Genomic DNA, 70,362 nt, shown 5'->3' with positions numbered 1-70,362 from the left:
CCAATTGATGCTTCTCCTCCTTCAGATGCGAACCCTTAAGCAGCCTTAGCTCACACCCAACCCTAACTAAGCTCAGGCCCAACTCAGAAGCTAACCCAGGAAACCCATAGACTGTAGAGGCGGTTTCTCCCCTCTTAGAGTCAATTGCGAAGTCTTGACTGGAACACTTCCTTCCTCGTAAAGTTCACCGATCTCTCGCCTTGGGCAAGCCAGAGAGTGCTGTAGTTTCCTCAGTTTCACAACGAGGACATCACCTGCCCTCTCAGATTGATGTTGTGTGGATGCCGTGAGCGTACATACTCAGCCTAAGACCTCGAATTTAGTAGGAACTCAGTCAAATTCGATAGGTGAGGGTTTGGAATAACTCCACTCAAACTTCCCCTCCAGGAAGATGAGAGGGAAAAAAAAAGGGAATTTAGCTCCTGGAATGAGGGGTCCAAGATGACATTTGGGAGAAATGGAGAGAGTCATTGGGAAGGGTGTGAGTTCATCTCCCGGCCTGTTATAGGGAAAGACATCGAATGTTTGAAGCCTGTCTGTTTCTCTGTGAATTGGGGACAGAGGGGAGAGAGGTATGAGCTTGCCAGTTTCTTGCCCTAAGATACCAGGTGGATCCTGGGCAGAGTATGATGGGATGCCATGCTGAGGGTAGGATCTGGCTCCCAGGTTCCTCACAGGCGTGGCTTACACTGGCCATCCTGGGAGCAAAGGAAAGCAGCTGTTAACTGTCTGGGCGGGAACCTCCAACCTCCAGTGTATCCTTGTCCACAGCCGACAGGACCCAGTGTCCGAGATAAGGCTTCTACTCAGCAGCAAGAGTTAAGACCAAGCTGGCGGTGGGTCCTAAATCTTGGGTCTGCAACAGAGCAATTTCCTCAGGGCAAAGTCCATTGCTTCAGAAACCATGTCCGTTGCTCCTGGGAGGCTCAATCGCTGGCTCTGGGTGACTGCTAATGACGGAATGTTGGTGTTCCTGAGAGGCCCCACATGAGGAAAAGAGAATCCTTTCCACGCTCTCTGGGGCTCCTGCCAGCCACCTGGGTATCCAACCCTTCTGATGCCTACCGTACCTCCTTCCACAAGCAATGAATCCTTGACCCCTGAAGAGACACTCCTGAAGATCTGGGCCTTCTGGTCAGTAAGGTTTCGTTTTCTCCCAGCTGTCATCAGAATCCAAGCTTAAGCTGCTTGGACTGCGGTGGAGTGCATTTATTTCCATATGTCTTTGATTCTACTTTCCAGGGTTACTGACCCTAAAATCATGGCATGAAAAATGAAACCCATCAGCAGTGAGCAAGGGGGAGAGGAAGCCGATCGCTGGGGGGAGGGCGGTTGGTATTCAGACAAACTCAATAACCAGCAGCAGCAGGTAATTAATTGCAAACACCTGTGATTCTCGATTTTCTAAGATCTTTTAAAAAATCATCTTGTTATCAAAGCATGTGCCGCACATTGAACATATTTCTTCCCCCCAAAAAAATATTTCCTTCTTTTTAAAAGCTTTTTATTTATTCTTGTGTCTCTCACATCTTGCATCCTGATCCTGTTCATCCCCTCCTCCCCTTTGTATCTACTCTCTGCCCTTACGACCTCCCCCATAGATAATAAAATTTAATAGGAAAGAGTAAAAACTCGTCATGGACGCCGCAGTGTGCACAGTGAGTCACAAGTAAGTCCATACATCTTTACTTGCAAGTGTTTGCTGCAATGATCCATTCGTCAGCTCCAGGCCTCCGGTTTCTGCTACACTGCTGATGCTGGGACTCCTCTTGGACATCCTGTTGTTGTCCTGCGTCATGGAGGTTCTGCAGCTTTGGATCTGCTGGACCAGTCCGTGCTTCAGCAGATCACAGATGGCGTTGATGTTGGATGGGCCAACTCGTAGCCCTGGTTCTGGGCCTGGGTGGTTGCAGGGTTGGTCAGCCTGCCATCTCTCCCTCTTCCTCGCCACCACAGTGAGCTCTCCAGCGCTGCCCTGGCTAGTTCTCCCTCTGCAGCAAGGAGCAAGCTTCTGGTGTGGTTGCCTGTTGAGTGAAGCCTTTTCCTTGCCAGCTGCTTTGGTTTTTCCCCACCAGTCGCCTGGGCTCTGCCAAGTTGTAGTCCCCAAATAACACACAAGACATTGTATTAATTATGAAGCTGTTGGCCTTGCTTGTTTCTTACTGGCTATCTCTGACTTAAGTATTTACCCCATAACTGCCAATCTAAGTATTTCTCTTACTGGAGAAAACTTTCTGGGCTTCTCACCCCTATGGCGGTTACATCTTGACTCTCTGTGTTTCTCCTTTCCAGAGTCCTCCTGGACTCCTAGTCCCACCAATCTTGCTTCCCTATTGGCCAACGGTGCTTTATTGACATATACACAGGACTTCCCCATCAGTTGTCCTGTTTTCATTCTCAAAGTCATCTCATCCTCACCTACACCACTAGGCTAGTTGCCCAAGCAAGGCTCAAGGGCCACTCTTCAGAGTACTGCAGCTGGTGAGGGCAGGGCCAGCCCTCCCTCTTGCCGCAGACGGTGAGGAGCGGGGTGAGGGAGGGCATCTCTCCCCCATCCACACCACTGTACGGCAGATGAGGGGTACGGCCAGATCTCCAATGCTCGTGCTCTCAGAGCAGCTCACCCGTGTTTGCTTCTTTTTCTTGGCAAAGGGAAATTGAACCTAGGGCTTCTTGTAGGATAGGCAAGTGCTCTACCGTTGAGCTACATCCCAGGACAGGCCTCCAAGATCGTGTGTGTGTGTGTGTGTGTGTGTGTGTGTGTGTGTGTGTGTGTGTACATGTGATGTGTGCATGCGTAGGTACGGTGTGTGGTGCATGCATACACTTGTGTTTGTGTGTCCGTGCTGTGCACACAGTAAGTAGAGGTGAGAGGAGGCCGGAACGGATGTCAGATGCTTTTGTCTATCACTCTTCACCTTACATCCCAGAGACAGTGCTTCCCACCGAACCACAAGTTCTGTTTCAGCTAGATTTGTTTGCTAGGGAGCTCTTTAATCTGCCTGTCTCTACTGCCCAACATGAGGATTACAAGCACATGTGCCCTTCATCCAGTAGCTGATGGAAGCAGAAGCAGAGATCCACAGGAGCACTGAGCACTGGAATCCAGTTGCAGAGAGAGAGGAGTGATGAGCAAAGGGGTCAAGACCATGCTGGGGACACCCACAGCGACAGCTCACCTGAGCAAGTGGGAGCTCATGGATCCCAGTCTAACAGCGGGGGAACCTGCATAAGACTGAACCAGGCCCCTCTGCACATTGGTGTCAGTTGGGGGGCTTAGGCAGTCTATGGGGCCTCTGGCAGTGGAACCAGTATTCATTATCCCTAATGCACAAATGGGCTTTGGGGGCCCACTCCCCATGGAGGGAGACTCTCTCAGCCTAGTTGCACAGAGGAGGGCCTAGTTCCTGCCCCAAATGTTGTGTCAGACTTTTGATGATTCCTCATGGGAGGTCTCACCCTCCCTGGGGAGTGGATGGGTTATCGGATGGGGAGGGGTTGGTGAGGGGCATGGGAGGACGGGATGGAGAGGGAACTGGGATTGCTATATAAGATGAGATTGCTTTAATTTGAATAAAAATTTATTTTAAAAAATAAATTAGCCAGGCATTGGTGGCACACGCCTTTAATCCCAGCACTCGGGAGGCAGAGGCAGGCAGGTCTCTGTGAGTTTGAGGCCAGGCTGGTCTACAGAGTGAGTGCCAGGATAGGTTCCAAAGCTACAGAGAGAAACCCTGTCTCGAAAAACCAAATAAATAAATAAATACATAAATAAACAGACAAATAAATGGAATAAAATAAAACACAAGGTAAAAACAAACAAAAAAAGTACATGCAGCCATGCTCAGCTCTTTTAGATGGGTCCTACCTACCGAGCCACCTCCTTACATGCAGCCATGCTCAGCTCTTTTAGATGGGTCCTACCTACCGAGCCACCTCCTTACATGCAGCCATGCTCAGCTCTTTTAGATGGGTCCCACGTACCGAGCCACCTCCTTACATGCAGCCATGCTCAGCTCTTTTAGATGGGTCCTACCTACCGAGCCACCTCCTTACATGCAGCCATGCTCAGCTCTTTTAGATGGGGCCCACCTACCGAGCCACCTCCTTACATGCAGCCATGCTCAGCTCTTTTAGATGGGGCCCACCTACCGAGCCACCTCCTTACATGCAGCCATGCTCAGCTCTTTTAGATGGGGCCCACCTACCGAGCCACCTCCTTATCCCCCAAGAACTTCTTTGTTGTCACCTGTCCCAAACACTGGGTGAGTCTACTCTCTCCCAGTTCATCATTCTCTGATGATAATTTGCTTTTGACTCATGAGGAAATGTTTCCCATCTGTGCCAATTGACAGGACCATGTGTCCTGCGTTTGGCGTCTGGCCCTTAGCTCTCCGCTAGAAAGTCTGAGAGAGCCAGGCAGGATATCCCTCCTGATCCCCCACCCTCATCGGTCTCCTGTCTGCAGACAACAGAGGCCCTCCCACTTCCTGACATTTCCTCCCGATTCCAGTTAAGGGCTCTGGATTAGCCAGCCAGGCCCTCAGGGTGGCTCGCTCCATGCTGTAAATTCAGAGAGCCTCAGCTGTGAAGCAGAAGGAGTATCCTTAAGGACCTGGGGAGGAGGGAGGTGCAAAAAAAAAAATGGTCTGCTCTAAGTATGAGTCCCTTTTGCCTGTGACACACAGGAGCTGTGCTCCTCAGTGCCCGCCTCCTATAGGAGGCGCTGCTGAAGAACATTTGTGAGTTGTAGGATGTGGGATGAGACGCAAGCTGGCTTGGGCAAGTTAAGGTTGCCTAAACCCTCCATTTCCTCATCTATAATTAGCCGGGATGACTTCATGTGACTAGTAAAAGGAATAATAGGCATAAATCACCCAGCATAGTATGCGGCACTGCGCAAGGGCCAATAAACAACACGGTTCAACAAAGGACTGTAGGTACCACTCAGATCATAAATTCTATTGGATGGAGACAGTGTTAGCCTGCAGGGACAAGCTGCCACTTCTGCAGAGGCCAGAGAAGCAGGTAAAGGGCATTTCCGGCACAGCTTTTAATGCATGTGCATGGAGAGTGCACCAAATGAGATGGCAAGGCTTGGTTGGGCTGGTTACCAGAAAGAAGAAAAAAAAACAACAACAGCTCACGTAGGCATGTTCCCACGTGTCACTAACATCGGCATGTGTGACTGGCCGCTCTGTGTGTACAGAATCAAAGAACTTTGGTCCCCGGTAATCAGCATTGTCTCCAAACTATGCAGTGCAAGACACATGGGCCGTCGGCACCTCCCCAGCTGATGTGTTATTCACCAAGCGAAAGCAGAATCTGACCACATAAGCGTAGGGGCTCGAGTTTGATCCCTAGCACACATTTTAAAAAAAGGCATAGGTTTCGATAGCTGCTTACAATCCTAGTAAGGGGAGTTGGAGATAGGCCGATCACTGAAGCTTGCTGCCCACCTGGGGAGCCCGAAGTCTTCCTGAGGGATCACACCCAAGAACGGTCTCTATGTGTGTGCACGTACGCCAACACACACACACACACACAAAGAGCAAGAACAGTGAGAATGCTGACTTGTACCCCAAATATTATCCTTTGGACATGTAATTAGCATTTGAAAACTTTTTTTCATACCATATTCCCAAGATTCAGTTTATAGTTTGTCCTTAAATCTCAATTTAGGCTCGCCTCATTTCTTTTTCTTTCTTTTTTTTTTTTTTTTTTTTTTTTTTTTTTTGGTTTTTTGAGGCAGGGTTTCTCTGTATTGTTTTGGAGGCTCTCCTGGAACTCACTTTGTAGACCAGGATGGCCTCGAACTCACAGAGATCTGCCTGCCTCTGCCTCCCGAGTGCTGGGATTAAAGGTGTGTACCACCAACGCCAGGCAGGCTTGCCTCATTTCAAGTGCCTGGGAGCCACCTGTAGCTTGGGGCCACAGTCCTATACAGTGAAGGTGTAAATATCCTCCATGAACTGTCTTTTCTGGCCCCTGGGTGAGTGTTGGAATTTAGGCGTGGAAATCTCTCTCAGGGATATTTATCTTTTCCATCTGAATCTTGTTTTTTTTTTTAATTCACAGAATTAAATGCGTTTAGGAGTGAGGAGACCGATCGGTAGGTAAAGCGCTTGCTGTGCAATCATGAGGAACCGAGTTCAATTCCCTGTGTTGTGTTAAGCACTTCCGGTCTCAGCATCGATGAGGCAGAAACAGGATTTCTGTACTTGCCGGCCAGGCAGCCTTCCCTAATTAGTAAACTGCAAGCCGACGACAGACCCTAACTCAAAAACGAAATGGGAGCACTGAGAGAAACATCTGAGGCTGACCTCTGACTTCCACACAGATGCACATGCACCCACGGCCACGTGAGCAAACGTGCACACACATCAGTATAAACTATGTGCATTTGTCCTGGTCAGCTGGGTCTTTTGAAGCGTGTACACATTGAAAGAGTAGTTAAACCCAGTGATTAGTAACTAACAAATTCCCTGTCTCACATAGCACAGTTGCTGCTCTGTGATGGGAACACATCGACTCTATTTGCATCTCTCAAGGATATGATACACCAGTCTGGTGAGAGTTCTCAGTGTGTAAAAGCACTCACCAAGCAAGCCAGATGTCCTAAGTTCAATCCCCAGATCCTGCAATACAAAGAGAGAACCAACTCCCAAAAGTTACACACTCACACACACACACACACACACACACACACACACACACATACACACAGTTTCAAGAGAGTACAACATGTCACTGTGACAGTTTGAATGAGTATGTTACCCATAGGCTCTCAGGAAGTGACGCTCTTTGAAAGGCTCTGGATGTGTGGCCTTGTTGGAGTAGGTGTGGCCTTGTTGGAGGAATTGTGTCCCTGGAGATAAGCTTTCAGTTACAGATGCTCAAGCCAGGCCCAGTGTGTCACCCTCTCTTCCTGCTTCCTACTGATGCAAATGTAGCATTCTCAGCCTCCTCTTCAGCTGTCTGCCACTGTGCTTCCCGCAGGGAGGGTAAAGGACTAACTCTGAACTGTAAGCTGCCTCAGCGCCTCAGCGAAATGCTTTTCTTTGTAAGAGTTGACGTGGTCCTGGTGTCTCTCCACCGCAGCAGGACGGTGAGCAGGACGCAGGACGGCCGCCATCAGCTGCAGTCTCTGAACTTGACCTTTCCTGTTGAGCTGCCATCACACCCCCTTTGACCTCTGTGTCCCACCCTCCACTTCCCCTTCACCGCTCACCGGTGGTGGCCACTGCTTCATTTCCCTGGAGAAATCCGTGTTTGTTGTTGGTACTTACGAGCGAGATCGTGTAGCTTTACTTTTTTTGTGTGCCTGGTTACTTCATTTGGCACGGCGTCTTCCAGGTCCATCCACAGTGTCCCAAATGACAGGATTTTGCTTACTTTTAAATGTCTGTATATTACTTTACTTATATGAGACTGCTCTTAACCTCAGTATGAAACGAGGGAAGAATATGACTTTTGATCCTCCTGCCTCCACCTCCCGAAGGCCGAGACTGTAGGTAAGCGTCACTAACGTACAGTTTTACACAGTGCTGGGACTCAGCAGACGAGGCTGCACACAGCTAGGCAAGAACTCAGCTCTCCCAACTGAGATATGGCCTCAGCCCCGATATTTTAGTTATAGGGTGTCTTTCCTTGTCTATTCCTTTGTTGACTGAAGCTGGAGGTTTCTGTCCTGCCGGGTTCTGCCACCCTTCAGCCCCCAAATAAGCACACAGAGGCATATTAATTATTAAACAGTTGGCCGACGGCTAGGGCTTCTTAGTGACTAGCTCTCTCTTGATTATTAGCCCATTTCTGTTCATCTAAGCATTTCTACGAGGTCTTAATTTACAGGAGAAGGGTCTGTTCCTGTTACTCCTCCCTCGGCTACATGGAGTCTCCTGGAGGCCTCTCTCTGCGTCCCCTCCCAGCCTTCTCCTGGTCTGGTAGATGCACCTATCCTTCCTGTCTGGCTATTAGCCAAACAGTGTTTTATTCATCAACCAATAAGAGAAACATATACACAGAAGGACATTTCCCATCAGTTGACACTTTGGTTAATTTTCTATCTCGTGTCTTATGAATAATGCCACGATGCAGATAGGAGTACAGATGTCCTCTCAACATGCTGAATTAATTTTCCATATATCTATATATATATCTCCATATATATATATATATCCAGATGTTGGATTGCTGAAACTCTGCCTAGATGTTTATGCCTTTCAGACGTTCTTGATGATAAAGGAGCAGGCAGTTCTTATCCCATTGTCCTGATATTGCTCACTCCCACGACACTGATAATTATGGTATTTGTATGGCATAACAGAGCCCCTAGAATATAGCTGTCCATGAGTACAATAGCCACCCTGAGTAAGAGTTAATTGGTATATCTTGACCTACTAGTGTGGCATCACCAACTGGGAGGCTCAGTTCCAAGTCTGTAAGTCAATTTGTTTTCTGTGGCTTGGGGGAAGGGGGGGCGGATGAAGAGACAGAAATTTGGGAGATTTCTTTTTACATAATTTTTAATTGTTTGGTAATTCCATACAATGTTATTTGGTCCTGTCTATCCCCCTTTGCTCCCCCTAACTTCCCTCCAGACCCACTTCATCTGCTTACACCCCCAACTTTGTGTCTTCATTTTTTTTGATAACCCACCAAGTCCAATTCGTGCTTCCCATATATTCCCAGGTATGGAGCCCTCCGGTGGAGTGTGGTCAACGTACCAGGGGCCCTACCCTTAAAGAAAGCCGACTGTCCCTCCCCAGAAGCAATTGATTGTCCACAGCTCCCCATTTAAAGGTCGGGGCTCAGGAACCTTGTCTGTGGGATTCTTCTTCTTCTTCTCGCTATTGAGCAAACACCATTCTTGTCAGCCAACTGCAAATCTTTGGGTAATACTTCCTTCCCAGAAAGAATGAACAAGTGGCCCCAAGATAACGCATGTCGAAGCAACTGCTGCTAGTAACTGGAGCTGAGAGAAACTAGCAGCTACAGATATTGAGCTGCAGGTCGAGATTTCCTCCTGTCCTCTGTGAAAGCCCTCAATGGTGCAGGGATGACAGCGTCTAGGGTGGGGCCCGTAGCCCAGTCATGGCGCTAACAGATTACCAAGAAAGAAGACCTGCTGCTGGAGAGACGGCCCAGTTGGGAGGTGCAACTCATCAGCGTCTGCGGCTGTGCAGTGAGGCTTATGTGGGAAATGAGTTCAGGGGCAGAAAAGCTGCCCATCCCCCTCTGAAGGAGGAGACGGTGGTGGCCCAGTTTGACATCTGGTTTCAGTGGCTTACTGGGTCACGCTGACTTAGAGCAAGGGTTCTTTGATGTCTGTCAAGAGATCAATGACAGTTCTCAAGAGAAGACAGTGCACACAAGAGAAGACAGGAGTTGTGCATTTGATGGCACTGAACTACAAAATAAGGGAGTCATAGAACTACTGATGGCATTGTGCTCTGGACCAAGACTACCTGAGCTCAAAGTTTAACCATGAGGTTATTCGGACCGCCAGCCATCTTCTTTGAACACGTTCATTGGCCTCTTTCTCCAAGAGGACCCTTTTGTTTTCTTCCAAAAGGTGGTAAGAACTTCCTAGGGTTGCTGCGAGATTAGATGAGATGCTGCCAGTCTCTTGGCAAAAGCTCCGTGATGCTCTCCCCTGTGGGCCTTGATTATGAGAGGCCTCGGCAAAGCCCTGAACTGAAGATGAGGGAACTTGAGGGCCTTATAGATTGCTGCCTTGGAAATGTACTTTGAGTATCATTAGCCTTTTGAAGTGTCAGATAAGCAGAACGGCATGGGATTCCAACAGTCCGTCAGGACAGCCCTGCTCGGGAAAGGGTTTTAGGGTACTTTGCCCCTTCCTTTCCATATCTCAGTCGAGGACAAACTTCAGCGTCAGCTCTGCCATGTGGAAGCTAAAGTTCAGCCCTCACAGTCCTCGCTCTGTGACCCTGCTACTCGCCCATTAGTGAACTCTGGGATATGCTGCCGCCCCAGCTGCCTTTCGTAGGGGCCATCATTGCTAGGTTGACATGAGTTGTTTCCTTTGTGCCTGTTTGCTCTTGGACCGTTCTGCCTGGCTTAGTCAAGCAGTCAGACAGCCTAATCTCTCTCCTGTGTATGTGTTCCACATCTCCACAGCTCTAGCCATCACAGGCATCTCGTGTAGATATTGTCCTCCTCCTCCTCCTCCTTCCCCTCCTCTTCTCCTTCCTCTTTCTCTTCTTCCTTCTTCCTCCTTGCCCTTCTGTGCCAGGGGACTCGAACCCAGAGCCTTGCACATGCCCAGTGAGCTCCCCAACCCACGTCTTCCCTTTTCCGTGTTCCACCTCTCTTCTTGGCTCTCGCCTAAACTTCTTGAGGGAAGCATTATCTTGTGTGTACATTTACAATCTGAACAACAGCAACAATGAGGGAAGCATTATCTTGGGTGTACATTTACAATCTGAACAACAGCAACAATGAGGGAAGCATTATCTTGGGTGTACATTTACAATCTGAACAACAGCAGCAACAACAACAATTCTGAAGCAGGGACTCCAGATGCTCAAGAAGACTCTTCTAGATTTTGAGGCCAGAATATTATTAAAGGAAGAAATTTCAGTTTTTCCCTTATGACTTATTAGATTCAATATTGTATCGCATCTTGAAATAGCCTCTATTATAAATTTTTATTTTTTTTGTTGCAATATTGGAAGTGGATAAAATTTTAAAACAACACTTAATGCCATGTCAGACTCTTAAAGGACAAAGATAAATCACAAGATGCTACAAAATATCCATAAAATTATTTCAGAAATCTGTGTGTCCTCCTTCCCTACACCACCATAGCCTAATCCAAGGTATAGGACCTCAGGAGGTGGCATGTCCTATCTGAGGTTTTACTTTCTCATTCAAGCAAGTTGCAGCTTCTGCCCAGCTGATTTCAAGAACCAAATGAAGTATTCATCTTGGGGTCTGAGTCCCATCCTTCATGATTGGTTTGGATGTTTGAAGGTCTGGTTGACACTCACACCTCAGATGTATGAAGTGGCAGCTTGGAAGAGTTACAAACTGGGAAGTGCTGTATAAACACGTCTGTGTCATGTGTCCGTCCGTCGGTCCGTCGGTCCGTCCGTCCCGTCCCCCGTCCCCCCCCGCCCCCCCCCGTTCCCCCCCTTCAGGGCCTTGGAAAGGCTGCGTTCTATTGTTCTATTTGTGAAGTACGCCCAGCCCCAAGCCTAAGAGGTAGCATAGCTGTTCCCAAGCCGTGTTCCAGGATTCTGGAATGTTGGTGTCTGAGATTCCAGAACCACGGTGTATTGAATGTGTGGTTCCTTTGTCCCTAAGAAAAGGGAGAGAAGGTATATGAAGGCCGCCAGAGCATCATGTGGGAGACTGTGTCAGAATCACGGTTGTTCAGACTCCACACATCGCAGGAACCTTGCCTGTGAGTGGCCTAAAAGAATGAAGGTTCGTACATTTTAGGGGCTGCTGAAGTCCCAAATTGAAAGGGATTTTTTTTTTAAACGTCATTGTGTTCTAAAGTATGTGGCCATGATACTATAAAGAAGCCTTGTCTACACACCGGAGACAGTGGTTTATCAAGAGATGGTGTGGGGGCTTGGGAGAAGGTTCAGTGGGAAAACCATTTGCTTTTTCAGATACACCACAGACCACATATGCCAGGTGGACACGGAGACCTGCCTGTAATGGCAATCTTGGGAGACTGACAGGGAGGGTTTCCAGTCAAGCAAGCTGAGTTGCTGGACTAGCCTGAGAGCTCTGGGTTCAAGTGCGAGATTCTGCCTTAATATAGAAAGTGGAGAGCAACCCGGAAAACACTCAACATCAGTTGTGGCTTCCACGTGTTTGTACACACACCTGCAAGCACACTCAACAGGGACACATACATATTGTAAGGACTCAGGCATTACGCTGGCCTGCTCGTCACCTGGCAGAATGCACTCAGGCAGTACCCTGGTCAGCCCAGGATTCCATGACTACTAGTCTTCACGCAGGTGCAAAGGACCCCTTAAAAAGACAGACCCCGCCCACTTATGCTCTCTCTTTCTGCTCTTCGGTTTCCCTCTCTCCTGTTATTAACCTTGGGGCAGACAGGACTTTTCCTGTCTCCCTCTTCTCTTCTGTCCTCTCTCTGTCTCTGTGTCTCTTCACCTCTTTCTCTTTCCTTCCCCCTTTCCCTTCCTAGTAAAACCTCTCACTAAGCTCTGTCTGCCTGGCAAGTTTGTTTACTGCCTTGGTCAACATCGCCAGCCATGGCATCCACCAAGGTCCCCACGCACTTTATTCCTGCTGACACATGTCGCATGAACATGTACAACGTATTTTTACTTTTTAGAAGAGAGAAAGATGGTACAGCCTGCTAGAAAGTTGGGGACCTGGACTCTGGGCTTTCCACCATGACAGTCCATCGCCTTTTGGAGTCTCCAGTGACCCCGGGGGAAGTAAAGGTCACTCTGTCAGTGATGACTCAATCATACCCGCATTCTACCCACTTGTGTTGTCCATGCCGACTCTGCATGACTTTGAGCTAGATCTGTGGAAAGGTGGTGTGAACAGTCAGTGACAGGACTCCTGTTCAGCCGAAGTCTTCCTCTGGGGCTCTGCCAGCTGGTCTGATTCTCCAAGAGCACCAGTTCATATCTGGGTCAAACTTGGTCACAGCCAAAGCTGTAGATACTTCAGGGTCTGGCACTATTGAAGGCAGGGTGGCTGTTTGATGTGAACATTCATCCAGGGTGGCTGCAGAACAATAGCGCCCCTATTTCCTGACACTGATGAAAATGCGGATTTCCAGGCTCGAGCTCCTGCTTAGTGAATCGAAACCGTGGCATGGGCCCAGACAGATGTGTGGTAACATTCCCTCTGGGAAACTGTGACATTTGCTAAAGTTTGGAAACCACAGCTTGGCTTGGCACTTCTTACTCTCTGGAGAGTGTGGTATCAGCAGGTGACCAGTCAGTAGTTTGATGACCAACATACTACCTTGGCAACCAGTCCAGTCTGGTAGCACTGACACTCAAAGTTCTCATCCGACCGCTCTCTTCAGAGCCTCTTAGAAGCCTTTTTCTTTCTGACAATGAGGAAGGGTTCAGGCCCCTTAGGAAGAGAGGACCTCTGAGGTCCACGCCTGGAAGACCTGAATGAGAATCTGGCCTGAGAAGCCCCAATGTCATTAACATGCTAGCCACCCCCACAGAATCAAGAGGCAAGTGGTTCTGGCATCTGACTTTGATTTTGGACACCTGACCAGGTACATTACAAAGTAAGTCTTGATATGCATTTTTTCTTTCCTTCTTTCTTTTGTCTGGTTTTTTGAGACAAGGTTTCTCTGTGGCTTTGGAGGCTGTCCTGGAGCTAGCTCTTGTAGACCAGGCTGGTCTTGAACTCACAGAGATCTGCCTGTCTCTGCCTCCAGAGTGCTGGGATTAAAGGCGTGCGCCACCAACATCTGGCTCGATCTGCATTTGTAAAGGGCCGGTACACAGAAAGCACTGAAGCATTTCAGGTTCACTGGTGGCCTTGATCAGCGGGTCAGCATCACAGAGGGACAAAACACAGTGATGGGCATCTGTGACTCTGACTCAGTCCTGGGTCCTCTACTCCCTGGTTGCAAGGTTTTCCAAGTCGATGTGCCAGATCTGCAGATCCTCTTCTGTCTCTCCGTCTGGATTCCTTCTGATTAGTGATAACTTCGCAGTCTTCCTGATTTAGGGACAGCATGGTGATGAGCATCTTCCACATGGACAAAAGGAAGACAGACTTGAATCACGATTCTTCTGGTGCCTTGCTAGGGGCGAGTAGAGCGAGCTGTGCCCGTGACCATGCTCTCTCGGAAGACAGCCCATACGGTTTGTCTTTTGGTTCACATTCCAGATTTCAGGCCAGCTCTGCTTGTTTTGTTTGCTTTGGAGAAACCCGGAATACCCAACTTTCCTAGAAGGCTCTTCTCCAAACACAAACCTTCTACTCTGGCCATATCTTAAAGCTGTGGCCGGAGTCAGTGAAAGTGACTTCCCCGTTTCCTGTCATCCTAGGATTGAGGTGCACTTTCTCTGCCTTATTACTCCAGTCTGGCCTCTTCCTGTCTGAGTCCCAAAGAGAGTGGCAAAGAAAAAGCTCATATGCCTACCCCTTCCTCTGCAGTCTGGGCTTTATAAATAAAGTTTCACTCCACTCAACAGCAGTTTTCGGAGCCAACCACTCTATTTTTTTTCTCCCTCTTAAGTTCATTGCCTAACAATCTCTTGTTTAACCTTTTGCCAAATTCTGCGCTTCTGTCGGAGGTGACTCTGAGCATTTGAGCAGGTAACCTTCTACCTTTGCACCTCCATTGCGACAGGTCCAAAGGTTCCGGAGGAGCTGGCACGACACTCTCAGGACGGTTCCCAGTGGCTTCAAGTGTGCCTAGTCCAGAGCGGAGAGCGGACAGGCAGAGGCAGCGCTGGATGCGGTGCTGAGCCAACAGGCTAGCTGCAAGAGGAGCTGTTCCTCGACCCAGCCACGGTGACTGTCCTCACAAGGTGAGCTGCCTTCCCTGGTCCGTGACACTCGGGGAGTAGGGCAGTGTGGGGGGAAAGTGGGATGTCTGTTCATCCTCAACCTGCTTAAAGCTCTTTCACAACACGAGTGGGTAATCTCAGCCGACTTTGTGGGAGGCAAAGAAAGGAATCGATTGGAGAGGGAAACATTCAAAGCCACTTTAATTCTATAAGAGAGCGGGGGAAGGATGGGGAGAAAATACCAATCTCACCTTCTAAAAGGCACGAAGCTTTTGCAGGGTTAAAGGCTGGGTTAGGACACAGGTTTCCTGCATCTTCCATTCAGAAATTCTTAGGGGTGCTACCTAGCGACTGCTGATGACAGAGACTCCTGCTGGAAGGCAGGGAGGGAAAGGACTTCTCAGCTGTGGTGCTTTTAGGGGCAGGCAAGCATCCTAAAGACATGGCATGTGTTGGCTCAGGGGCACATCTCCTGTGAGGGAGGCCGCACTGGCCTCATTTTTTTGGATGCATCTCTGAGTTGCTGAGCCATTTGTCCTGGCTTTAGATAGGTGTTTAGTCTCTCTCGGGTCTGCTCCATACTTCAACAATCTTGAGTGATGTCACGGAAATCTTTGGAGTGTCGCTACAGCTTGTGGGGGGCTGCAGAGAAGGGCAACCCAGTGAGATTTTAGAATGACCCGGGCCTCACCGAACTTGACATTCAATTCTAGAGGAGACCAACAATATTAACTGGTGTCCTCTGAACCTGCGGCGGGCTAGGACAGGCCTTGGAGAGAATCCAGTGGGTCCCAGGCACTGAGGCTTGGCCTCCACCCGCCACTTAATGTTCTCCTTTGAAGAGAATCTGGGGAAGCTGAGCTCTGAAACTAAACAAAAGCCGGAGCCCACCCCCTTCTGTCCTTCCAGAGGGGACGGACCTGCTGTTCTCTGAGATATGGGTCCATTTTCCTGGCCTTTCCAGCGGGAGGGGTTGCTCTCTGCAGAGAGAAGGAACCCCGAGGGAGCTAGCCAACACTCTAGTGAGGATCCAGGCTCACCTTGAACTTCCTGCGGATCTAATAAATCCTTCTCGGAGGGACTGAGGCTGGGAAAGTGCTGTGTAATTCTGCCTGTCTGCGAGGTTGCTGCTGGGGTGGGGGTGGGGACGGGGACGGGGATGGGGGGTAACGGGGCAGAACCTGTCGTCTCCCTCGCAAATCCTAGAATGAGGTCTTCTTGTGCCCCTGGGAGACCAGAGCCTTACAAGGGTGCTCAGACGAGGCAGCCGTGAACCCGGGTAGTGCTGATGTGTGTGTGTGTGGGGTGTCACAGAACACAATTTCACACGAACCCTGGCTGAGCGAGAGGCCGATCTGGTGTGTCAGAGAGAAAAGGTAGCCACGTCAATTTAATGGCTCGCTGCCCCGGTGGTTCCCGGCTTTATTATTATTATTGTTGTTATTAATTCCCTGTGGTCTCGGTGAAGTCCCGCATGCATGTGCTCCTGCGCCGCGGTTGCGTTGAGATTTGACCCAAGGGCGGCGGCCCCTCGGGCTGGACTTTTCCTGCCCTGCGAGCGCAGCGGGGGACCAACGTCACCTCCGTCTCTCTGGCCGCGAACCCGGGGGCCACCCCCAGCTCGGTTTCGTTTGGATTTTCGTCCGGGAGGAGAAGCTGGTGGGGCCAGCGGGGAGCGCAGGTGAACCTTCGTGGATTCTCAAGGTGGCTTTTGTTTCGGACCCCAGAAGGGCTGGGGCTTAAAGGCTTTGAAAACCAGCCCGGGGTATAGCTTTTGGCTGCCTTGTCTTGTCCCCTCCCGGTCAGAAGCGCTTCCACTTTCAGTTGTGAAAGAGGAAAAAAAAAAAAACCCAACCAGGAAGTGCAGTCCCCAGCACCAGCATGACAGAAAGCCGGGCTACCGCCTGGCCGGGACAGCCCAGGGCAGGGCAGCAGCCTCGGGGACACTAGCCAGGCTGCCCGCCGGTCTGCATGGACGCTCCCAAGCCACCCTGCCCCTGGAGAAGCCCGGGGTGACGACGGAAGGATAGGGGCGCTCTCCGGGCCAGCCAGAAGCCGGGAAGCCCCCCACTCGGAAGCTCCAAGGCATTGGGCCCCTCACCGGGTAAGGGATCCGGGATCCCGGGGCGGGCGGGGATCCAAGGACCGGCTCCTGGGCGTGTGGCCGGGGCATCCCGAGCCCCCTCTCCTCCCTGCCCCAGCTTCCAGGAAGCCGCTGGCCATTCACCGCTCGCCGGCTCGCCCTGCCCCACGTGCGCGCCATGCTCTTTCTGCCCTGGCCACCGTGGGGGTGGGGGGCTCTCCCTGTGCTCCCTATGTACGGAGAGGTGGCGGGGTGGGGTGGTGGGGGATGGAGGAAGGGACAATGGGAGGGGACTTTCTCCGTCTCTTTTCCGGAGGTGGATCATAGAGACCTTTTTTTTTTTTTTTTTTTTTTTTTTGCGGGCCTGAGCACGTGGCGTAGCTCTCCCTGGGGGGTGGGCTGGGGGTTTAACCCTGGTTTTCACTGGACTTTGACCCCCCGCGCCCCCCACCCTCGGAGGGGAGGAGCTGAGGAATCAGAGGAAGGAGATGGAGAAACAGAATGAATGGCTTTCCAGTGAAGTTGGGTCTCTTTTTCCTGTCTGCGAGCACAGGTTAGATCCGAGAAGCTCTGGAAGGGCTTTGAAGTGAGTGAGTGTTGAGAAAGGGGCTCCGAGGCTGGGTTTTTGGTACCCCCATGTGGCGTCGCACCCCCTTCCCCTTTGGCAGTCTAGTCCGAATGGAATGGCAGGGTTGAATCTAAACTTCCTACTGATAGGTGACTGGTGCCCTCTAAGAGGCAGGGCCTAAAACAAAAAAATAGAATAAAATAAAAGCGTTGGTCAGGTTTAAAAACTGGGGATGGATTCGTAGAGTCTGACCCTGCCCTCTGTGTCCATGTGGCGGACGTTTCAGGTGACTTTTAGAACGCACCTTGGAGGAAAAACACAGTATGAAAGCTGGCACCTTGGAGGAAAAACACAGTATGAAAGCTCGCGAGCATCGCGGGTCTCAGCCAGTGAAAGGCACAGAAGCCCAAGGAAAGAAATAGCTGTAAATGCGAGCAGGCAGGCGGTTTGAGAAATGCGGTAACCCTGTAGTAGGTGGTGTGTAGTGACATATCGGTGATGGGGACACTAGAGAAACGTGCAGCACATGAAAAAATTTAATTAAAAAAATACTGTCCAGACCAAACAAAGTTTCAGCCAAGCATTCTGACTTAAGGCCATGTTACAGTTTTTTTTTTTCTTCTGTTGTTGTTTTGGTTTGGTTTATTTGGAACTAAACTTGCATTGTAGTCCAGAATGAGCTGGACCTTCTCACTCAGCTGAGGCTGGCTGCCCGCCCAAGTGCCCGGATTAAAGGTGTGCACCACCATGCAGAGCAGCTAAGAGAGTTCTTTAGGGCAGGGGCAGAGAGCACAGTATCAGCCTGACTCTGTGCTCCCCAGTGCTGCGAGAGGGCCAGCACACAGCAGACATCGTATTTGGTCAAGGCAAATCTTCTAGGTGGATGGTTTCACTGTTTTTGGTTAAGAGAGTCCTATCAGAGAGGCCAAGCTACTTCCCCAAGGTCACAGAGAAAGCAGGTTGTCAACTGTATTGGAACTGTAGGCTGTCTGATGCTTTCAAAAAGAAAACACTTAACAATTTATTTTAAAAGCTTGTTCTTCACTCACTTGTAGGATTAGCCTTCCTTTGAATAGCCTAAAATTTTAGCTTGCAAACAGGTTTTCATGTGTGACGCCCTGGATACCAGGTATTGCGTTTATATGGTCATCCCCTATTTGAGGGTTTTCTGGAACGGCTGCTATCATTGGGGAGGGGCTCTATGCTTAGAGACTTATGGGCCCCTTCCTTTTGATTCTCAGTAGAAGCCTGTGGAAGTAGGGTTCAAAGTGTGATTTAGGAAGGCACCCAACACATCATGGATGTTTGGACCTGGAGTCTGAACGTGGGCTCATTTAGTTCCAAGGATGATCTGTACTTTAACACTGCTGACTCTGACTTAATGCATAGGCCACAGAGTAAGAAACTGGAAGGTAGTTAATCTTCAGCAAGTCCCGCCATCTCAAATCCATAGAGACAGAATGTAGACAGACTAGTTGTCGGGGCCAGGGGCAGGAGGAGTGCTTCCCAGGGACAGGGTTCCCTTTCCGGATGATGAAAATATTTTGGAATTAAATTGAAGTATTTGGTGGCATAGTATTCTGAAGTGCTAGAGGGTCCACTTAAAAAGTATAAGTTTTAAAAAGTGAATTCTCCTTAAAAACAGAGGGAGAGGTTGAAGTATCTTCTTCTCCCCTCTTCCAGACAGATGGGCTTCCAGTCCCAAATTTGGTAGCATTTTAAAAAGCAAGAGTATATTGCCTGCTTGCTGAGTCTCATACCCGTGCCTAACAGATACAGTGATTCTTGGCTGGGTCCAGACAGAGGTGACCACTCAGCAAGGGTGGTGTGGTCCGGGGAGCGACCTCAGCCTTCACGGCTCACACCACGTTCTGTGGTCTGTCATGATGTTAGACACAGTTTCTCCACAGCCCTTCCCACTGGCAGAGGGCTGGATTCTTCCTGGCTCCCCCATTCCTGGTATGTGAATAAACACATGAGTTCATAGGGCTTTGGAAAGGTCAGCCGGTCCGTGGACTGCCGTCACAGTCACAGATCTCCCGATCTCCCTGGGTCGTTCTATTCTAAGACTGTGTGTGGGGTTGTGAGTGGCTTGTGGGGGCATGGGAAGGAGGGAGGAGGGAGTGGGTCTGGGTCAGAGATAGCCCTGTCCCCTCCAGTTAGAAGTGCCGTGTTTAAACAGACACAAGGACTGGTTAAGACGTTTTGTCTGTAAGAGGAACCAAGACGATTGTATCTTTCAGGACGTCTCATAACAAGTCACATGACAGGAGTAAGGCTTTGCTTTCTGAATCCCCAGGCAAGCTTTGATAAGTCATACATAACATATCATCACCTGCAGGTGTGTGTGTACACATGTGTAAATGCACCTGGATGTCAGAGGGACAACCTTTGGGGCTCTTCCTAGCTTCTCTCCATCGTGAGGCAGAGGTTCTCATCAGCCCGGAACTCGGCAAGCAGACTAAGTTAGCCCCAGAAGTCTACCGCCTTCCCCTTCCCAGGGCTGGGGTTGTGAGCTTGTGCTATCATCACACCCGACTTTTGTCTTCTCAGACCTGGGTTCTGAGAACCTAACTTAGGTCCTCAAGACTTGTGCAGCAGACACTGTCTGTGACTGGACCATCTCCCCAGCCCCGACAAGAGAGGCTCCTTCCTCAGGACGTCCCACGTGCAGGTGCCGTGGCGTTTTTTGCTGTGTGCGGTTGAAAGAGCAGATTTGCAGTGACGCTTGGTAACTGTCCCTGGGACCACTTGTCTGGTAAACGATAGACCTGCTGGTCTGAGGTCAAATGACCTTGGAGGTTCGTCTCTGGACAGAGGGGAGTCCTGGCAGTCAAGCTCGCTGCTTCCGATTCAGATCTGGCGACGCTTGACCATTGGTCTAGCCAGGTAGTGTGAGACCTGATTGTTCAGAGAGCCCAGGCAGGAAGTTCTCTTTCACAACCTGTTATGTCACCCGCTCTTTATCGCAAAGGAATGATGAGAGCCCAGCACTTTGCCCACTTATCTTTCTTTTTACAGACCCACTTATCGAATCCAGGGGACACCTGAGGCACCGGCTTTTGCTTAGCTTGTTCTCTCAAAATCCACTTGGTCAGCAAGAAGCTAGTGCTGCCCTTTGGGGATGTTCACCTTGACAAGTTTTTCTGTAGGGTGGGGCCGCTGGACTGTGATTTGTTCAAAGAAGGAGAGTAGTTCAGGGCTGGTTTTATCAACCTGAGTGCCGGTGGGATTTGTCACTTCCTGTCACCACCCCGTGGGTGGTTCCACAAATATCCTCAGGGACTGAGTTAATATGCTGCTGGAATTTGAATTAACAAGGGGTGTCCTATTAAGTACCACCTGGCTCAACAAGCTGAGGTCTGTCACCGCCATACCCCAGTGACTGTGTCTGAGAACCAAACTGACCCAGGGGTGTGCTGAGCACCGGCACTGTCTCTCTGAGCCCTTTTCCTTACTCTCTTAACTAAAAAAAAAAAATGAACCTTCCGTCTTCATTAAAAAGACCATTTCCCAGGGTTCAGTGGGAGTGGAAGGAGAAAGGGTTATGGGATCGAATGTGAGCAAAAACATAAGTAGTCCTCCAGTCTAGGATAATCTGTTTTAAATAGTTTCGCTTAACCCACTTTCTCAACTCTTAGACCAAAGGTTGTCCTCTGGCATCCAGGTGCATTTACATACGTGTGTCCGCACACCCGCATGTGGTGATATGTTATTTATGATTTATTAAGGCTTGCCTGAGGATTCAGAAAGCAAAGCCAGCCACAAGCCGTAGAAGCCAGGCGTACACACCTTTAATCCCAGCATCCAGAAGCTAGGAGGTGGTGGCACACACCTTTAATCCCAGGGCTCAGAATTAAGAGACCAAATCAGAAGATGACGCGGTCGAAGCTCCCCTGAAATACAGGGCATCTGTTTTTGACAGTTCTTATGATTCATCGACAGTGTGCTTACTTGTGGCTCGTGATTTACCTCTTCTAGCCGTGGGACTCATCCTAGCAGATGAGTTAAGAAGGGAGAGAGGGCAAGCCGGGCATTGGTGGCCTTTAGTCTCAGCACTTGGGAGGCAGAGGCAGGTGGATCTCTGTGAGTTCAAGGCCAGCCTGGTCTACAGAGTGAGTTCCAGGGCAGTCTCCGAAACAATATAATGAAACCCTGTCTTGAAAAACAAAAACCAAAAAAAAAAAAGAAAAAAGAAAAAAGAAAAAAAAGGGGAGAGGGCAGTGGGAAGGCTTCTTACTTGGTTCTTTTCCCTCCTCCCCCGATCATTTAAACCATAGAGGTCAATTGTTCTGTGCTGTGGAAAGACTACCCACCCATCTCCTGGGGTCTCTAACAGGGCTCCCTCTTATGTTGTTACATCCTGCTCCGCTCACAAATCTTTGTGAAGAGTCCAAGATGCCTTTTTTTTCTGACTTCCTGAGTGAGTGTGTGTGTGTGTTCCCAACTTACTGAGTATGTGCAAGTGTGTGTGTGTGTGTGTGTGTGTGTGTGTGTGTGTTTCAAAACACCCAGGAGCAGGTCTGTGCCTGATCACATGGCTAATGTGAGGTGATGGCCTGATAGTCCAGATGCTGCTCAGTGGCTGGGAACTTATCTATCGGCTCATAGGTCAGGCTCTCGCCCAAGCCTTCCCAGTTACCTACAGTAAATGTTGAAAGCTGCATATCCACAGCTCTCTTGCCACCGTGACTCATACTCCACCTCTGTTCTGGATTCTTATCTGTCGGAAGAGATGAATGAAAAGGTTTCCGCCCTCAGAGATCCAGTCCGGGCTGGCTCGCTGGGTGGTTGAGCCATCCTTCGCACACTGGGAGCCCCGGAGGAGGCTCCTGCGGAATGTTGTTTTGGCGAGGGGAGAGTGGCGCCGGTGGGAGAGAGGCTGGGAGGTGGTGGGTGTGCCCAGGTGTGCGCACAGATGCTGTACTGACCCGGGGGTGGGACATTCTTCACCAGCTCCCTGACCCGGGGGTGGGACATGGGACATTCTACACACTAGCTGCCCGAGTCAGAGTCTGGATAATAGTTGTTCGTATCAGTTTGTAGATAAGACAAAAAATTGCATTTCAGATTGAACAGCGTATACCATCAAGCTTTAATGATGCTGACCTTAATAGCGGAGACTTGTATGAGCACAGCTCTAACACTCTACACATAGACTTTCGTTTAGTCCTTAAATCGCAGCAACAGCCCGGGTAGGGAGGTATTGTGGCCATTTTGTAGACAGAAGCCACCCGGAGAATAAGTTACCTTTCCTGGATGAGAGAAGACATCGTGCAGGAATTAAGTTCATTGGCTGACTCAAGTCCAAATCCTCAGGCTATACTTCACACATTGTTTCTACACATTTAAATCATAGTGGAGGGCAACTCCCCCTCTGGAGAGGTTATACCAAATTTATATTCCACAGTTAACATTGCATGTTGTACTTTGCTTCTGCTTGGTTTAATGGAGTGATGGAAGGCAGGCAGGCACTTTTTTTTTGTTTTTTTTTTCTAGACAGGGTTTCTCTGTATTGTTTTGGAGGCTGTCCTGGAACTAGCTCTGTAGACCAGGCTGGCCTCAAACTCACAGATATCCGCCTGCCTCTGCCTCCCAAGTGCTGGGATTTAAGGCATGTGCCACCAATGCCTGGCCAGGCAGGCACTTTTAAGTTTGTATTTTTCAAAAAGTATTGAGAAAAGTTGAATGTCCTGTCCTCACTTTAAGGACTTGGTTTTGTCACACGCACGTGCTATTGATGCCCCTGCTCTTGTCCCATTGGGTTAGGTTTTTATCTTTATCTGGCTTCTGAGTGTTTAGTGCAGTGAGTTAGCTCTGGACCTGTGTGAGGTGTTTGATAGTTTCCTCATGTGACCTTCCAACAAGACACCCATTTTAAAACGTTTTATGTAATCGAGCCTGCCATTGTTTTCCATTTCTGGATTTCAGTTTACATGTCCATCTTGAGTCTTTCCCATCAACCTCTTAAACTGCATTTCTGTAATACTCTCTCCCAGATAGTCGTATGCTTTTCATTGTGCTATACTTGAAGACTTTGATCCATCTCCAACTTACTTTATTGGAGTAAGTCAATAATCAGCTTTATGTTTTCTCTCTGAGTGGTTAGCCTGTTATCCCAGTGCATTTACTGTAAATAAAGAAAATCTATTTTGATCTTAAGTGCTATCTAGTATATATCTAGTATATGTATATGCTGCCTACCGAGTGTGTTTCATGATTATTTTACTAAATAAATGTGTAGACTCAGTAGCCACTGGAAAGCTTTCATAGCTCAGTTAGTGAAATTCAAATGTGATAATGTTTGTCCAACTCTTTTTTGTTTTTTGAGACAGGGTTTCTCTGTGTAGTTTTGGAGGCTGTCCTGGAATTAGCTTTTGTAGACCAGGCTGGTCTTGAACTCACAGAGATCGACCTGCCTCTGCCTCCCAAGTGCTGGGATTAAAGGCATGTGCCACCACTACCCGGCTTTTTTTGTTTTTTTTTTTTTAGAACATTTTTTGACTCTCCTTGTGAGTTTTATTTTTCTGGGTGTTTTTACAGACAGTATCAGATTACCGGGAAAATCATGTTGGTTTTAGAGTTGTGGCGGATGTATGGATTTGAGGAGACAGATCTCAACTATTTCAGGCCTTCCCTCTTCAAGCTCTCTCACAGGAACTTGTGTCTTTTTTAGTTTATTATATATATTATTGCTTGTGTGTTCAGTCACATATCCCGCCGGCACGTGTGGAGGTCAGGTGATAGTGTCTGAGGGTCAGTTCTCTCCTCCCATCATGGTGTTTCCAGGGGTTACCCTCAATCTATCGGCCTGGGTAGTGAGCACCAACCATCTCACCAGCCTTAAACATTGACATTCACCCCTGTAATTGTTTCTTCGCATGACTTCTGAATTAGTTATTTGTATGATGTATGGGGGGCTTTGACTCCCCCGTTTGCTGACTTTCTGCTAGTCACCTTACGGGATCATGTGAGCGATCATGAAGTAAAAAAGAACAAGTTGCCTCCATTTCCTTAGAAGTTTTTTTCTTTTCTCCTCTCAGCTTTTTTCTCCATCTGTTTATTTTACGTCCTGGCTGCAGCCTCCCTCCTACTCCATCCTCCCCTCACAGTACCTCTCCCCCAAACCCTTAGTCCTCTCCCCTTCTGCCTCCATCCAGGAAAGGGCAGGCCTCCTATGAGTATCAGTCAAACGTGGCATATCAAGTTGTGGTAAGACTACGCACCTCCCTAAGTATTAAGGCTGGGCAAGGTGACCCAGTGTGACAAGTAGGGTCCCAAAAGCCTGTCAGAAGAGTCAGAGACAGGCCCCATTCCTGCTGTTAGGATCTCCTCTTGGCTTATGTTTTGTTTGAGACAGGGGTATCATCACTATGTTGCCTAGGCTGGTTTCCAGCTCCTGGGCTCAAATGTTCTTCCTGATTCTGCTTCATGAGAATATACCATCAAGGTTGTCTTGTTCTTTAGTGAAAACTGATGCTATACTTTGTGTGTGTCTGTGTGTGTTGTATGTGCATGTATGTACCTGGTCATGTGTGTGTGTATGAACTGGAATGCACGCACATGGGTGCACATAGAGGCCAATAGTCAAATGTCTCCTGCCTTTTTGTTTGTTTTGTTTGTTTTTTGAAGCAATTTCTGTCTCTGAAACCGGGTCTTACTAGTTCAGCTAGATTGTGGTCAACCAACCCCCAGGATCCTCCACTCTCTGCTTTCCCAGTACTGAGACAACAGGCATGGGCAACTTCTTTTTTCCCCCCTCTGGAGACAACATCTCTTCCTTGCCTGGAAAAAGAACATACGCCCATCTAACCTTTGCACATTAATGAAGAGGCTATCCCATTCTTCCAGGTATACTAATAATGCTGTTGGCCATTGCTTTTCCACCTTTGGCCATTTCTTCTTTTGGACGTACAGGCTTGATAGCCGAGGAGGGTCCTCCTAAGTTGAAGGCTGAATTCGAAAAGGGAAGCCCATACCAGAGCTTTCAGACTCGGCATCCTAGTGACCACTTTGGAATCATGGGGCGTTCCAAGACTAGGGACATAGTCGTTAGGAGACAGAAAGCACACCAAAGTGTGGAATAATATGTTAACTAATTGGGTATGAGAACTTGGGGGACCCTGCTCTCCGTTTTAATGAGCTTTTACACACCACAGGATAAGTCCATACATGCAACAAGAAAACAGAGAAACCAATTAGGTCTAAATGAGCCTGGCCACTTTCTAGAAGGCAGATTTTTTTTAACCTTATAGTCGCAAATTTAGATATCATTATTGCATGGAAAATAATTAGTTCTGCAGAAACAGAAAGCAAAGATACCCTGCCTTATCATCAACAGTTCCTAAGACTCCAATTACACAGTGATTGTTGGCTAGACTTTCTACAGATGTGAAAAACCAGACCACTTAGTTCCAGGCCCTCTGAGCCTGGGTCTGATGTGCGTTATAAACAAACCCTTTCCACCATCTTCCATCTCTAATTCATTTTTCACCAAAATAGTGATGTGAGAAGATTCTTCTTAAGGTTGACAGGAGTGAAGTATGAGTGTGTGTGTGTATATGTGTGTGTGTGTGTGTGTGTGTGTGTGTGTGTGTGTGTAAACCTCAGGTGTCGTTCCTTGAGCACTACCTTGTTTCTTGTTTTGTTTTACCTTTTCCCATTAGGAGAAGAGTTGGAGTGCAGCTTTTAAGCACTAAAATTGGTGGAAAGATTGAAATGAAAGAAATAACCAAGAACACGGGTATAGGGCTTCTCATAGGAGAATTTCCTCCCGCTTACCACATTGTCTGTCTGTCTATGTATCTACTTTTTTTTAAATTAAAGGCATGCACCACCACTGCCCAGATCTATCTATCTTTGAGATCCAGCCGCGCTCACTGACCTGAAACTCACCAAGTGTGCTGGGATGCCTTACCCATGAACTGTAGGGATGCGTCTTTCTCTGCCTCCCTTTGTGGCACTGGGATTGCAAGCATGCACAGCCATGCCTACCTTTTTTTTCTTTCTTTTTATGTAGGGTCTAAGGTTTGACTCAGACACACACTCTTGTGTAGTAAGTACTATACCAAACCAGCTGTCTCTTCAGCCCAGCTTCGTAAAAAACAAAACAAAACAAGTGTCTTCACTATATAGTCCAGTCTAGAACTTGTAACCCCTTGTCTTGGTTTCTTAAATGCTTGGATTATTACATGCGTATGCCAAGGTGTCCGCCTTTTCTGTGGTCTAAGATTTGAGAAAGTGGGTTAAGCGAAACTATTTAGAACGGATTATCCTAACCCGGAGGACTAGTTAGTTCTTCAGTTTAAAGTTTGCTAGACGCTCAGCGTGGTGTAGACACGGAAAGGCACAGCAACGAATGAAATTAAATCCCCTGTTTGTGTGTGGAGATTATCTCGGGACAGGCAGTGGGTAACAGGGTGGGGCCTGTCTCCCATGGTGACCAGCGCTAGAGTGGGCCATGACTCGAGAGGAGGTAACGGCATTAATTCAGTAGGGCAAGCAGGGGGGTGGTTGAGAATCAGAGTCCAGACTTGTGAACGATGCAGTCCTGTCAGAGCTGGGAAGGGCAGCAGGCAAGGTGGTGAGCAAGTAGGTAGGCTCTGAGGTGAGGACGGATGAGGAGGTAAGGTTCTGAACAAGATGGAGGAAACACAGTCTTTAAAAACCTCAGGCTATTAGCCAGATGTTTGGGGCAGATGCCTCAGCACCCAGGAGGCGGAGGCAGGCTGATCTCTGTGAGTTCGAGGCCAGCCTGATGTACAGAGCGAGTTCCAGGACAGCCTCCAAAGCAATACAGAGAAACCCTGTCTTGAAAAACCAAAAATAAATAATTAATTAATAAAAAAGTCAGATTATTATCAGAATCTTATATATGTGTGTGTGTGTGTGTGTGTATGTGTGTATCTGTGTGAGTGAATGATGCCATGTGTGTGCAGGTACCTGTGGAGGCCAGAAGGGCATCAGATTCTTGAGGCTGGAGTTACCGGTGGTTGTGAGTCCTCCTCACCCTGTAGGTGCTAAGGCTCAGACTCTGCTTGTCCACGAGAGTGGGGTGTGCTCTTAACCACTGGGCCGCCTCTCCAGATCCCCAAACACTGTCTGTTGTTTGTTTGATTTTAGAATTTATTCTGTGTTGCTAGGACTCCAACCCAGGCCCCTTGCACAAAAATATATTACAAGAAAGGGACTATCGAGGGGAGATATTAGGCTGCGGAGTTAACCCAAAAGACTTATAGCAACTAACAAGGCGAGCTTGAGTGGTGGCGTAGAGAAGTGTAAGTGTCATCCTGACTCCACAGAGGGCAAAATCCAAAGCTGAACATAGAGTACTCGTAACCACAGCAGCAGCATTGGTCCAGGAAGCTTGTGAGGAGGTCTGCAACAGGAGGCATGCTTCCTAATGTCCCCGACACGAACACATCAGGAGTGAGGAAATGAATGGCTTTACCTATGGCCGCCCAGGAGGTGAGGGCCCTGATAAATGTCCCTGCTGGGTGTCAGTAGAGGCATGTTGTGCCCCCAGGTCCAAAAGCAGAGGGAGCTGTCTGGCTGGGGTGTCCTCATGTATAATGTGGCTCCCTCTCTGTGTGTAGACAGCCTGGAACTGAAGCTCCCACAGAGGGCCTGGCATTAAAGCAAATAGCAAAAGCCGCCACACCACGCCAGTGCTTCCAGGGGATTCTAGAGGGGACTGGGCCACAGGCTCAGTTTGTTTCATACAGAACCCAGGAGAAGAGGGGTGGTGGCTTTGCCCTGGCTGATTTGAGTATGTCTGCGAGTGTTTGTAGATTCTAAGGGATAGAATGGTAATGGTAGCATCCTCATCCAGTGAGGTTTCAACCCAAGGACCCAAGAAACTCATCTTCTCTCAGGCTCTGGCTTTTTCCTACCCAAACATCTACGTGCGTGTATCCTATGTATGCTAAGCCAATGTCATAGGGTGTATGTGTGTGCGTTTATGTGAGTGTGCATGGAGTATTTAGATACACTGGGGGGGGTGCATGGGTGAGGTTCCTCAGGAACCTGGAGGCTCCGTTACCGGGATGGATGCTCGCTCCTGAGGCTAGGAGTGGCTGGGCAGTGAGGTCCCAGGGATCTGTGCATATCCGCCTTTCTACTGTGAGGATTACAAACATGTGCCACCACCCCACAATTTTTACGTGGGTCCAGAGGGTGGAGCTCAATGCTTGTATAGCAAGAACGTCACTAACTGATCCGTCTTCCCAGGCCCCTGAGTGACACTTTTTTTTTTAAGATTTATTTATTTATTACATATACAGTGTTCTGCCTGCGAGCCAGAAAAGGGCACCAGATTGAATTGTAGATGGTTGTGAGCCACCTTGTGGTTGCTGGGAATTGAACTCAGGACCTCTGGAAGAGCAGTCAGTGCTCTTAAACTCTGAGCCATCGCTGCAGCCCATGAGTGACACATTTTTAAATGACTGGTTCTGCTGGATGGTTTCTGTCACAATTTTCACAACAACGTGAGGGCAGCAAGGAGAACCATCTGGAATTCTGTGAGTAAATCCTCTTGAGTGTGAAGCTCAGTAGTTGGAGACAAGCTGAGCAACTAAGCGGTTTCTGGGGACAGTTTTTGGACCCTCAGTACCTTCTGCTCCTCAGATCCTTTGCCAGCACACCCGAGGTCCCTTTCTTCTCTTCAAATGTTTAAGTTGGCTTGGGGGGGAGGGCGGTGGCACACGCCTTTAAACCAGGCAGAGGCAGGAGGATCTCTGAGAGTTTAGAGATTTGACAGCCCAGTGACCCTGGGCCCATGTGACTATGTGGTAACAATTAGCTGTGATTGACAGTGTCTGCCCCTCTTGAGACAGGTCAAGGGTTCCCAGTCTCCTTCCTCCCAGTGGTTTACCTACCAGGCCATTGGCCCTCCCTCCCCCTTCACCCCTCCCCCACTCCACCACCACGGAGCAGGCACTTCGCCTTTGGACCAGACCCTACTTTGAACTTGGAAGATAGTGTTTGTAAACCTCCCCTTTGATGTCAGGCTGCCATCTAGAGGAGATGGCAGCACTGTCAGCGCCACACACTTGTTCCCACAGCTGAAGGAGGTCAGGTAAGGCTCGCTTCATTTGCAGGTGAGCTTGGAGCACAGGGAGAAAGCCCAAGGGATTAGATCCAGCTTGGCTAACAACAGTGCCCCAGCCTCACGGGAGGACTGGGGGGGGGGGTGGCAGGTGCAGGCAGGCGCCAAGCAGATTTCTAATTGTTTTTGCTGCTTGCTGCCAAAGCCACGGTTTTCCTGGGGCCATCTCCCTTTTGTTCTGTGTTGGAATGGCTGTCCGAAAAATGGTGACCTACCCGGCTACACTGATTGCTGGAGTCCCGCATGGCTGTACAAGCCCAGGCATAGCTGGATTCCCAAGCCCCCCCGCTGTCAGAACCCTGCCAGGGAATCTCCGTAGCTCCTTATTGTTTCACAACCCAGCTAGGTAATTCTGGCTCCTGCTTCCCCTTTATTTTCTATCCCTGACTTCAACGTAGAAAACATGGAGCTTGAGGTCTGTTGTCTCAGCCTCTGGAAGCTGGTTTTTCTACATAAAATGGGAAGAAGCCACCCCACAGTCAGGCAATGAGAACAGTAACCCAGAATTCTCTCTCGTGTTTGTTCTTGTCCCTAACTGGCCCCCCTCCCTCCCGCCCCCATGCCTTATGGCTTTGCTTGGACTAGAATGAAGAGTCGCCTTCACTGAAGAAGGCTCCAGATGCCAAGTAATGGCAGCTGCCTCAAAACACTCTGACGGTAGTTAAGATCCTGATCGGATAAAACTTTTCACTGGGCTCATTTTTTTTTTTTTTGCCCCTTTGGTTTTGAGTAGGATCAGTTTGGCCTGGACTCTGAGATGCTGCTCTGTCGTGTGTTGCGATCAAGTTTGAAGAATGCAGATCTGGAACTTCATTTGCTGTGATCTGTAAGGCCCCAGATATTTGGTTCTTGAGTCCTGAGCCTAGAGATGATAAGGAAATAACAAGGTATATGCTTGTAGTAGCTCTTCCTAGAGAAGGAAGCCAGGAGCGAACCTGGAAAAGTCACTGCACCATTAGAAGCTTCCATGCCGTCCTCTGTGAAATGGCACTTTGGGGCATGCGTGTCCACCTGTACTTATTGTCAGGCATGGCCAGTGCTCACTGGCTTCTATTAGCCTAACCAAGTCTGGAAGTTATGAGGGGACAGACATAAGAATGGCTCCCTTATGGGGATGCTCTCCTGTCCCCAAGTTAGTTCTTCCTGTAGAGCAACTAGGAGCAGAATATGGCTGGAAACGCTATGGAAAGCTAGGGAGAGGAAGCTCAGGCTGCTGCAGGCCCTTTAAGAGCCTTTCCTAAGGCCAGGCGTTGGTGGCGCACGCCTTTAATCCCAGTACTCGGGAGGCAGAGGAAGGCAGATCTCTGTGAGTTCGAGGCCAGGCTGGTTTACAAGATCAAGTTCCAGAGAAACCCTGTCTCGAAAAACCAAAAAAGAAAAAGAGCCTTTCCTGGCCCAAACCCTTATTTGTCCATTGTGTGTTGAGTACATTCTTGACAGCCTTCTCTGTGCTTCAGACCTTTGTCTCAGGGGAAGATGTTTCCTCGGGGCTTCTAGGGTGGGGGTGGGGGCAGGATACTGGATGCAGGAGGTTGTACCGCCGCCGTTAATCTCAGTGAATCCTCTTGGTGCTTCAAAACAGAAAGCAATAATAAGCAAGGCCTATCTGGCCAGCAGGAAATGTCTTTTGTACACAGTGATTGATTTGTGAAACCCGTGACGTCACCTCTGCCGAGGTCCCTTCTGTTTAGTGTGTGCCAAGGGAAGTCCAGACGGAAAAGCCGGACCCTGCCTGAGCAGGGGAAGCTGTCTGGTGTACTCTCTCCTGCTAGCATGGACTGGGTGCCAAGGCAGCCTTCTAGGTTCTGCGGCCCACAAACAAAAGGAGGCAGTTGGTTCTCACAGTTGGGAAATGATTAACTTGTCTTCTTTGACCCTTTCTGCCTTGTGTGAGGACGGTCAAGTGGCCAGGGTGGAGAAGGCTTCCATTATTTCCGGCGTTGCTAAGGTAAACAGTGCAAGAAATTCTAAGAGAGGCCCAGCTCTGTTTGGAGAGCACGAGTGAGAGAGAGAGAGAGAGAGAGAGAGAGAGAGAGAGAGAGAGAGAGAGAGAGAGTGTGTGTGTGTGTGTGTGTGTGTGTGTGTGTACAGGTGTGCACCTCTGTAACCAGAACTTCCTCTGACCTCTTCCTTCTTTCTCTTTTTTTAAGGTCTGAATTTCCTGTTGGTATTCCCAAAGATGCTTTTTATTTTTAACTTCTTGTTTTCCCCGCTTCCGACCCCGGTCCTGGTGTGCCTCCTGACGTTTGGAACGGCTGTCTTCTTGTGGCTGATCAACAGGCCTCAGCCAGTCTTACCTCTCATTGACTTGGACAACCAGTCTGTGGGGATTGAGGTAATGCTCCCGTCATCTTCAGCTTGTCACCTTGACTGAACGCGAGCGCAGTGCCAAACCTGGGGGTAACACATGGGCAGAGAGAGGATGTGGGGAAAGCGAACCTTCCCTCTCCAAATGTGAATTAGCAAATTCCCCTTGGAACAAAGCAAAGCGGACCCTCGGGTGGCGGTGGTCTGGACCACAGGTTGCAAGCCACTCCCTTTCCTTTGCGGATGGAAAGCTGAGGGTACTGCTCAGGCCCTTAGAGGCATACGTTGTTTATAGAGGGCAGCTTATATATGTTTTATGAAGCCCAAAACATAACACACTGCCTGGCTGTTCAGAGAGACACTCTGCTGGGAAACATCCAGTGTGTGAGGAGGGTAGCATGTTTCCTTGCTTCCTCTCGTCTGCCAGACAGATGTCTGAGAGAAAGTGCCGCCGAGGATGCCCTCCCGCCCTTCCTCCTTTACCTACCACGGGTGGGGACGCCCACTTTCACCCCGTCCCTCTTCAGAGGAAGGAGACCCCTTCCCTACGGCCGGTTGGCCCCTCCTGTTCTCTTCGCAGTCTCCTTTGACCTGCTGCGTTTACAACCCGCCTTCCTCTCCTCCACTCATCTGACCCTTGTGTCTTGAAGCCCTCACCCACCTTGCGGATCCCCTCCAGGGAAGCACCACCTCACCCCCAGGGAGGACATCCGCAGTCGTCTTGGCTGGTTCCTCTCCGTGGGGCTTATGTCTCACCTTTTGGTTCCCCTATAGAGGAAGCCTCTGTGAGGTGGAAGGCAGTAAGCTGTGTGTCGGTTTTATGGGCCGCATGGCACCTGTGACTGCCGCTTAATGGTGTCACGGTGTGAAAGCGCCAGCAGCTGTGTAAATAAACGAGCAGGACTGCGCTCAATAAAACTTTATTCATAAAAAAAAGAGTGGGCAGGCCAGATCCAGACAGTTTACCTGCCCACTCTGAGAAGTCGTCTGCGTCTTTCGCTGGTGACATGCTCAGTGGGTAGCGGTGCCTGCTTGCTCTGCCTGCTGGTGACCCGAGCTCGACCCCCAGAGCCCGTGAAAAGATGGAAGGGGAGAATGAGCTTCGAAGTGTTGTCTTCCGCGCCCCCACGCGTACGTGTGCCGTGGAATGCACACCTAGACATTATCCCAACAAAATACGTGCATACACATGCATGTACTCACGTGCGCGGGCACACATGCGTGTAAGGCATAATCTGACCGTGCCAAGACTCTGAGGAAAGGTGCTGACTCTCTTAGTCCAATCCCCTGGGGCCTGAATTTGAAAAAAAAAAAAAAGGAAAGAAATAAGAAGGGAAGGAGGGAGCTGAAGGCAGAAGCTGTGGGACTAGAGGTCAGACTACAGGTGGGACTGGAGGTCAGACTGGAGGTGGGACTGCATTGCTAGGGGAAGGTGAAAGACAGCTAGAGAGGATGAGGGGGGCGGGGCTGTAAGTATCTGTGGCAGAGATACCGGGAAGGGCGCAGCAGGCCCGAGCTGAGACAGGAGCTGAGTGCCCTGGCTGGCGCTCTTCATTCAAACTCACGTGGACTCTGTCAGGTCCAAAGGAAACTCTAGTTTCCCAAACTCCCAAAGGCAATCCTGGACTAGAGGAGACAAAGGCCAGCACTCCTCAGGAATTTGGGAAGCCACTTATCAGAAGGGACTGATGACTGTCTGTAATAAGTATCAGCATACCACAGCCCATGCAGGTCTCCTGGCTCCCTCACTATCAAAAGTAGCTGTTACACATTCTAAGTGCATGGTAGGATCTTAGTCCTTCTTACCCTCAACTCCCTCTATAACCCTAACCTGCTCCCCCATTCTCCTTATAACCCTGCTTCTCTTTCTCTCTCTGTCTCTGTCTCTGTCTCTCTCTGTCTCTCTCTCTGTGTCTCTCTCGACCCCACTCCCCATCTCCCTCTCATGGTCAAGTCCAGTCTGCTGGCCATTTTCATCTACTTGGTCCTTTCTCTGCTCTGGACTCTTGCAGACTCCCCTGGCTGGTCTCTCTGTTAACCCTAACCCTTAAAATACCATGGGGTGGTCATGTCATCAGTTTATACAGATTCCAAACCCCTATGGAAGTGGGAGGGGTGCTGTTGGTAGGAGGGGGTGAGGAAGGAGTGGGAAGGGTCAGGGAGGGTGAAGGGGGGATACACACATGTATGAAAGTTTCAATGAGCAAATTTAATTTTACAAGTTGACTGAGGAAGACAGTGTCCTGTGACTTCAGGAATCAGCAATTATGATGTCTCCTTCTGGAGCGAATAGAGAGAAACTGAGACTTTGCCTAACTTTGGTCTTGTGTCCTAGGGAGGAGCACGGCGTGGGGCTTTCCAGAAGAACAACGAGCTAATCCTTTATTACTTCTCAGATGCCAAGACGGTGTATGAGATTTTCCAAAGAGGACTTGCTGTGTCTGGTAAGCCTGAGTGCCTGGCCTTGTCTGTAAGAAGCCCCAACTGGCTTCAGTTTACCGAGGTCCTCCCTGCCCGGCTTCTACTCCTTCAGTGGTGGGAAGGATGCGTTCCACAGACATCGGCAGTGTCCGAGAGGCTGGGAAGCATTGATCACAATGAGGGCTGCTGGGTGTCCGGTCTTTCACGTCGGGGTTCAGTGCACTCTCTGAATCTACACTCAACAGACAGGAAGCTCCCCTGCCCAGGCGCAGGCCGGTGCTGTGTAGGCAGGTGCATTGGTTAAGAACATCTATTTTAATGTATTTCCTGGCGGTCAGTCACAATCAGACTTGATGAACAGCTGAGACGGAAAAACGTTCTTGGCTCTTTCTTGACTTGCTTGCCATCACGCTTAATATCACACTAAGTAGTTATCTCTGGGACTCGTGTGTGTGTGTGTGTGTGTGTGTGTGTGTGTGTGTGTGTGTGAGAACATCCAATAGGCTTTGTTCATTCGGAACAAATGAAGTCTTGATACTTGATGTTCGATGCTGTTGAATTCAGGTGAGCATATTTCTTTCCCAAACTGCCTGTGTCACAGCCCTCTTTCTTCTCATGAGCAGGATTTTTCTGGTATCAGTTTGCCTGTGTGGCAGCTGCCTCTCCCTCCCTTTCCCTGTGTCAGCGACCAAGTCAGTAGTCAACCCCCAAGGTTCCAGGTCGCTCACAAGGTTAAAAAGAGGGAGAGGTTGGGGCTGGTACTTAAGCTTCTGTTAGGTTGCAGTCGGATGGATTCTATTAGATAGGTTGGTCAATAGTTTAACAACAAATGGTCACTCCTGCAGTGTTTTTTTTTTTTTTTTTTTGTCTCATCCCGTCCCGCGGCCATTCAGTCCTAAATAAACACAGAGGCTTATGTTAATCACAAAGTGTTTGGTTGCTGGCTCAGGCTTCTTTTGGCTAGCTCTCTCTTAATTATTAGCCCATTTCTGTTAATAGCCGTATGTCCACGTGATCTTGGCTTTCTGGTGATGCCCAAGGTTCCTTCTTCCTGGGCAGCTACAGGGCATCTCCCTGACTCCGCCTACTGCCTTCCACTATCCCTGTTTGGATTTCCTGCCTGGCTACATCCTGCCTGTCCATGCACTGAACCATCAACCAATATGAGAGACATCTATTCATAGCATACAGAAGGACAATCCCTTGTCACTCTTCCATAAGAAAGATTTTACTTTTTAACCCCTTTAAAAGTTATTCACCTGTTTTTAGTTTTCATTGCGTATATTCATTGTACACAACACTTTTACATAAGGACACATCCATGTAAGTATATATCATATGTTACCACATTCCCCCTAGAATAAAGTACAGAGGCCAGTTCCTCACCAATGAAAGTGAAACTACCACGTGACTCAGTGACAGCATTCCTGAGTGCTTAAACAAAGGACTCTAAGTCAGCACACCACAGAGACCCTTCATGCCAGTGTTTATGGCAGCAGCATTGCAATAGCTAAGGTCTGGAGCCAACACAAGTGTCTACGGATGGAAAAACGGATTAAGGAAGTGTGATATGCATACATGCATAGGTATATATGCATATATATAAACACGCACAATGTACAAGTTTTTCTTTGCATTTTTTTTTGTTTTTTGAGACAGGGTTTCTTTCTTTCTCTATCTCTTTCTTTTTTGGGGGGGTTTTCGAGACAGGGTTTCTCTGTGGCTTTGGAGGCTGTCCTGGCACTCGCTCTGTAGAGCAGGCCGGCCTCGAACTCACAGAGATCTGCCTGCTTTAGCCTCCCGAGTGCTGGGATTAAAGGCGTGCGCCACCAATGCCCGGCTTTTGCATATCTTTTAAAATTCAATTCAAAGTAAGATAGTACATTTCTAAAATGACTTTAGATATTGTTCAAAATGTAGACTTGACAAATTTTCAGTTCATGGTGCCATGGCATGCCCATAAAGAAATAATTTGTATGAGAATAACACACAAAAGTATCCTCACAGGTGAATTCTTAAATATTATTTTTTGATATATAAGCTACTAAGATGAGCATTTTCTTTTGCCAAAGATTTGAGTGCAAAAAGCATTCTGCACGGTAAGTACTGCAATATTTATGGAAAAGATACATGTGTGTGTGTGTGTGTGTGTGTGTGTGTCAATTTAAATTCATTGTGTGTAGTGATGAATACAGAAAGTCAATAAAACAATAATAAAAAATTAAACTGAGAACTGAAACATAATACTGCACTTGTGTACTGGCAATGTCCTTGACATAAGTTTGACTTTCCTGAGAGGAGAGAACCTCATTTGAGAAAATGCCTTTGTAAGACTGGGCTGTAAGCAAGCCTGTAGGGCACGTTCTTCATTAGTGATGAAGGAGATCCCAGCTCATGACAGGGGCTGCCACCCTGGGCTGCTGATCCTGGATTCTATAAGAAAGCAGGTTGAGCATGCCCGGGGAAGGAAGCCAATATGCAGCTCCCCTCCGTGGCCTCTGCATCAGCTCCTGCCTCCAGGGTCCCGCCCTGCTTGAGTTCCTGCACTGATGTCCCTGTTACCTGGAAGCGGAAGTGAAAGAAACCCCGTCATCCCCAAGCTGCTTCTGGTCATGGTGTTTCATTACAGCAATGGAAACCCTAAGACAACTTGCTAAACTTACTTGCTTACTTCACCATAGTTTTCCTTTCTTGCTCGGTGTATGTATACAAGACTACGTATAAATAAACACAACCTACTGTTTACAGAGAGACATACCTGTTAGTTTGGTTGTAAAATTAGACCAGATTCCACGCTATGACTTTTAAAATGAAGATTAGATGCACGGTGCGTTGTCTAATTACAGTGTATCAAACAATAGACTTTTTCAGCATTAGAAAAGAGTGAAGTGTGTTGTCTGCAGGAAAATGAATGCACCTGGGAATAATAGTATTAAGTGAATCAAATCAGTATCAGAAAGCAAATGTCGGGTTTTCTCTCAGTTGTGGTTCCTAGATTTTGTAGATATAAAATCATGTAAGTTTATTTTAAGAAAAACTTGTGTAAGATGTCTCCACAAGAGCCTTTGCTTGGCACTTCTGGGTCTAAATCAGCATTTGTCTGGATTCCACACAGATAATGAAAAGCAAATTAAATGTTAAAGGTTTTTATTTCTCTGGGGACTTCAGATGGTAGATGGCTAAAACTGAATTTCCTTTGTGATTTTTAGAAGTTCTATTGAGTGACGAGACTATGTGCTGTCTTTCACCATAAAAACAAGTCATTTCACATGTTATATGTGACTGAGAAAACATTCAATTCGGGACATTTTGAAAAATTTAAATTAGAATTCAAGTGGTAGGGCTAATACAGCAGATTATGCAAGCAGGTTTATGGGCTGGCTTGGCTACCGCTGTAGATGTTATCTGGGGTTGAATGTATCAGTCAATCTTTTTAATGCTCAGACTCATCTGGGAACATTGGTTAATATGTACACTCACGGCTCAAGCTTTTGTACACTGAATCAGAATTCTAGGAAATGAGACCTAGCCATTCTTAGGAAGAGTTACGAAGAGGACTTCTGGGGATTCTGTATGTGATTTAAACTCTGCTTAGCTTTGGGTGTCCACCTAGCTGTGGTGCTGTTCTCAACTGTACTCTTTGAGGCTAGCCACGCCCCAGAACCTGCTCATGTCCAAGCTGAGTAAAGTTAAACAACTCTAGAGGTCAGGAGTTTGCAAGCTCAAGCTGACGGGTGCAGAATTTAATGAGATCTGAGCTGTTGCCCCTATGGGCTAATTATTTGACTTGCTCCTTGGCTAGGCCTCTGCTAGCAGTTTTACTAATCAGGAAGTAATGAGAAGGTGTGGGCGAGTCTCCCCCCACATGCATGGGGCCCCCCTCTTATTGGGTGAGCTTCAAGGTGGCCCAGCCCTTCATGATTCTTAGTCCAATGGGAATGGCAATAGTCATGAAGACCAGTGTTTAATGTGCCTGCTACAGCAAATGCAGTCAACAGCGGCTGTCATTAGAGACTAATAACAGGACAAAGGATCTCATTGGTGGGCCCACAGGCACAGCCCTTGGGGATTAGCGACTGTGGTCAGTGGGCCTATCAGGACCTGCCACACTCCAGGGAATATTTTGCTTTGAGATTTTACTTCTGGAACTTCCCGTAGCTGTTTCAGCAGGAAGAGAAGTGATAGTTCCACCCCCCCCCCCCGACACTCCAGTCTCCTCATTCATTTTTTTTCTTCCATCTCTCCCCAATCAGAATGGTTATCTCTTTCCTGCTTGTGTTCCTTTTTCCCCCGTCATCACTCGAGTGAGAAGTTCACGTTTTGTCCCGATTCTCAGTGATGGTTCCTCTCGGCGATCTGGCTGAATCCCCCGGACCGCCACTCATTCCCCAGTTTCTTTTGGTGGAGCCAAGGATCGCACCCAGGGCCTTGTGCATGCCAGGCCCATGCTCTACCGCTCAACCACACGCCCAGAAGCCCCCAGACTTGTTCTGATTTTAAGGCAGCCCAAGAGGGTTAGGTGTCTATAAGCTGAAGTATCTTACTGTTCAGTATAAGGCACAGATCGTGGAAACGGTGAAGGCAAGACGCTCTCGGATAAAGAAGCAAAGTACACGAACAGCTGATTCATCAGAATACACCAGGGAAAGGTCCAATTCCATTATCTGTTTTAAAACAGATGAAAGTAACAACTCTTCAAATCTGTGAAGCCCCAAGTCAATTTTAAATAGCACGATTTGCATCTACCAGAGTGTGTCAAAACCCAGTTGGCTCGACAGAATTGAGTATTTCCAACAGTCCTGCCAAGGAGCACAGAGCTAGGTGACCAAAGTTGCAACCCCTTCTGCTCTTCTGTTGGTGTGAGAAACAAAAACATGGCCAAGAGCAACCTGAGAAGGAAAGGGAGGGGTGTGGCTTCACGTCCTCTTCATAGTCACTTCCTGAGGGAAGTCAGGGCAGGAACAGAGGTAAGAACCTTGGAGGAGCGCTGCTTACCCGTTTGAGTTTTAATGCAACCCAGGCTCATCTGCCCAAGATGGCACCATCCAAAGCGGGCTGGACCCTCCCACATCAGTGAATCAAGAAAATGCCCAGGCTTGCCCAGTCAGTAGAGCTTCCCTTTTCTCAGATGACTCCAGCTTGTGTCAAGCTGACGAAAACTAACCAACCCTCTTACTTCACACTAAGGAACACCGTTTAAGGAGATATTTCTAAATTGAAATGATAAATGTGACAATATTTACCATAGCATTATAGAGGGACTCAGGAACTTGGAGCTATCATATAGATCCACAGTGAAATAAAGTCAACTATTGGAGAGCCCCCCCCCCGTCAGATGGCTGTGGAAATCTCTACAGAGAAAAGATAGCATGGGAATGTTTATAGGAAATTGGAAAGGATGCACAGAACCAAATTTCTCTGTTCATTTCAAATATATACGAATGAGCACACCTGTGTAAAACCGTTTATATGAACAGCAGAAGGAAATAAGAGTTAATAATGCTAGAGTAAGAATGATGGTGACTCATTTTTATTTTTATTAGCATATCTTTATTGCAGAGATGCTCAATTTCTCTCCCATTTCATACAAGTTGTTTGTGTCTATTTGTGCAACTTATTTTTTTCCGTGTTACACGGGCTAATCCACATTGGTGGCCCGAATGCCTGCCTTTCTATGGCAGCTATGGAATTAGTACTGAGCTACCCTGTCTTGTAATATTTCCTAAATGTTTCCCCTTAAGTTTCCTGGACACCAGAGAAATTCAGATTCTTGCTAGATTTATCTTTTGTGTCTTTGCCTCTTTTGGGAGCTCTTTTTTATCTTGTCTGGTCCAAACAATTTACAGCTAGAATTGATTTGCTTTCCATGTCGTATGTTTTAGACAATGGACCGTGCCTGGGGTACAGAAAGCCAAACCAGCCCTACAGATGGATATCCTACAAACAGGCAAGTCTAGCTCCTGCTTTAGGAAATGCCTTTGCTGATGTGTCATGGGCTTATTTGGTCTTTTTGATCTTGGCATTTTCTCCCTGACCCTTATTTTCTCTCCTAGGTGTCTGATCGAGCAGAGTACCTGGGCTCCTGTCTTTTGCATAAAGGATACAAGCCATCGCAGGACCAATTTGTTGGCATCTTTGCTCAAAATAGGCCAGAGGTACCATGTTGATGCTAACTAAATGAAATTATATGCCCGACACGGCATCCTGACACTTGCTGATGACTTTCCAATGCTACTTAAAGATCCCGTATTACTCTTCTAGTCGAAGAAGAGTAATATATCCCTGCCAAATGTCCACTGCTCCAGTCTGAGTGGTTGGACCTGCATTTCCTACCTCTGTGTGGATCATTTTACATCAGTCTGGTCTTCATATGAGGGAATTAAAGACAGTCTGAGAGACGACTGAATAAAGTCTTGCAGGTGTTGAAGAGCAGGATGACTCAGTGTTAGAGCTAGACTTTCTGCTTTATACTTGACCCGGTGAACCAGGGCATCCATTGAGTCTGGCTGGTCCCCATCTTTCCACAGTGAGCCGCAAGCAGGTGCTACACACTAAGATGGTTGGAAATGACCTTATTCCCAAGTTACAATAAAATCATTGGCCCCAGCATCCTCAGGAAGAGATTTTGTCGAGGTCCATGCATTTGCTAGGGCCAGTTGCTTTAGTTAGATGTACACCACTATGGGTGCTTCAGTAGGAGCAAGCGACCTTTCTCTGGGAGCTCCAAGTGAAGCCTGAGATTAAGGTACCTGCAGCTGTTTCTCCTAACGCATCTCCCACCGATGTGCAGGTGGCTGTCTTCTCATCATGCTCTCACTCTGTCTCTCCTCTGCACACATGCGTCCCTGGGGTATCTTCTTCCCCGTATTCTTATGTCCGTATTCAGCTTCACAGTCATACTGATGGTTAGGGCTTCAACATGAATTTTGGTGAAAGGGACATACAGATCAACCTGTAAGATCTACGCTGTTTTAAGGCCAATTGTTAGAATTAAATTTAAATTATTATTTAAATGTCCCTTATAGCAGGATCAGTGGTAGTCCCTATGGCTATTCCTAGAGTTTTTTTTTTTTAAACATAAACATGTCAACTAAATATTTGTTAGCTGAATGTCTGAATCAGTGTTTTCAAAGTCATCTTCTGGGTCTTAACCTGAACTTTCTCTCCGCAGTGGGTCATCGCTGAGTTGGCCTGTTACACATATTCCATGGTAGCTGTTCCCCTGTACGACACTTTGGGAGCAGAAGCCATCATATATGTTATCAATAAGGGTAAAACTTTGCTATTACATTATAACTTTATTCTTTCTTAATGAGGAGTAATTCTTCAATTTGGTTCCCTTCTTTTCTTTCTCTTTTCTTATTTTTCTGCTATCACAGTACTTAGGATATCATTTACATGGAAACTACAAAAGTTCCTATGAGACCAAGATATGCTCAGATAAGAGGTTCAGCGAAATCATTTAAGATGGTGTAGGGGAGTAGCATGCTCAGAGACAGGACTACTTTAAACACCTGGAATAAAAGTCTGCATACAGTAGGCCTGCCTAAGTCTCAGGGTCTATTTCCTGTCCTTTGAAAGCTTAAGTCAGGATAGCTAAGCAGTGTGCACCAACATGTATGTGAATATGTAGACTGCCATTGTTGGAGAAACATATCCAAGTTCCACTGGCAAGCAGCATCCCTGTCACATGTCCCAGGGAGTGTTTTTTTTTTTTTTTTTTGTCTCTGGATTGGTAGACCGAGCAGATTTGTTTGAATAGCAGATGCTCCAGCAATTTTCTATTTGTGAGGATGAGAATCAGAAAATGATGGCATTTAGAATCCTAAAGCTTTATCTACTAAACACTCCCGTCTGTCCCCTGCTTCCTCTTGGGTTATCTGCTCTGCAGAGCACATCAGCAGGAATGAGCCCCAACAGAAAGTGTTTGAATGAGTTTTCTTAAACAAAGTGATTTGCATAATTCTAGAAAATAGAATGTGTCAGCAGCATTAAAAGGGTGGGGCTTGTATTTTATTTAGATTGATTTTTTTCCTTTTCTTCTTTATAATTAATAGAGTATTTCAGCTTGAACTCTGTGAATCTAACTCACGGGTGTAATCTCATTCAGGGGCCTATTGGGTTTGGCTTTAAAAAATCCCCTCCTCCCTTTGCAAAGTTGTCATGTATTTAGCAGAGTAGGTTGGTGACCTCTGGCTTGGCTTTTGCTTTTTAGCCGATATCCCTGTGGTCATCTGTGATACGCCCCAAAAAGCGACGCTGCTAATTGAAAATGTAGAGAAGGGCCTCACGCCAGGCCTGAAGACAGTCATCCTCATGGACCCCTTTGATGCCAACCTGGCGGAAAGAGGAGCCAAGAGTGGGATTGAGTTACTATCCCTGCCTGATGCTGAGGTATGAGTCAAACATGTCCTGCAGCTTGTAACTGATTTATCGTTATGCATAGCTGGCAGGGCATCCACACGAAAGCATGTGGGCTGTTGTCCAGGGAAGTCATACAAGGCATAAGTCAGTAGACTCAGACCCTTGAAGAACCATCTCTTCAAGATGACTACAAAACTCAAGACATAGATGGATAGCTCCCTGGGCTGGCTGTATACTCCTCTGAGTAGAGAATGTCTGGATAGGGAGAACTCAAGGATGGTTATAAATCTGGCTCCTGATGCAGGTTGCCTGGTCCACATTCTAGCTCTTCATCTGTTTGGAAGTGCATCTCTCCCTAGCTATAAACAGTGGGTTAAGATGGCTCTGATCTCATAGATATGTCCGCAAGAGCTAAATGAATTAGGGTGTGTGTGTGTGTGTGTGTGTGTGTGTGTCTCTCTCTCTCTCTCTCTCTCTCTCTGTGTGTGTGTGTGTGTGTGTGTGTGTGTGTGTGTGTGTGTGTGAACTGCTCAGCAAAGTGATTGACACAGTGTAGATCCTGGCATGTTCACGATTCACGTCATCCAAGAAAGGTGTTAGTCATGGTCTTAGATGACTGGACCTGGAGAGAATGGTGAGAAGTTAGGGCATTTGAGATTGCCTTCTTTAGATTAATGTTCTTGAGTAACCTTCTGCTCCTATCTGGTCCTCCCATTATCCTTCAACACTGGCTATGGACCCAATCCAGGTTGGAAATTAGGAAGTTGGGAACAGGGAAAGAGAGCTGAGCTTGTCATAAGTTTATCCATCCTCAACAACTCTTTCTTCTTCTTGATTTTCTGTGCATGTAGAATCTAGGCAAAGAGAACTTCAAAAAGCCAGTGGTAAGTGCTCTTCCTCAATTTGAGTTTTGTAAAAGTCTATTCTCAGCTCATGGCAGACTAACACTCCTGTGCTTCTCGTCCAGCCTCCAAACCCAGAAAACCTAAGTGTTGTCTGCTTCACCAGTGGAACTACAGGTCAGTGCCTGTGAGACCTTGACAAAGCTCCCAGGGAACGGGAAACAAGGCTCAAGTCCCTGGAGCATACCCTGCCACTAGCCCTGCTTACAACCCGAGGCATTTATGAGTGGATTCCCAGATAGAAAAACAGAAGCATAAGAGATAGATTCCATTGAATACATATGGCTATGTTCACATGCTATGGATTTCAGCAGTCTTAAAGACCGTGTCAAAATGTCAGCTCTACCCTTCCACTGTGTCTATCAGACATATCACTGGGAGAGTTTCAAAAAACACACACCACTGAGATGGTTGTGTCCTTATTCAACAACATTTAGTAGAAGGTTTAGTTGTGTTTATTGTGGTCCATTCTAATATGCCTGGTTTATGAAGTTTATTAGCAGTATTGTTAGATAATCCTAGGTATAAAGTCTTAAACATGTAAATGACACAAGAAGGGTTTGTTTGTAATCTTTTTGACTGGTGTCATCTGAGATTGCGACTGTACCGTATCATAAGAGGTCAACAATATAATAAGTGTAGGATTTCCGGGGCCATGAATCATTGCTAAGCAGAGACATATACAAATCCAGAAAGCTACAGCAAGAGGACACACTTTTGTCTCTAGAATGGAATCAAATTGAAAACAGCTTCTTTTAAGGCCCAGCTTGACCGATTAGCCACACTAAGGGTCTTTCTTTTTGCCTCTGATTTCCTACAGGTGACCCCAAAGGAGCTATGATAACCCATCAGAATGTTGTTTCAAACATGGCTGCTTTCCTCAGATTGCTGGAGGTCAGTGGTCAGTCAAAAAACGAGGCCCTCACTAAAATGTGAATCAGCTGTTAAGATTTTTAATTAAGGAATTTAGATGGAGCACAAGTGGGAAAATTCAGTTAAAAGTCTACTATTTTTTCTCATTACTGTGAAAAAAAATACCCAATATAAGTTGCTTAAGGGAGGAAGGGCTTGTTTTGGCTTAACGTTTGCGGAGTTGACAGTCCAGCATGAAGGAGAAGGCTTGATGCCACTCGGCTTCATTTGTGAGGTGTGCGCAACTGGGATCTCTTATATCTTGGTGGGTCCAGAGTCCATAGACAGGAAGTGGGGCTGGGCCTTAGACCTTAAGACAAGCCCCAAGTAATCCACTTCCTCCAGTGAGGCTCCGCCTCCTAAAAGCTCTACAGCCTTAGGAAAGAGCAGTACTACCTGAGGACCAAACTGTTTAAACACATGCGCCTACAGGGCCTTTTGCATGTAAGCTGCAACAGGTATGAAAAACACTGACGTGGTCTTTAGGACTCCATATCAAGCCTCAGTCTTTTAGGATCCATGTTATTCCCTGTACTCCACGTAGTTCAACGCAGCTAATGGTTACAGAACATAAGGGAGTTGTGGGATACAAGGAGTACACAGGGAGGCGTTTGTATGCTATGGATTTTAAGATGATGCCAAAATGTCAAGTTTTATTTATTTATTTTTATCTACCCTACCACTGTCTCAATTAGATGGGATGGTTTCAGTCAGCCAGGCTTACTCAGAGGAGAGTGAGAGTGGTAGTTCTAAGTCGCTATTGGAAGAGAAGCTTAGCTTTGACTGCTGTTCCTGTGTTCCCTCTTCTACAGCCTATCTTCCAACCCACTCCCGAGGACGTGACCATATCCTATCTTCCCTTGGCCCACATGTTTGAGAGGGTTGTTCAGGTGAGTGTCCTGCGTGCCTTGTGTGTAGGAAAGGGGGCTTCTGACTTGTTGGTCCTACATTTATTTAAAAGCCAGTACAGCCCTTTCTCTAGTGAATCAAACACAGGCATGCCATTGCATCCTGTGTTGAAATCATGGTAGCGCCCCGACTTCCTGAGAGCCTTCGTGCAGAAACTCTGCGTACCTAAGGAGGCTAATACTTGCTCCTGACTTGACACAGTGCATACTGTCTGTCTTTCCTTAATCCTGAGGCGACTCACCAGACATTGTGTCTTCTTTCATACTTCTTGTTGGTTAGCATTTTGAGAGGGTCCAGGGTTAGACAAAAAGTGTCCACAGAGGGACCAGGGAAGGAACATGTGACCCAGACCAAGGGCCAGCTGTCCCCAAGGAGCATTGGTACTTCCCACTCGAATGTGTAAGGGCAGCTGTCCCCAAGGAGCATTGGTACCTCCCACTTGAGTGTGTAAGGGCCAGCTGTCACCAAGGAGCATTGGTGCCTCCTACTTGAATGGGTAAGGTGGTATTGCCAGGCACAATGTGTGTCCCTGTTGGGAATGGTCTACAAATTTGCGGCCATTCTAAAACTGATTTGAGAACAAAAGAAGCGCTGAGCTTTCAAAACCACAGGTGCTGTGAGTGGAAGGTCTTTCCACTCTCTCTGCCCAAGTATCTCTTTATTCAGGATGTGATTGGCTGATACATAAAATGCCACAGTGATTGTAACAAAACTTTTCGTATATTTTAGCATTTCTCAAATTGGGATGGTCTTAACTGAAGGCATTTTTTCTTTCTATTTTAACTAGCAGAGGAGATTCTTAGTACCACCGATGAGTGTGTCTTTTGGAGGATGGTATCTTAGGCCGGCACACAGAGCTGTGGTGGAGCCTTAGGGCGGGACCCAGGGTCTCCCAGTTTGTTATCTGTCTTGCCACCTCAACAGTAATACGTTTCCATCCTTTATTGGGAGGAGCATCTCAGAGATACCAAGGCATCTGGGTTGGTAGGAAGCAGGGGTTAGGCCAAGGGAAATGCCCATGGATTTCTGCTTACTTTCTTAATTCCGTTAGAGATAAGCTCTGCCTACAGTGATCTGTGGCTCTGAGCCCTGTCTCCTATCTTGTTTCAGGCTGTCATATTTTCCTGTGGAGGCAAAGTTGGGTTCTTCCAAGGAGACATCCGGTTGCTACCTGACGACATGAAGGTTTTGAAACCCACCGTGTTCCCCACGGTGCCTCGACTCCTTAACAGGGTCTATGATAAGGTATGAGCCCTGTGCCGTCGGGACTGTTCTGAGATGCTCTGGGGGCTGCATCCCGACAGCATTAATTCTACCTCTGTCCCAGCCCCAGCAAGTATTGACGTAAGCCAAGTTATGCCACAGGCCTGGAACCCAAGGATATGATGCCGTTACTCATATGCCTTGGGCCTCACCTCTCCTTCTGATATTGCCATTCAGTCTTACCAGAGGCCAAACTGAGCTGTAGTGAGAATGAACAGTGCTCTAGAACACAGATGACGTACAGATGCTGGAAGCATTGTTGGCAATTCTCCCAGCCCCTCCTCAGACTGTGGGATCGTTATGGTGATTGCTATGGTTCTAGTTTGTATTACTGAACCTTTTTTTGTTTTTGAGAGGACATATTTTGAAATATTAACACATGATAAACAACTTGAACGTGGAGCATACTTGGTAAAATGGAGATCTTTATTAGATGAGTTTCCAGTCATAGCTTTTCGCTAGTGACGTCAGGAGTGGGTAGTCCTGGGACTGTTAAAGGCGAGCAGTTTGTGGTTAAGGAGCATCGGGCCAGCATGAAGTAGACAGCATTTCATGTGTCTGAGAATCAGATGGAAAGACACGGCTAAATGATGTCACAAGCCTGAGCAGACTCTCACAGCCTGGACCACAGCCTGAACTGGGGCGATGAGGATGAAGAGCCATTGCCTGTTCGGGGCCTGTAAGTAGAAGTACAAACCAGGAGAGGCGCCTGGAAGAACTCCCATGTCCATGAGTGCGACGTTCAGTATGGAAAGGCCCTTGCTAAACGTTGGAGTACAGGTTAGGCTTTAATTTAGAAAATACTAGAAGTTTCTGTGGGTGTTCTTCTCACAGAGGAGTGTAGTTGATAGACCAGAGTCACAATGAGAACATGGAAAATAATAACGGATTTGGGAAAGTGATATCAAATGTGTAAGCCCAAAGGGGAGGATTATGCCAGTAGGGATTTTGGTTGGATTTTGTGAGGGACGAAAGGACATTTCTTGTAAAGACGGTCATTCTCCAGATTTGGAGGACATGTAAATGTCACTGAAGCTCAGGGGAGGAGAGGTGACACTAAGTTTAAAAGGCTCCCAAGCCTGTCTCTGGGCTACTAGATCAAAAGCCACAGGGTGGCCATGCCCACTGCATGATTTCTTTTCTGATTTTTTAACCAGTGGTGGTGGCAGCCATCTTTTTTGATTTTTTTATCTGGGTTGTTGAAGTTGTTTCCCAGGGACCAGGAGTCTGCGAGGTCAGGGACTATGCATTATGTGGTGACTTCACTTGTTTCAGAGTGTGGCCATGGTTCTGTTTCACTGCCTGGGGGGCCAGCCTCCAGAAATGCAGGGCTCAATGGAGTCAGCGTACTGTGACTTTTATCTGAGGGGCTATGGGAAAAGACACTCACACTCTTGGTGGTTTCCTTCAGACCTATTCTTTAATCTTTTGCATTCTCTCTCTGTATTCTCTATTTTTACATCTCTCCAGAAATGTCACTCCTCTCTCTCTTGATTTTTTCCTTCTTCCCCTACCTTTATTCTTCCTTATTCTCTCATTCTTGATGTTTTCCATCTTATTTTTTCTTTTACAGCTTATGTACCCCAGCAAAAATTTTCAAGCAACATAAAAATTACAATGTGGTTACATTCTATTTTTCAAGTGAATGACTACAATGAATATAAGTTTTAAAAAAAAGCCAGCATGTTTTCCATATCCCTTAACATAATTAAACATTTTACATATTATAGGTGAAAAACAAATTATCCCAAGAACCCACATACATCCATACCCAAACATCTTGTTACAGATTGACAGAAGTGAGGTATCCTTCTCATCAATTGTTTTACTGGCAGGCTGGATACTGCAGTGATAACGAAAGAACCAATCATGTTATTACTTAACCTTGAAATGCAGTCTTAGAGGAATCGCAAACCTAAACTTTTATACAGGAACAACAGTCAGCTCTAACTTTGAATCTTTAATGTGCGTACCCACTCATCAGTAGTTTTTAATATCAGGAGGCTGAGGGCAGAAATGGGGATGAGGAATTAAACATCACCTTGGTCATCACCCAATCCTAGCAAGAGAGGCGTGTCTGCTGATGGTAATTGGGCTGCTTTGCTCTTGTTCCCTGACCTTAAGGAGTTCATCATTCAACTATGTGCCTTTCTAAACCTTTAGATTGTCTTCTTGGGTTTTTCACCTTTAAAGCTATTTGACAAAAACATCTAGTCTAACCTTGTTATTTTTGAACTTTTGTTGCAGCTATGATGCACCCCCAAATCTGTGAACACATCTCCTAACACTAAGATTAAAGAATTTCAACTAGCTGGGCTTCTGTGACTCAACTGTTTTTCTTAATCATTAACCTAAGCCACTGTCTATGCTGCTCCTCAATAGAAGCTTGTGTGTCCCAGCTGGGTGACACCTCCTGGTTTTATTTTTTATCCTCGGCAGCTCCCGCTTTATCAAAGGCAGGGGCAACATTTCATCCTACCTTTACATAAGTTAATTTTTTCCACTAAACTAACCTCTGTCACAATCCCTTACTATATTTATTTAAACCTCAGTCATCAAAATCTTACTTAAACTAACACAGTTATTGTATAAAATCATGGCTTCAGTTAACCAGGACAGCTTAGGAGGAAATCATCTTCATACTAACCCACAGGTAAAAATGCCCAGAAGAACGGGGAGTTTCCACCAGATAAACACACTACATTACAGGCCGTGGGGAACTTCCCCACACCCATTCACACCATGCCGGGTACCGGAGAAAGAGGACAGCGGCAAACAGGAAAAAGCATGGCAGAAGCAGAAGACATCCTATCCGATATTCGTCCATCAGGGTGTTTGCCTCTAGGTGGGCTGACGCCTTGCATATCATCCTCCAGGTACAAAATGAAGCCAAGACACCCTTGAAGAGGTTCTTGTTGAACCTGGCCATCATGAGTAAATTCAACGAAGTGAAAAATGGCATCAGTCGACGGAACAGTTTGTGGGACAAGCTCGTCTTCTCAAAGATCCAAGTAAGCTGAGCGGGTCCTGGGCACCAGGGCTGGCTGCCACTCAGCATCCTCCTCTCGTCTCAGGTTTCGGGGACACCCTGACTAGAGATCGTCTTTGTGCCTCTTTGCCTGTGTGTGTACATGTGTGTGTTTGGGCATGGGTGGTGGTGGAAAGCCTGTGCCACGGTGTATGTGTGGGGTTCAGAGGACAACTCAGGTATCAAGCCTCACCTACCTTGTCTAAGACTGGATCTCTCCTGTTCACACGGGGCTACTAGTTGGCCTGATAACTTCTAGGGTTCTCTTGTACTCACTTCCCATCTGGTCATAGGGGAGAGTTGGGATTACAGGTGTGCGCCAGGGCATCCACCTTTGAGTTAGCTCTGAGTGTGTGGACTCCGGTTTTCATGCTTGCATAGCAGGTGCTGCCTTACCCACTGGGCCACCTCCCCGGCCCTGCTGCTACCTTTTGAGATCACTCTTGTGCCACTAAAGCGTAGTGAGAAAGCATAAAACAGTTTTAATGTAGGTGTTAGCGTTCTCTATTATTGTCTTAATCTGTTTTGTTGAGTTTGTAAGTGATATGAACAAAAAGAAGAACACAGATCTCCCAGGCACGTTGGCGATTTAAGTGATTTTTTTTTCTCTAGAGTGTCAGGCTACAGTGTAAATGCTTATAAGCCAACCAAGTCAGAGAGCTGGGTGTGTGACTTCACCCATTTTGCAGTAGAGGAAAATGAAGCCAGGAGCAGGGGCTCAACAGCTCTTTTTTGTTTCCACCAAACAGAACAGCCTGGGTGGGAAGGTTCGCCTCATGATCACCGGAGCTGCCCCCATCTCCACTTCTGTCTTGACATTCTTCCGGGCTGCAATGGGATGTCCGGTAAGATTTCACATTGACATCAGTGGTGCACACCATTCGAATAAAAATAAAGTCGTAAATGAAAAGTGCTTACACAAATTACCCAACCCTACTACTCACATCTTCATGTGTCAACTCTAGGAATCTTTACACACACGGGGTCAGTGTTCCAGTACACCCATGGCCTCCTGTTTCACTCACTGTACTCCTTACCCAAGAGTGGTTAGCAGTATCTGATGGCCTCCTGTTGGCTGGTATCAGTCTGGTGATGGGTGACTATTGGTAGACATTTCTGCCCACAGCCACAGCACTGTGTGGCAGTCAGGACAAATGAAAAGTTTTGGTTCTCCTCTTTCACCATGTGAGTCTCAAGGGTGGAATTTAGATCCTCATGTTTGGGAATAAGTGCCTTTACCTGTCTTGCCAATCTTGCCTAATACGTGTTTACATCACCAAACTTTCAGGCTGGTCTTGTCCTTTTTCATACATTCAGGTAATACTTGAAGTATCATTCCCCACACACTTGCCGAAAAAAATTTTCAGCCAGTTAGTTGCCTCTAAATGGAATATTTCATTTCATGCTGTTTCTTTTATTAATACCAAGCTTTTCTTCTCTGCCCATGGACACTTGCATTTCTTCCACGAGCTCCTTACGGAAAACAAGCTGCATTGCCTATTTCTAAGAGTTCTGCATACATTTAAAATTAATCTCTGCTATGTTAGACATTTTTTTGTAGTCCATCTTTTCTCTTTTGCCTTTTTTTTTAGCTATATAAAAAAGTCAATTGAAGCATGTTTTTCTATTATGTTTTTTTAATTGCCAAGACAGGCTTTTCTTTTTTTCCTTTTAAAATTTTTTGTTGCTTTTTGTTTAAATAATTTAACAGCTTTTAATTTTATATAAATGGGTGTTCTCCTACATGCCTGCTGGCCTTAGGGGCTTGTTACTGCATCCCTTGAAACTGGTTACAGATGGTTTTGAGCTGCTGGGAACCTAACATAGATCTTTTGCAAGAGTAGCCAGTGCTCTTAACTTCTGAGATATCTCTCCAGCTCCTATAAACTTTTCTAATCCCTGAGATTTCTTGAAACTGTCTGTGCCCACACTTGTGATTTTCTGGGTTTACATGTTTTCATTTATGCTTCACCCCCCTGAAATGTACAGATCTGGCTGTGGGTATTTTCTCTCCGATTCCAGTGGAGTACCAAGTTTGCTGATGCTGCCAGCCATGTATCACAAACACAACAGAGAACAGATTCGGGCTTACCCTCACAGAGAGCATCCCCCATATATGTGCCCAGTATCGAAAGGCTGGTACCAGTCAGTGACAGGTCTTTGGGGCTTTCAAACTGCCACCCTCTTGGCCACTCTTAGTACCTTTCTTTCTTTTCAGTCCCAAAGACTAATAGAAAGTTCTGCTTCCAACCCCTTCCCAGAGATATCTTCTCAGCATCTCTCTTTATCTCTACCAACCCTGCCGATTGCAGGCCACACCTCTGACTGCAGTAGTCTATCATCTTGCTTCCAGCCACCAGCCTTTCTTTGGTCAAGATGATCTTCTCTCTGTGAGGGTTAGCAACTATAGTACTGTGCCCACTGCCTGCCTTATAGTTGAAAACGTACAGGGACTCAGCTAGCCCCATCAGTTACACAAGGTCTGTGATTGCTTTTATGTTACACCGGCAGAGTTAAGCTGTTGAGACAGAGGCTAGATGTCTCCCAAAGCACAGAATATTTCATCTTGCCCTATGCACAGAGTTTGCGGACCTCGGTCTCTATCAAGGTTCCGGCTCTTCCCTCAAGAAGCACACCATTGTTTCTTGTTTCCTTTGGAGGTGCTCTATTGCCCAGGCTAAGTCCAATGGCCACTGGGCTGTCTATCAATTAGTCAATAATTTGCATTTCCCACATACCTGCTGGGTCACAGTTCTCATGTAGGTTTCTGTACTTTGGTTTGTTTCTGAATGCTCTTGTTCCATAATGAAGCCCCAGTTGTGAAGAACTAGCAGCTGGGTATGTTTTCAAGATTTCACAAAACTATCTCCAGCTCTTGTTGCTATAGCCTGCTTACCTGCCTTGGTCATAAGGCATGGCCAGCCATCCTTTATCTTAAGTCTCAAAGCTGTTCTTTGGTTTCCCAGGTGTTTGAAGCTTATGGCCAAACAGAATGCACAGCTGGATGTACAATTACGTCACCCGGGGACTGGTCGGCAGGTGGGTTTTCCACCTCCTGGTTGGGAGAAGGCTTCTAACTGAACCATGGTCTGGGCATTTAGATAATTTTGGACAAATGTGTACGTGGCAAACTCAAGTCCTGTTCCCATTCTTAGAATCAATCCCATAAGCACCTGGGAAACACTCTTGTTTTATAGTTGCTTAGCCTGGAATGTCTGGTATGTTTTAGGTCATGTCGGGACTCCAGTGGCTTGCAATTTTGTGAAGCTGGAAGACGTGGCTGACATGAACTACTTTTCAGTGAACAACGAAGGCGAGGTGGGTAGGTCATGCCCAGCACTCAGATAATCACAGTGGGGAGCTTAGTCCAGAGGGCACATAGCTGTGGGCTTAGGTTTGACTCAAGTTTCAGGAAGGAATACAAGATCAGCGGGCTGCGTTTTCCTACAGTGAGTACCGAAAGAGCCTCCACACTGTAGTGGAAGCCACCAAGTGAACTGGGTCCGAGCAGGTGTTTCCTAAGGTACAAGTAGCACTCACTTCTATTGCCTTCCTCCCTTTACTGTCTGGGACACAGATCTGCATCAAAGGCAACAATGTGTTCCAAGGCTACCTAAAGGACCCGGAGAAGACCCAGGAAGCACTGGACAAGGATGGCTGGCTTCACACTGGAGACATTGGTCGCTGGCTTCCAGTGGGTATTTCTCTGTAACTTCTAGGAGTCTCCGCTATGGGACTGGGGAGAATAATCTACTTGTTGCAAGAGGGATAAGCATGTGAACTTAACCGGCTGGGTCAGCTGTAGGGAAATAGCTCCGTGGTCTCCTTTTGTGTGATTTCCTTCAAGTATAAAGAGAGGAGAGTGCCAACTGAAGACCCTAGATTGGGAATCGGGAGATCTATGCTCTAGTCCTAGCTCTCTTATGGACTGATGGTGTAAAATCCAGAAAAAATTGGCTGACGTGTGATTAGAAGATGCCAACTCTAGTCTTCCCTCTAGGCCAGAGCACTTACCTGGTTTTGACCACATGTTACGGAATACACCAAAAAGTGAACCAACTGAAAGGCTCTCTTCTTTCCATATTTCTTGTCAAATATAACACGTACAGCATAGGTAGTGGTACCGATGGTGTGTCTAGACACAACCCTAAAGTGGGATACTTTAGTGTTAGATCATCCTGGACCTCAGAGTTGACATGATTTCCTTGGCAATGGAAAAGGCTGGTTCATGACCAGGGAAAAATTAAGTGACTTCTCTAGGAAAGAGGTGGATAAATGTAGTATTCTTTTCCATTTCCCTGAACCCTTTTTGTCCTACATTTCTCGAGGTAGAAATTGTTTGACAGCTTCATGCACCTACAACTTTTTTCTATTGTGTGTTTCAAAGGAGTGTTTTCTTTTTTTGTCTAATTAATTCATGGGGAAATATCAAAACTGAGGAATGAGAATTCTAAACGATGTGTTTACACAGGCTAATGTAGATGGAAGTTTCTGTCCTGCCAGGTCCTGCAGCCGTTTAGTCCCAATAAAACACAGAGGCATATGTTAATTATAAACTGTTTGGCCTATTGCTCAGGCTTATTACTAACAAACTCTTACAACTTAAATTAACAGATAATTCTTATCTATGTTTAGCTACATAGCTTGGTACCTTTTCTTAGTATGGCATTCTCATTTTGCTTCCTCTGCATCTGGTTGGTGACTGTATCCCTGCCTGTCCTCTTTCCAGAATTCTCCTAGGCTGGTAGCCCTGCCTATACTTCCTGCCTGGCTACTGGCCAATCAGCATTTTATTAAACCAATATGAGTGGCAAATCTTTCCAGTGAACAAGATTATCCCACATCTAATGTCTGCCTCTCACTGACCTTCAGCCTTCTCTGTGGCAGTCACAGAGACTGTTTTATAGCTTAGCTTCCTGGTAAACAATTGGTAGTAGTTGCTGCCAATCTCATGTTTTCTCAAAACTCCTACGGAGGAATTTTTCAAGGGTTTGCTTCCTTGTGTATTTTTTTTTTTTATCTACTAAGATTAGGGGAATGAGGCTATAACTAGCTTGTCAAACACCTTTTTTTGTTTTTGTTTTTTCGAGACAGGGTTTCTCTTTGTAGATCTAGCTGTCCTGGAACTAGTTCTGTGTAGACCAGGCTGACCTCGAACTCACAGAGATCCACTTGCTTCTGCCTTTTGAGTGTTGGGATTAAAGGTGTGCGCCACCACCACGAGCCTCAAACACCTTCTTGCTCATTATTCAAGATTTAAGAGAGATTCAGAAGGCTTGACTAGGAAGAACACTTGAATACGAAGATTCCCAAAGACACACAGTCCTCATGATATACTTTAACGGTTAGGTTTAATGTGTTTGTTTAATCAGTGGCCCCTGCTCTAAGTCTAGGATGCAAGCAGTAGATACGGCTCCCCACATGGGTGATAAAAGGCTGCTTATTATTTATCAGTTTCAGTATAAAGCCCTACTTATGGTGTGATCATGTGGGCTGTGCTTGCTCCGTGTCCCAGTTCTACAGTTCAAATCCCTAAGAAGATAAGCTCCTCAGAGAAACTAAGTTCAGGGAAACGCAGCAGCGAATGACCTGTGATGGTGGTTAGGGCCCTGCCAGCTCTACTCCTGTGCTAACAAGCCCAATTATTGACTGGCTTGGTCAGCAGCAGGCAACTGTTTCAGCCTGAATTTAACAGGAAGTAAACATGGCAGGGAGAGCAAAATCATTAATTAAGCAGTTTAGTAAAAGATAACGCCTCCATTTCTCAGAGTTCTTGAGATGGAGCTGGAAATAAGTTACTGGAAACTGAGAGCTGCAGAATATCTTCACTAAATGAGGCCGCCATTCGCATAACCCAGCAGGCCCCTGGGACTTTCCCTGAGGCTTGCTGGTTGGCTTTCTGTGGACAGGCTTTGTGGAAGCCACTTCTTATTTCTCCAAAGCCAAGAGAGAGAAACAACAGAAAATCTCTAGAGTAATCATTTTAAATAAGGACAGTGCCTGTGGCTTTCCCACCTTCCTACTGACACCATCTCCAAGGCTTCAACACAGATGCCTTTATCTGCCTCATACAGAATGGAACTCTGAAGATCATTGACCGGAAGAAGAATATCTTCAAGTTGGCGCAAGGAGAATACATTGCTCCAGAGAAGATAGAAAATGTTTACACCAGGAGCAGACCAGTATTGCAAGTTTTTATCCATGGGGAGAGCTTACGGGTAACACACCAGTTTCAGGGATGGCCTATGTTGGTTGGATCTCATAGTCATAGGACATTTGTATAGCTGTGTCCCGATAAGACAGCCCAGCTTACGACTACAAAACTACATTCTGAACCATAAACATCCATGAAATAATTTGTTGGGATTACTAAAACAACTATTTTAAGAGATGGCTTTCACCTCACACGGCTTTGTGCTCGGGACCCTTGGTGTCCCCTCTGAGGAGCTCCTCTGTCACGTGTCCTTTATATACTGCACTTCAAACCGGTTTTGTAGGGGTTGGGAATGGTGAGTTTCAACACAGATTGCTCAGGATTCTTGGAGCTTAATGACAACTGCTCTTTGAAGAGTCAGTTGTGTCTAGAACACCTTTGCAGTGGAGTGCGGAGTGGAAGACTGTATGGTGTAGAAAACTAAGCACCAGGTGAGTCCGGATGTCTGGCCTGTTATAATAATCCATATTCCTTCCCGCAGTCGTTCCTGGTAGGAGTAGTGGTTCCTGATCCCGATTCGCTTCCCTCATTTGCAGCCAAGATTGGGGTGAAGGGATCCTTTGAAGAACTGTGCCAAAACCAAGTAAGCATGGCTCAAAATGTTGTCCAAGTAAGCATGGCTGAGAACTGCTCATCAAGTAAGCGTGGCCATTGAATGAGTCCTCATGGCCGGCTGTGGCAGGGAGGAGGCCCAACCTGGGCTCTCTGAGCCTCCTCCCTGGAGGTAACCGCACCCTAGATGGGATGGACTTAATAGTTTTATTAGACTGAAAAACAGAACGGAGAAAGTAAAACACAAATTGCTGTTTTCTGTTTTGTGCTGCTTGGGAGAGAAAACAGTGTAGAAGAGACTGAAAAAGTGCCATAGAGACAACCTGTTAGCCTCGGGGTTGGCCTTTCCCGTTGCCGGTTTCCTTTGGTGAATGCAAAGTACATGGCCTGCTTCAACGTATTTTTTTTTTGTATCTCAATTTTATCCATATCTTTTAGGCATTGCCAGTTAGTTTTTGCCTCGCCTTCCATTTAAGCCTCCTTAGACATACCTGCTCTAAGTGACGTTTTTTCATTTTAGAGTGTAAAGGAAGCTATTTTACAAGACTTGCAGAAAATTGGGAAAGACGGTGGCCTGAAATCCTTTGAACAGGTCTGTACTGTTGATGTCCTCCTGATCCCTCAAGTGCCACTAGAGAGTTGAAAGCTCCCAGTTATATTGGTTTCAAGCCTTTTAACTTCCATGGGACTTTCGGTTTATAGTTATGTGTTCTGTCCCCTTTGCTGTCTGTTTTTCATTCTTCCTATTCCATTTATCCAAATGTCCAGTACGGCTCAGTTGGTAGAGTGCTTACCCAGCATGCATTGGTTAACCTCCAGTGCTGCATGAGCCATACGTGGTGGGGGATACTGGTGACCTCAGCACTGCTCAGGTGGGGGAGGGGGATCAGAGGATCATGATGATCCTCAGCTATACAGTGACCTGGACTACAGAAGGCATCCTCTCAGGAGGGACATGGGTCTGTGTCTTTTCCTTCATGGGGTGAAATAAACATTGCAGTGCATGGAGGGGTTGGGGGCACTTTGCTGATGAATTGCCAACAATCGACATGTGTCCACCTTCCAGGTCAAAGGCATCCTTGTCCACCCAGAGCCATTCTCCATCGAAAATGGGCTTTTGACGCCAACCCTGAAAGCGAAACGAGTGGAGCTCGCCAAATTCTTCCAGACCCAAATCAAGAGCCTCTATGAGAGTATCCAGGAGTAGGGTAAGGCGTGCACTGCAGGGGGACTCCAAGAAGCCAAAGCATGCATTCAAGCCTGTCCCTCCTTTTATCTTTTCCTCATTCCTGTTATCTACTGAACTCTCAAGCTGTGAGATAGTGGCCAAGAATAAAAGCCCACTCCTCCCAGCTTAGCCTTGGCTGACATTTTAGGTCTTAGGGCTACTTAATCAACATGCTGTTCTTCAGGGTCCCAGCTTTTGTTCTGTTACGATCGTCATTCCAGTGCCATCTTGACTACTGATCACTAGTTCTAGAGCCCTGGGGACCCTCTAGGTAGTCTCCTTGCTTCATAAGGTCCCTGCTGGCCAGCAGCTCAGCACTTCCACGAGTGCTAAGCACTAACAGTGCTTCTCAGCCTTCCTTAATGCTGTGACTTCAATACAGTTCTTCAAGTTGTGGTGACCCCAACCATAAATTTCATTGCTACGTCATAACTGTACTATTGCTACTGTTATGAATTTTAACATTTAAGTATTTGATATGTGATCTCCAAGGGAGTCATGATCCACAGGTTGAGAACTGCCGCTCTAACAGATCAAGAGATTTTTACTTGATAATTCTTGTTTTTCAATTGCTCCATGAAACTAATTTGAATTTTAACCTGTCACTTACACTAATCCTATTTATGAGACAACTTCTACACACTTCTGCGTACATCAACGCTTATGCAATGAAGGGGCAAGGTGGTATAACAAAGCGTTGCTTCTGGCTCCTAGACAGACTTCTGAGTTGGGAATATTAAACATGACAGTGTCTAAGGAGACTGCTGTTCTAAAGTGTTATGTGCAGTGGCAGCTTTTGATACTGTCTGTGTCCCTACAGTTTGCTGAGCTGGAAGCTATGGCCAGTGAACTTTTCCAGTAAATGAGGCAAGCAACGAGCTACTCTCCTGCACTGCGAACAGAGGTCTGTGGACGAGCATGAAGCTTGAACTGAAAGCCTGTCTTCTGTGAAGGGACCTCCGGCTCTTTCTCCCTGGACTCCAATTCCTGCAGTATCTTATTGCCATATAGCATGTGGTGCCTCTACTTGTAAATGTCAAATCTTTGGAATAAACTATTGCAGATATTTACGTTGTGCTTGCTATCCTGTGGATTGTGATGAGAAGCAGTGCTAAACAGGAATCAGTAAAAAAATCAGCCGATTTCTTACATTTTGGCTGTACACTAGAGTCACTTGATTTGAAAATATGACTGGGCACTTCTCTGGGATCCCTGAGTTACATAGCTCTGTAGCCAGATGTGGTGACACACACCTACAATGAGAACATTCAGGAGGCCAAGGCAGGATTGCTGCAGGTCTGAGGCTAGTTTGAGCTACATAATGAGACTCTATCTCAAAATCAAATATACTGCCCGGGATTGTTATGAGGTCCTCGGATGAGTCTAGCATGCAGCAAACTTGGGAAGACTAATAGGCCCGGCTTCTCTTGTCCTATCGCACAGTTCAGAGTAATAAACCTGTAAGGCAGAGTTATGCTCCAAGCATGCTCACATTGTTGCCTTTACTTTGTTGTATGGCTCTCTCACTCTCTTCTTAGATAGGGTCTCACGATAGCCCTGAGTAGCCTAGAACTTTCTATGTAGACCAGGCTGGCCTATAATTCAGATCCACCAGCCTCTGCAGTGCTGAGATTAAAGGTGTGCCACCAGAGCTGGCTGTTGTACTATAGTCTTAACATCTATTCCTTTCTGGCTTCTAACTGGAATTTAGAATACTCAAGGTGGTCTGGAGCCGTCTCAGCTCTGACTTCCATCTCAATATGCCCCTCAATCCATCTGACCTAAATGGTGGCCTCATTGTTCTTTAAGCATGCCAGGCGCACCGCAGTGTGTACTTGCTGTTTCTGTCAAAAATGCCGACACTTCCACAGGCACGACTCATCTCCTTATTGGCTATATCAACACAAGACCACCTTGCCTTCAGCAATGATTTATCTGACACGTTTGTTCACCTGCTGCTCCTGCAATGGTGTAAAAAGCACCCATCTCTTACTCTTACCTACTAAAGTGACCCCGGAAGATTTCAGTTCCCTCAGTGCAAAGAATTAAGTAACAGTCAATCAGTTTACAAGAGTGCAGATGTAGGCTTTCTTCTATACCTCTACTTTTTTGACAAGCTCGCCTTTATGCTTAGATCCTAGTATTTGCACAAACTTCAGGTTTTGATATTAAAGTAGACATAGCAGTGTCTAGTAACTCTCATTAGCTGTAAAGCTGTTAAGTCAGTCTCCTAATAACAGAGCTCATATATGGAATTGAATATGTCATGTCTTAAGACTCATGATTCAAGAGGCCAAGTCTGCACAGGGTAGTAGGGCGTGTTTCCATACGGACACAAGAGAAGCCTTTTCACTCAGAAAAAAGAAAATACACGTTTGAGTGAAAACTAATTTTTACATAACATCCATTGACCTTTATTGGACTTGACAAAATCTGCATTATTAAAAGTAACAAAATTTGAGTTTATATTGAATCTGACAAGTTTTAAAGTCTCTAGATTATGAAGACATGTCAACCAGGAAGAAAGAATAACCACATGAAGATGCCCCTGGCCAGGGGAAGTAGATCTGCAGGTGAGGTCAGGTGTGCAGCACACGGAAACCCTGGAGAAAGTGCAATCTGCTCACTGGCGGAACGACTCTCCTTCAGCAGGGAGAAGTGGGGAGGCGGTCGGACGTCCAAGGCATATGCAGAATGGCTTCTGTCTCACATGTAATCACAATCCTTAAATTATGGCACTGGAGCATCTTTGAGGAAAAGGAGACCTTAAGCAGAGTAGGCTCGTTGCATAATTCTTGGGTAACGTGTGATTTTCAAGTAATGAAGACTTAATGATGCCATTTGAACAGTGGCTATCTGTTCTTCTTCTCACTCTCTGGGGCTGGATCTGATTCACCATCACAGGGACACTTTTCCACACAGTTTCTAGGAAACCACCCTCTTATTCTGGAAGTACCTGAGGGAGAAAGGATGCCATGGTAAAGCAGGCAGATGGACGAGGTGACAATACTGGGGGCAAGTTCTACTACTTCAAATGAGGGTAAGCTTAGTTAGACATCCTGATGTTCCTACATAACCTTTCAAACACAGGTCAGGGAAAGCATGGTTTTCAAACGCTTCTGCCAAGCTAGGAAATAAGCTCGCCAAATGCCATTAACTGGGAGGGGAGCTAGTGTGGTTTAGAGAGTGCATTACTGAACTGGGGTCACTTACTGCACGGGCGGCTGTGCTGGCATGCCATTACACTGTGTTCCGAAGATGACCTTCCTACAGCCTCCATGCATTTCTTCCCTTTTCTTTCTTGGGAGGGTTTGGCTATGTAGTTGAGGCTAGACTTGAAACTATGACCCTCCTGAATATTGGGATTACAGGCATGTGTTTCCAACACATCAATTTCTATACCAAAATCACCTTTGTTGTCATATGGGGTTAACTTATAATTAACCCCAAGTATTTTCTTGAAGAAGATCCTAGGTTCATCTTCACTTGAAAAGGGAGTGATTCTGAAAAACACAATCGAATCTGGCGCAGGGATCTGGAGGCTGACTCCTCAGGTCTGGTTTGCAGTGGGCTGCGAGCAAGCTGCCTTTGCTTCTGTCTCTGTTCTTCCCTTTTCTCACTGACACCTAAAGGACACTTCCTGCCTAAGACGTCTGTCAGGATTTACTTGGCTAATTTTAAAATTAGCATAAAAATTAGTTTCTTCATAGCAACTTTATAGACTTTATTTTTAATGGTTATTTCCTTCCATCCGCCTCTGTCGTCTTCCTCCCAATCCCTGTTGGTCCCCTTCCTAATAATAACCTTTTTGTTTTCATGTCTCAGTATCTGTATCTAAATACCTCTTTTAAAAGTTATTTTCGGGGTGCTGGAGAAATGGCTCAGCACTTAAGAGCACTGACTGTTCTTCCAGAGGACCTGAGTTCAATTCCCAGCACCCACATGGTGGCTCACAACTGTCTGTAAGTCCAGTTCTAGGGCACCAGATGCCCTTAAAGACATACACATAGACAGACAGAATACCAACTTACACAAAAATAAATGATTAAAAAATTGTTCTCCCATTTCTAGTTTAGACATAACCTAACCCAACCTCTAGAATCTACATATGTAAAAAAAAATTGCAGTTACGTGTCCAAGTCTGGCTTATTTCATGTAACATAATGAATTTCATTCGCATCTTATTTCATTTAATATAATGATTTTTCATTCGCATCTGTTTTCTTGGAAATGCCATTTCATGTTTTTTTATAGATGAATAAAACTTGACTGTGTGTGTGTGTGTGTGTGTATGTATATGTGGTATTTACTCTATTTATCTGTCAGCAGGCATCTAGGCTGGTTTCATTCTTTAGATATTGTGAGCAATTCAGCAATAAACAAGTGCAAGTGTCTATAAGGTAGAGACCCAAGAGTCATTTAAGGATATACTATAGATTGGCATACCTCAGTAACACAGAAGTTCTAGTTTTAGCTTTTTTAGAATCCTCTACACTGACTTTCCAGGGGGCTGTAGTAGACTACTCTCCCAACCGCAATGATAACGGGTTCCCGGTCTACATACGCTGCCCAGATTTGTTGTCAATTGTTGTTCTCCTTGTTGGCGGATTTATTTTCAGTGCTCGGTATATGCTATTCCAAATATTCTTGGTTTTCACGGTTACTGACGGGATGCCTGCTGTTACTCTACAGGTTTGATTTTGCCACACCCCTTACAGCTGTCTCTCTGCTTTTCATTTTTCACATCTTGACGGAGATCTCTGGCCATGACTATTTAGGGTTCTACATGCATCTTATGCTTGGATATCATTTTTTTCCTCTCCGTTTACGAAACTTTCTCATTTCATTGACTAAACTGCCTATGAAGTTAGACTATCTCCTCCTACCCTGTGATTCTTAGGTTTAGTTTCTTGAATATATCTCAGAGATGTTGGAAGTTCTGGCCTTGCTGTTTTGTGTGTTTGAGTGTGCTACTGTCTCAAGTCATCTGTCCCCAACAGCTGTTCTTCTGCCTGGCCTTTGCTGATTCTTCCTTTTTCTACTGTGTTTGTTTGCTGGTGTTTGTTTGTTTGTTTGGTTTTTTGACTGATCTTTCATTTCCAGCATTTGTTTGTTTCTTTATCAGTGTCTCAATTACTGAATTTTCCAATACTTTGAAATTTCTCTGCCAAATGACTGACTGTCCATTGGGTAAATCTCTTGTGTAGGGTCTGAGTTGGCTGCTCTGCCTTCATTCACCTCCTCTGTTGAGTCTTCACGAGGTCAGCGGTCCTTTAAGGAAGCAGAGCTCTGAAACCCTCCCCAGCTAGCTCCCAAGTTTTGGTTTCTGGTGTTGAGAGTCTGTAAGCTTGGGCAGGTGTCCTGAAGGCAATTGTCTGGTGTTTTTGAAATCTTGTTTGTTGTTGCATCTGCTGGGACTACCGTACCCTCTGGTGTTTACTTTCCTTTTGCCTTTGTGAGTTTTCACTTCAGTAACAGCTGTAAAGCTGGCAGTGCTGGCGGGGATCTACACCGGAAGACACACGCTGAACTCAGATGTGTCCCTGATGGGACCTGAGGCAGCAGCACTGGGGTTCTGAATGGGGAAAACGGGACTGCTGGTTTTTAGATTGAGCGTGCTAGTGAGTAGGGAATGGGAGGGAGGGAGGGAGGGAGGGAGGAAGGAAGGGAGGAAGGGAGGGAAGCAGCAGTGAGATGGAAGTGATTGCTCTAGAGGCAGAGAAACAGCAGGGACACTGCCGAGTAGACGCACAGAAAAAATCACCAGAAAATCCTATTCAGACAAGACACTCCTGACAGACACAACGGAACAATGAAAGCAAACATAAAACACAACGGAACAATGAAAGCAAACATAAAACAATAGAAGCAAAGTAAAATGAAGCAGCGCATTATAGCCTTGGCCAAGAGTTCCTCCTAGTCATCTTTTATAGTGGTAGTCTATGCAGGAAGGAGCAGGGCTTCTAGTCTCAAAATTTCAAACAAATTCAGCCAGTGGTTTCTTCCTGATGAGAGCCATTTCTGTGGGGAAGCTCATTTTCTGCTGGAATCCCCAGTTCTGAGACAACTCCTCTCCAACCCTCATCGATCACAACTCTGGTTTTTGGAACCGATTCTTTCCACGTGCAAGGCTTTCTGTGATAAGGCTCTGGGCAAATGTGGAGTTCTTTTTCTCGGCATGCCTACCAGAAGACACTGGCTCACAATGCAGTGGCAGGGCTACCCTTCTCATTCAGTAGCTCTGGGTGCCAATAAAGAATCACAGCTTCAAATCCATGTGCCAGACTTCTGTCTCCACAGCCTGCTGTATCCTGTCACTCTCTCCACAGACCCTACTCACACGTCCACAGCACACTGCAACCAGGCACTGCTTGACTGCCTCTTTGCAGAGACGCCTGGACGTCGGCTTCCTCCTTCTCTAGTTGTTTCTCTTGTTATTCTTCTAAGAACAGGGACTAGTGTTTTATCTTGACTCTTTTCACTGGGGTCACGTCCATGTGTCTTCTAATCTGTTCTATTACCCATAGTTGCCTACTGGGGACTTAATAAGTATCTGCCACACAGTCATGTAAGTATTAGCATAAGACCTGATAGACATAAATACTGCAGAGAGATTATCAGAAGCACTCTTGTGTATCTACACAGTTCCCTAATGCATTTACATGTAATTACAGAATCAGAAGTTATTGCTAACAGTCACATACTTTAAGCACATCCTTCCACCACCATACCTTCTACGAAGGGATCATCGAGAATTTTGTCTCCATACAGCCAGTATCTGAAATATTGAAAAGATTAAATGACATACTTTAAGTCCATGCCACACTTTCTATTAGGGAAACCCAACATCCCCATCTCTTACCGTAACCCTCTTGTTGCTAAAATGAGCTCCCCTTTCTGCAGCCGTATCCGAGGCTCCTCTGTGCAGGGGCTTGTGAAGAAGGTTTTAATTCCTCGATTCAGAGGACAGCAGGCACCACTATAATCTTCTATGACTTTATAGCGAACCTGCCATCAGTGGTCAGAAGAATGTCAATATTCACCGTATCTCAGTTCTTTCCAGCATAGATAAAGCTTTTTAAGAACAGATCCAAACTTTCAGTGATAAAACATCTTTCCCACACTTTCCCATTTCTTGGAAGGGAGGGGATCATGATGTTTGTTCTCAGGTTGTCTGATCTGTCATTTCAAGCACACATTTATTTGCCAAGCATGTGACCTCCAGAGTGCTGGGTCCAGGATAGCTTTCTGCTTGTCTCTATCCGTGGTTGCAGTGATGGAAGTGCCCGCATGTCTCTAAGTGTGGTCTGCAATGGGTTTTTGGTAGACTTGCAGCTACAGAGTACCCAGTGTGGCCAGTACAAACAGGAACCTAATTTTTACTGCATTTATTTTTAACTGACTTTCCTCAGGCACACGCGGCATCATCTCTACCTGCGAGTGTGTTTGCTAAGTGCTTTCATCAGTTGTACTAATAGCATTTTTCTAGGTTGGCAATACACAATGCATAAACACCTTGGAAACCTCCAGCTAAAATGAAGTATTTTACAGAAAACAAGAGTCAACAGTACGTGCCGGGTGCGGGTGCCACACGCCTTTGATCCCAGCTCTCCAGACGCAGTGGAGAGATCTCTGACTTTAAGACCAGTCAGGATTATATAATGAGACTGTCTCAAAAGAAGCAAATTTTATCAAATTTCAACCAATATAAGGAGACAGATGATTGACCTGTGGAGCCCACATGGTGGAAGGAGACTCTCACAAGACTGTGCTGCACATGCACACACAATAGAAACAACACTACAATAGAAAGGGCACTCCTTAATAAAAGCCAACTGTTTTCACACACACACACACAGTGCCTGGCTGGAGAAAACATGAATCAGCATGTCACTTACACTTCTGACTCTCTTGTCTGCTTTTTGTTTCAACTGTTCTCTCTGAAAGACAAAAGGAAAAAGGTTAAGTCTCAGAGCTGAGCAGCCTCTCCCCTTCCTCCAGGACACCCCAGGTCTCTGGTATTTCTTTCGTGTTTGTTGAGTCGCAGTCTGGAATGGAGCTGCCTCCTCAGGAGTCTGCTCGCCGGGGTCGTCCTCACTTCTGCACACTCCTCACATGCTCACACGGCACCAGAGTTAAGGAGGCAGAGGCTCTGTTCCTGCAGAGCTTCTACGCTGAGTCTTACTGATTTTCTAATGGACAAACTAGAAAACTCATCATCAACGAGTCTTGACTACACAATTCTTGCTACTTTCCCCTTTAATCAGCAGCCACTAACTAGAACTGTATTAAGACACATCCAGGGAAACATGGTCTCTGTTCTAGAATCACATTAAAGAGAAAAGAGAAAAAGGAGAAGATTTTATGAGGTACAGACAAGACTGTGGAGATACCCTGCTTGTTCAAATAAGGCCTAAATGTCAGAGAACAGAGCTAGCTTTAGCTAACCATGGAGGTTTGTGCAGACAGACAGGAAGTGAGACGGCTGGGCAGGGAGAAACAGGAACTTGCTCTCTTATCTGCTGAGATGCTAAGGAGGTAAGGTGTAGCTGTGGCTTGCTCTTTCTTCTCTATGATCGCTCAGCATTTCTCTCTGTATCTGACTCCGGGTTTTTATTATTTAGACCAATGAAGAACTCCATTTACATTTTGCCACCCATTGTGGGACACGAACCCAGGACCCTGAGATTAAGAGTCTCAAGCTCTAACCGACTGAAAGAGCCGGGCTTCTTGCCCATTTAAAGTAGCAAAATATCACCACAGAAGTCTGGCATGTGTCTACTGTCCAGTAAGGAGGGAGCTGGCCCGAGTAAGCCAGACTGCTGAGAGAGGGGGTTGGATCAGACCCTATGAGAAGACACAAGGGAGGGGCGGAGTTGAGAGCTAGGGATGAGCACGGCGGTCATGGGGCAGCGCAGGAGGAGAGAAGGTAGCAAGGCCAGAGCGTATAATGTAGAGCTGAAGATTGAGGACTTTACACTAGCTGAGAGTGCTCAGGAGAGTTGAGGCCATGACACTAACAATCCCTATGGGTGTTAGTGTTGCAGAAGCATTGTTCACACAGCCAATGCACTGCACCAGTAAAGCCACCTCAATTCAAAGGATGGAGTCAGTGATTGGTCGACCAGGATAAGCCATAGAGTTCTCAGAGGACTTAGGAGAACTTCTAGAAGGACAGGAAGAAAGGAGACTTTTCCGGGCTAGTGGAATGGGAAAAACATGGAGAGAGAGTCAGCCAATTGACTCTGCTTTCCTTGGATTTATCAGGTCTTTATCTCAATTTCTGATTCCCAAATATTTATTATACTGGAACAATTTAGGTGATCATTTCACATTAGGCTTGTTCTGACATACTGGAAACACTACTATGTGACTGGGAAGTCTCAGGAAGTTGAGTGGGTTAACAAGGAACTACCAGGAAAGAGGAAGGCCTTTTGAACAAAACTACTCACTGTTAGGCTATATGGGTGGCAGCCTTCTCTTATTGGCCACTCCAGTCCATCTCCTTCAGGGACTCCTGACCATGTAAATACTTGTTTAAAATTCTTCCATTTACTTCCCAAATCATAAGGAAAAACGAAGACTTCATCCAGTTGGTAATACTGAATTCGATCTTTAGCCTGCGGAAAACAGAGGTGTAAAGTGACAGTTGCTTCGGCCTGCAGCGACTTTTGCTAATAAGTCTCTGAGAATACTCGCTTGTGAAATCTGTATCATTTATAAAACACTCTCTTATTGTTGGAATATTAGTAGTGTTGACAGAGAATATAAGTTTGTCATGGCATAGAGGGGATTTGGCTGAAAATACTAACCTTGTTTATGATACCCAAGAAAGCACATGACAGGGCCTTATGTCTTAGGAACAAGCAACCAAAAGGTTTATAAAAAAAACCAGTTAGCTAACTGTAGCCTATGCAGAAAACTCTCAATGCTCCTGGTTGCTTAGCAGCACAAGAGCGTACAGGTAAAAAGAAGTGATGTTGTTAATAGACTCAGGAGAAGTGTGGGTTATGGTCTGCAATGGCAAGGAAGGGTTAATAGGGAGGTACCATTTTACAAAAAACATTTTGCAAAGTTTGTAAAGGAGATTTCGTGTTTTTATACCATCACAAACACATACACATATGCATATTCTCATGGCACAGCTCATATTCTTAGCATTTAAATAGCTAGCTTTCACATAAAATAAACTAGCTTTGAATTTGTTAAATTCTACTGCCACCTACTGGTACAGACATGCATTATTCCAAATCAAGTGCAGCTCCTGTGCAAATACATTCAACATTAGTTGTTGGTAAATTTTATTTCCTTATTTGAAGCTTTGTCTGTGATAAAACACCCATTTTAGTAATTTCTAGATTAACATGATTTAATACAGGGCCACGATCATTATCAAAACAATACAAACAAAAAAACGCTTTATTTCAACAAATTTATTATGCTATTTATGGAAACAATTGTCGATATGAATTTACTAAATGTCATAAATCCACGTTGACCTCAACAACAGAGGGTAGTTCCTTTCCCCTTTTTATAAATGAACCCAAAATACAAGCTACTTTAAAAAACAAAAAAACCCAAAACCAAACAAACAAAAAAGGTAAGGATACCGTACACTAAAGGAAACAGACACATGGTGTTCTTAGGGAAAGAGGCAGCAAACAGTACTCAGCCAGATTTAGAGGAAGACTTCTTGAAAGAAATGATACCTAAGCTGTATCTTGAAGAGCAGAAAACGAGGAAAAAACAGAGGGAAGAGTATTTAGGCAGAGGAAGCAGCATGGCAAAGATAGATATAGGAGAGTAAGATGTACAGCTATGAGGATGAGAGGGGGCAGTGGGTAGGAAAAGGGGCTGGAGAAGCGACTAAGGGGGAATACTGGAAACAGTCTCAGAACACATAAGCTACGGAGGCTCCACGGAAACTGTCCTGAGCCCTTTTCTCTGGGCTCAGGAAGGACGAACCTTTCATAACACTAAGACATTCTACACCTTCGCACTTTTCTGACAGTTGCAATGGTGGGTGAAGCTGCCAGGAACTTAGGAGACAGTGGCACAGCCCTGTGTCAGCTACCACACTGTTTGCAAATGTATTCAACCTCTGTGTTCGGAGTCTACAATCATGGAGGAGAGAGACACAGCTGCATGTGAGGCAGACATGAAGGCGTGCACCTGTCACCTGTGTCCCCAGGGCCCCGGAGGTTGAGGCAGGTCTGCAGTGTACTGAGACCACCTCTCAAACATACAAAAAGATTAAAATAAAAATTGCTCATGCAGAGACCGTACACATGTTAGTCTTGTCTTTATTCCCTAAATGATACGTCTAAGAATAGTCCATTAGGCAGGGATCTCTAGAGGAGCAGAACTTGAGTGGTGAATACATTTTCAAAGGTAAAGTCAGACTAGCACCACGTCAGGTAGAAAAGCATAGGCATCTTCAGTCAGATGAAGAAAATTCAGGTTTCCAAGTGAAACTGAGAATTTTGGAAAACTTGTATTCCCTGCTATGACTCTGACAATGTGCCCATGTTTAAAGATGTTTCTATTTTAATAAAAAATTTCTACATGTTACTTATAAATCATTAAATATAAATGTTGTGAATTTAATATAAAAGAGTACAAAAAGGTTATTGACAGATGTTCTCTGTTGGTCTGGGGTGAGACTCAATGGCAGACTCCATGCTAAGCAAACATGAGATTCTGAGTTTCAGCTACAGCCCTGGGATGCATGTCAAGTTTTAATGTAAAGTCAAAGAATGTCTTCTATAGTCTTAAGTGTCCATCAAAATACTCCAATCTCCTCTACCTACTTCTCGGTAACAAGCTGGGTGTTCTTCATAAATGTCAGCCAATGAACCAGAAGGTGTGAGGCTCCACCTGTCTTCTGTTACGTCAGACATGAAAGAGATCTGTAAATCTTTAAAACAAGGCCACTTTTTCTGGTTTTGGTTGTCAAATATAATTAGTTACCTTTTACAAAATGCTGTGTCAGTAGAATGGACTGTCTGTAAATGTTTTCACTTTAAAAGTATGGCAATTACCAGTGAGCACAGCACACGCACATGCTCTTTAGTGATTGGCAGCGTGGGGGAGGGAGTGCAAACTGACCCTGAGACCCTGGCAGGGTTTGGGAACTGCTGCTAAGTCAGAACCCACACTGGATGCCGGGAACTAAGCAGCTCTATGATGCTGGTGTTTCATCACACCATTGTTTCGCCCATCCAAGTACTAACTACAGCTGGCCCTGCTGAGCTGTGGTTCAGAAGCATTCTAACAGGCCCAATGTTACAGGTCGACTTCTCCAAATGGGCTGCCCCTCTTTCTGCCTGAGAGAGAGAGAATGGCAGCTCAGGGGTGTGAAGACGGCGTTTCGGTGGGGTTCACTAAGACGGAAAGAGGTCTACATGTTGTCTTTGCTCGCCTTTCCACCTTGCGAGTGGCAGGCCAATGACCAAGTTTTCACATTCCAGCACTCACTCTACTAGTAATCAGTACTTTAGACTGAAGAAGCAGTTATTAAAATTTACCTTCTCTTCAATCCATGATTCAATGGAAGTTTTGTTTCTGAGAATAATTTTTATCTGAAAGGAAATAACAGTGAAATTTAACAGGGTGACTCTGGTTTACTTTGGATCACTACCATCCTAATAATTCACAGATAGCTTTTACTGTTCTACCTCAGAGAGAAATACACCAAAGATGGCAGAGGCAAGTAGCAGTTAGCACAAAGTCTATCTGACTCTATAATAGTTCTTAATTAATACACTATAGCATCTCTATGAAAATTCATCATGCCCATCCAAAGCAAAGTAGAACCCAATACCTCTATTACAATATATGCCTTAAGTACCAAGATTTTCAAGGCATTAACAAAACAGTAATATAGTTTAATCAGTTCTTTTTTTTTTTTTGGTTTTTCGAGACAAGGTTTCTCTGTATTGTCTTGGAAGCTGTCCTGGAACTCGCTTTGTAGACCAGGCTGGCCTTGAACTCACAGAGAT

At 46.3% G+C, this 70,362-nt stretch overlaps 2 protein-coding genes across 7 annotated transcripts in view; one reads left to right on the top strand and one right to left on the bottom strand.

Annotated features, from left to right (window-relative positions):
• The first annotated feature begins 14,369 nt into the window (after positions 1 to 14,369).
• On the top strand, positions 14,370 to 58,427 carry Acsl5 (acyl-CoA synthetase long chain family member 5). 4 transcript variants are annotated; one of them, XM_040742699.1, is made up of 23 exons: positions 29,082 to 29,231; positions 29,995 to 30,087; positions 31,542 to 31,596; positions 33,904 to 34,012; positions 39,872 to 39,936; positions 40,043 to 40,144; positions 41,161 to 41,260; positions 42,205 to 42,383; positions 43,205 to 43,237; positions 43,321 to 43,372; positions 44,076 to 44,149; positions 44,980 to 45,057; positions 46,187 to 46,321; positions 49,216 to 49,350; positions 50,117 to 50,212; positions 52,334 to 52,406; positions 52,597 to 52,685; positions 52,945 to 53,061; positions 55,442 to 55,585; positions 56,063 to 56,164; positions 56,654 to 56,725; positions 57,200 to 57,341; positions 58,182 to 58,427. In XM_040742699.1, the coding sequence occupies exons 2-22, from the start codon at positions 30,056 to 30,058 to the stop codon at positions 57,338 to 57,340; spliced, it is 1,983 nt and encodes a 660-aa protein (XP_040598633.1). In that variant the 5' UTR covers positions 29,082 to 29,231; positions 29,995 to 30,055; the 3' UTR covers position 57,341; positions 58,182 to 58,427. The 4 variants fall into 4 exon arrangements, with proteins under 4 accessions (XP_040598614.1, XP_040598618.1, XP_040598633.1 ...); XM_040742680.1 differs by lacking the exons at positions 29,082 to 29,231; positions 29,995 to 30,087 and adding an exon at positions 14,370 to 14,525 and having other exon boundaries at positions 31,412 to 31,596; XM_040742684.1 differs by lacking the exons at positions 29,082 to 29,231; positions 29,995 to 30,087 and adding an exon at positions 16,149 to 16,608 and having other exon boundaries at positions 31,412 to 31,596.
• A 1,321-nt stretch (positions 58,428 to 59,748) lies between these two features.
• The window catches only part of Zdhhc6 (zinc finger DHHC-type palmitoyltransferase 6), an 18,697-nt gene continuing 8,083 nt past the window's right edge, over positions 59,749 to 70,362 (bottom strand). For all 3 annotated transcript variants that reach the window (XM_040742707.1, XM_040742704.1, XM_040742712.1), the window contains 6 exons: positions 69,889 to 69,942; positions 66,814 to 66,981; positions 65,260 to 65,301; positions 64,224 to 64,369; positions 64,093 to 64,139; positions 59,749 to 60,317 (listed from right to left, as the gene is read on the bottom strand). In XM_040742707.1, the coding sequence (XP_040598641.1) occupies positions 60,214 to 60,317; positions 64,093 to 64,139; positions 64,224 to 64,369; positions 65,260 to 65,301; positions 66,814 to 66,981; positions 69,889 to 69,942 (561 nt within the window). In that variant the 3' untranslated portion in view covers positions 59,749 to 60,213. The remainder of the gene's footprint in view (positions 60,318 to 64,092; positions 64,140 to 64,223; positions 64,370 to 65,259; positions 65,302 to 66,813; positions 66,982 to 69,888; positions 69,943 to 70,362) is intronic.

This window comes from Mesocricetus auratus, unplaced genomic scaffold (genome assembly GCF_017639785.1).
Source record: "Mesocricetus auratus isolate SY011 unplaced genomic scaffold, BCM_Maur_2.0 Super-Scaffold_4256, whole genome shotgun sequence".
Classification (NCBI taxonomy): Eukaryota; Metazoa; Chordata; class Mammalia; order Rodentia; family Cricetidae; genus Mesocricetus; species Mesocricetus auratus.
Note: the sequence above shows the minus strand (reverse complement) of the source record. Positions and strands in the feature narration are given on the sequence as shown.

Excerpts from the sequence above, each read along its gene's own strand:
- Acsl5 (XM_040742680.1), top strand. The coding sequence starts at position 31,441 with ATGCTTTTTATTTTTAACTTCTTGTTTTCCCCGCTTCCGACCCCGGTC. Across the intron at positions 34,013-39,871 it reads AAGAGGACTTGCTGTGTCTG|ACAATGGACCGTGCCTGGGG; the intron begins GTAAGCCTGAGT and ends CGTATGTTTTAG. Across the intron at positions 41,261-42,204 it reads CATATATGTTATCAATAAGG|CCGATATCCCTGTGGTCATC; the intron begins GTAAAACTTTGC and ends TTTGCTTTTTAG.